The following is a 60,590-nucleotide window of genomic DNA, read 5'->3' as shown; positions in this document are numbered from 1 at the left end:
GGATCAACCAAAAAAGAGGAAAAAAAAAAAAAAAGAAAAAGAAAAAGAAAATGATCCAACTGTGATAAGGATTTAGCAAATCAAATAATGGAAAAACCCCCTCAGTCCTACTCGGCTGACCCTGTTGTTGAAGCTGTGGTTCTGTGTGGAAGCTTCAGTGTGTCCCCAATCTGCCACCCTCTCCATCAGTAGGCTATTAGAAAACATTTCCTCTAATCCCGTCATTCACTGCTGTTGTGGAAACCAGCAGCCTCCCCAGCAAATCCACCCACGATTATTTTTATCCTATTGAAAGCGGTACCTTATCAGACATAATCAAAGTGGCTCCTGTGCTGCTATGTGAAGAGCAAATGGGTTTTACCATCTCTCAGGCCAAAATGAAATATGGATTAAATTGCACCCTGCCAGCACAAAGTGTGCATTGTGTGGCTCTGCTCTGCAGTGCCCAGCCTCAGCTTGCTCCATGCCTGATAAAACACTGCACCCTCCTTCAATCCCCCTTTTTAAAGAGGGCAAAACAAAGCAGCAGTGTCTGCGCTGGAATGTGCTGCAGGTAGCGATCTAAACCTCCCTCACCAAAGACAGTGAGAGGATTAATTTAATGCGTGGAGGTTGTTGCTTGGAGGGACTTCATAGGAATGCAAACCAAAGGCCCTCAAAGAGACCACAACAAAGAGAGAAGTCATGTGATCTCGAACTCCCGGTAGGATGAGGAGCACTGGATTAAGGGCTTGGTCTACCTTGCAGAAAAGGCAGGAAATACTGTTGCACTGAATAGCAATGCAAGCAGGGAAAAGATTTTCGGGTGGGTGGGTTGGTTTTTTTGTAGACCTTCTGGAAAGCTTGGATGGAAAACTGCAGCCTTGTTAATGACATTTATACAGTAATTGATATGAGCAAATGTTTTTGCAAATTTTGTGGTCATGCATGTCACGTGTTCTGAGTTGTACTTTGTTTCCAGATTGACTAAACATCTGTTTTCCAATTCCTGTTTATTGATTGTATTTTTAAAAATTTTTCTCAGGGGCACTCCATTGCAATCCTGGCAGTGCTGAGAGTCACAGAGATCCCTGTCCAGGCACATAGTGACCTCCCAAGCATGCCACGTGCTGCTGTGCAGACTCGCAGACCTCCAGGTGAACTCCACAGACACTCAGGTGGGCTGGGCACGTGAACTGCTGCCACTTGTGACAGTCACAGCAGAAAACAAGTAGAAGACTGCTCAGGAGGGCAGCACATGGACACAGAGGTATAAGAAGTCCTTGCTATTCTGGGCAGGTGATACCCAGTAAAGCTCTGAATTATGTATTTCAAAGAATGTAGAAATAACAGCACTACACAGAGAAGAACCAATGTGAAATTTCCTCAACTAAACCAGAGACAGGGACAGAGCAGCTTTTGAGTCTCCTCCCAAAATCAAGAGTGCTATCACACTCCAGCACAAGCACCCTGGCTCTGTTATCTGCAATCCCTATCTGGATTCAGTTTCCAGTCACTGCTTATGGCTTTATCATAAGGACCAATTTTATGCAATTATCAAATTACTCCTTCTTCTCAGTCGTCTACTCTTGTCAGTCAGACTGTGCCATTCCTTTCTTATTCATTTAAACTGGGGCCATGACTCCAAGCCTGTTTCAGAAATACAACTCCTCTCATTATTCGCTTATCTGTCTTGTCTGAAACAACCTAGTGCTGTGGAGCACCAGGCTCTCTTTTCTAAGACATTGTAAAGACAGCAATCTGTCTTTTCTCCCCCTGCTTCCCCCCGCCCCCTTTCTTGAGAAGTAGAATTTCTAAACAGCTTTGAAGCACAATGATTTTAAGCATGGATGTTAACTTACTGCTTCCTCAGGGTTCTCCTGCTTGAAGAATAATGTTACTGCTAAACTGCAAACTTTTCAAGACAAAGATGCACCGAAATCTACCATAACCTTAATACAATTACACCACTATGGAATTCTCAAAGCATTAGAAGAATTAATCACTAAATTTGTACAGAAAGCTATTATTAATTTGAGGCCAACAAACCAAGACTGGTTCACATAATGTTTTATTCACAAGTAGAAAAAGTATTACAAAACAATTTATACAAGATTTTAATTTACATTTGTTAAAGGAATATTTAAAACAGCACTGTAAGTCCCTAGACATGACATGTGGGCTGTCTAAATGCAGTGATGGTGGATGTTTCCTATTGGCATGTACAACATTGCTTGCCACAGGCAATATACAAAAGACCAATTTGGTTAAATTAAGAAAAAAAGTATACACAAAATATACACAAATATTCAAAAAACACTCTCTTAATCTTTTCCTCCCAATTTGCTCTCAAGCTTTCACTCATTAAAAAAAAAAAAAAAAAAAAAGAAAGAGCATCTTTCTCTAGGGTTGCTGGGTAAAAACAATTATACAAAGTTTAAATTCCAATGGGAAAACACACTGTGGCAGATGCTGGCAAAATTTTTGAACGTTGCTTTTTCAAGAACTGTTATTAGTGAAAAATTAAATCTCCATATGTTCTAAAAATATTTTGCCATACACTGAAATGCACATTGGATTTTTTTTTTTCTATTTACAAGGTATATACAAGGAAGCACACGTCTTTTCATGCAAATGTAGTGAAAAATAATGTTTTGTAACTTCTTAAATGTATGAAAGTATACAAAGAAATTATTCAAAACTACTCATATTTAAATACATATGTGAAAGTATTTATCTGAGTAATTGTACTGTGTAACTGCTTATTATTCCATCAGTGACCAAAAGATGGTATCTACTACTTAAAACAGCAAACCAAACAACAGCAAAAAATCCCTTGGGTAACTTGTTGACTTAGGTTTGAATTTGGGAACTGTTATTCATGGCTGTTGCACAAATGAATAATCTCACTTGTGAAGAGCTGGAGCATCTCTCTGCCATGGCTGCCTGTATTGTTTTTAGCTGTCCTTGGGCAGGTCCAACCTTCCTCTGTGTGCTTCAAAGCAAAAGTCTTCTTCCATAATGTACTCTGAATACTGTCTCAACATTTCCATTGCCACACAAACCATGTGTGGAAAGGTGAGTAATATTTATTGCCAATTTGCATCGGTTTTGCTGATTGCTTTGCTTTAGTTAAGGCACATTGGGTACTTTAAGGAATAATTGCTAGAGTTCATCATAGACAAGTGTGAGCCTGTTGAGTGTAATGAATCAGTAGAGGTTACTGGGATTATCCACAGAAGCAAAAACTATTTTAGGGATGAAAATAGCTGGGAAAAAAAAGATATTAAGGGATGTGATAAAGCAAACAGCTTTTTATATTTTGTGTGGAAAATTTGAATTGACATGGAACTACAGTGAGACAGAGTGACTTGAATGAAAGGAACTCCTAAATGAACGAATTAGTTCACCACAGAACTTCACCCTTAAAAACAATGCATTAATAAAAAATCTTGGTAACAGTCTCACTGTATAAATACTTTCATGGCACACCTGCTATAGTCTGACATTTTGATCTGACAGTTGATTACAATTATTTCAACATTCAAAATTATATGCTATAACAAGAAGTGCTGTATTCCAATACTGAGACTACTAATTAAACACAATGTCGTTATCTATATGTCTGACCTTCATTAAACTAAATCTAATTTAAAGCTAATCTCCTGCTACACTTAACAGAACAATGCCACCTCCCAAAAATGTAATAATCGGATGGAGGGGACTTCAACCACACATACTGTAACATGCTAATTCTCTAACTCCCCAAACTAGCTTATTGACTATAATGTAATACATAATAAAAGCTTCAGTTTATTAATAGGTGATCCTTTTATAAACAGAAAAGGATTTTTTTTATCCATCCTTCAATAGCAGGAATATTATTTAAAATTAGAACCAGAAGGAAAAAAAATCCTAATGCATGCACAAATCTGCAGGCAGAGTAACTGGCACCGTGTTGTCCCATATCTTCTGACACCTGGAGCCATATTTGAGACGCCCCTAAACACACTAAATTATTTTTATTTCTTGCTGTATTTGCCTACACTATTAAGCTCATTCCATCAGATGTTTTGAGACTCTGAGGAAAGAGAAAGCGAGATTGAAAGGTTCATAAATCCACTTTCAGAGTCTTCAAAGGATGTTCCTTGAAGTTTAACTTCCCAGCTGTCACAGCTCAGACACGACTGCTCAGAAGGTGTGGAATGATGTCATTTTTTCCCAGCTGGTTTGGAAACCATGCACCACTGAAGACCAGACTATGTTTGATGAGGATCAGCAGGGGAGTGTAAGGGAAGCATTCAGCTTTAGTGCTGAGAGAAATAGCTTCAGTCCCTAAAAAAAAGTGACAGGAGAGTGGTTACATAAATTTGTAAGAAACCTGCATGTACTTCTATATTTGACTAAACATTAAAAAGGTAGAGGTATACTTACTGCTTGCTGTAAAATTCACCTAAACCTGAAGATTAAACCTGTATTAAAACCCACATTAAAAAGCTTAGACTTGTGTGTACATATATAAAAATATGCTATTTTCTGATTTTATGTTATTCTTTTCAACTACAATAATAAAACATTGACCTATGCAAGACTGTTATACATCTACAGGCAGTACAAAGACTATCCTTGCCTCAAAATATTTCAAAAGACATGGAAGATGAAGAGCAGATGGGAGAAAATGCTATAGACTAAGATGAAATAATTGTCTTGGAGTTGTACAGCTGGCCAGTGTTCATCCTGAAAATACATCTCAAGTAAGCCTAGTCCTGGTCCTGTCCCATGAACACTACTGAAATTTTTCTGCCAAAAATGCACATATAATGATGCACTGTAGAGTCTGAATGGGAAGAAACTGTACAAAATGAATCAGTAGGATCTCTTCTAGGGAAAAAAAAAAAAGAAAAATTTAACCCTCATGAAAACCTTGATTATTCAAAGTTATACACAAATCTCAGTAGTAACAGAGGGCAGCAAAAAACTATCAGAGCATACAGGATTTTTAGATGCTAGAAAAGCTGTCTCCATACACACAGGAATCAATAAGAAAATTTACAGTTCATATACCATAACGAGTATAGTGAAATAAAAGCCAATTTTTGTAGTCATATTTTGAAATTCTGTGGTTCTTTTGATCTAAGAAAACTCTTAAATAATATTAATCACATACCTCTGAAGTTGATGCATGGTTTGGTGGGAAAACACCCTCAAACTTCTGATTTTTAAAATCTTGTTAATATGGAAATGTATTCTCTTAAAACATCAAGAACTGCTGGGAACTAGCAGTGCTGAGATCTTAAGTCATATCCATGTCACTGTCCCTTCCTACACACGGCTACAGAATACGACTCTCACCAAATTATACTGGGCACACACAAAAATAAAACTGTCAGTGCTGCTATCCGACACACGGGCAGGTATTACCCAGCATTGTTACAGACAAAACTCAACACTGCAAATAATACATTGAGAGAAATATGTGCCACCTGCATAAGGCTGATATTGTCAGTGACAGCAGCAGATTTTCAGGGTGACAAGTTCCATTGAAGTCAATGACAAAACAATTCTTGATTTAACAGTCAGTTCCCTTCCCTTTCCTCCTCTTGACAATGTCACCTAAACAATTCAGGCTGGATTTACAAAGAAACTATTGCACTTACATGTTTTCAGAATATGTGTGGTTTTTGCTAAACACTAATTACTTTCTACTTCATATTTAGGAGTTACACAAAAGTGTTAATGCAAACCAAATGGAAGAGGATCAAAGTGATGCAGTTTTAATTCTGCAGATGGCCCAAAATTTTCATAATTATAGATAGCATAATTTTCTTAATTAAGTTTGGTGCATTATTAATATTAGTGGCAACTTCTTGTGTTCCAGCCTCTCAGTTCATGCACAGGAGACTGTTTCAGCTTTCCACAGCCTGCATAAGCCTGGAGTAACACCACCACTTGCCATCAGCAAACAGGTCATAATTTGGGATCCTTTCACAGATTAGTTATTTGAGGCTCCAGATTACTTCCAAAGTAAAACATTCCATTTTAAAAATATGGAGCACAGCTAATATTCAAAAAGATAGAATGATGAAGCAATAGCAGAGTGACTTTTTGCAACAGTTCCACTGTCATATAGTTGAGACAATTGTTAATCACCTCTTTGCATTTTGACTTCAGACCTCTATTTTCTCTGAGCCTTTATAGATAAATTTGCATTTTATGGACTAACTTAGGTTTTATCTGATGACATGGGAATATAAATGGCATTAAAAAGCATTTGAGATTCTCTTGTGTTTCCACTTCCACTGCAGTAACTCCACAGAAAGGCTTTGCAAATATTTGCAGATGAACACTTGTATGTCTTTTCTGCTTTCTTTGCAATAAGCAAAGCCAATTCCTCAGTTCTCACTCATAAACAAAGGCTAGTCTCACACAGTGGTGTGTTCATAAGACTATTAAACTAAATTTTTCCCTTGAAATGTAATGAAAAAATTCCTTGATAAAAGCTGACTGATGTACAGACTTACCCCTGTATTCTAGTTAATATTATTTCAACACCACAGTTCACGTAATTACACCTTTCAAATTCAGTTAATGATTTAAAAATGTGAAACTGCTCAAACTCTTGTAGAGGTTTAATTTATTTCAGCAATAGCTAGGTGTAACCTATGGAGAAATATAACCCTACAACTTCTTACAATTCTATTTTTATCTAGCTCTACATGCCTGGAGCACTCATTCTCATTCCTTTGTAGTTATGTTTTTTACCTCTTTATCAGTCCGTAGAGTCATTTGTTGTTCCATTACACTTTGGCTGGCTTTCAGCAGTCACCGAGTTTTGAAGTGATGAAACTTCCATGCATGTTCTGTGTTCGGAGATTTCAAAGGACTTTGCAACATTTCCATCAAGAGACTTAGCTGAAATAAGTATTTCACTTAGTTCCTGGTTATTATCCAATTCAACAGCGGCTGCATTTTCAGTCTCAGGGCTGCAGGATTTTGCAGATCCTCCAGCCAGTTCTGAATATGATTCACAGATAGAAATACTGTCACAACAAGCTGAGTTTTGCATAAGAGGCCAAGCATCTGGAATGTCTCCGCAGGTAGAGTGTGAAAGAGAACCAAGGAAAGCAGGAATCATTTCTCCAACAGAATCAGAAGCTCTGCAGAAGGATAAAAGGCACATGGTTTGAAAAGCATTTGTAATTAAAGGGATTTGAAGAAGTTTAACAGGGTTATATTAATACTCTAGGGACATCCTGTACAAACTAATTATTTTGAGAAGGAATACATTTTGTTCTTTGCCTGGAAATTACAAAAGCTCTGGTGAACACTACTTCAGACAGTGAATTCAGGATTCCACAAAACATGAGCTACAGTTGGAGTTGTTTAGGGTCAGAAATATGACAAAAAATACTATAGTAGTGTTCAGATATAAACACTGTCACAAAGAAGAAGGATTTTTTTTTTTCTTCAGTGCATGGAGAGGGGAGTATTAAGACAAGATGTAACAGGCTTAAAGTGCATCAACAAAGATGGTTGGGCAGAGTCTAGAATCTCCAACACCGGTGTGGGGTGGGGTGGTTGGTTAGGCTTTTTTTCTCTCCCAAACTATAGATAGACAAATATCTAATGGAAGTAAAGTGGCTTCAAATGGGAAGAATGTGGGAGAATGGAATAGACAACAAGGCTTCTTGAAGCTTTGTGTTTGCTTTAAACCTGAAAACACATTCACTTTAGATTTTTCAGTTTGTTCTGTCTAGCCTTCAAAATGCAAAAAGTATTTTTTTTCTTCTATTCTCTTTTACATGGAAAGGACATAATAATGAAGAAGAGCAGGGATTATTTTTATTTTATGGAAAATGGAAGATAATCGAAGTGGAAACTCAGTATTATCTACCTCAAGTGTATTTAAAGTGCATGATAATAGTGACATATGCCAAACACTGTTGAAAGTCCAGTAGTGTTTTTCACTATATATACATCAAAAGAAGTATAAACAAAACCAGGAAGTTATACCAACATGTTTTTGTTCCAAAAACCATCAACAGATTTTTAAAAATGCAAAGGCTATATGCAGTGTGACAAAACTCGTCCCACATTAACATGCCTATAACAGGTTTTAAGTAGCCTTACTCATTTCCAAAACATGATGCTTTAATAGCTTTGATATACACACAAAGCATTGTCAGAGATGAGGCCAAAAGTCAGGATATTGCACCACAATTGTAGGAAATACATTATTCTGGCAAAGGAAATTGGCACAAGCTCCATTTCTACTGGAAGGAACCACAGGATCTTTGATGTCCACATAGCATGGATATTACAGTTATTTTTAAAGCCTTAACCAAAAGATCCCTCAAAAAGTACACAGCTCTCAATTTGTCAGCCTTAGTGGTATACAAGGATGACTCAAGCTTGTTGGTATTTAAACAAGTTGTTATAGAAAACTTAGATATTTGTACTTAGGTCGCTAAGTCACCTTGCACAAACAATACTTATGAAGAAGCTGCCTCTACATTTTTAGTTACATGTGGCCATAAGAACAAAATAGCTGAAGACCAAATTAAACCTTATATGGAAAATTATTCTTGCTAAAATAAATAAATACATCCTGTGTTAAAATATGTAACCAGGAAACTCTGAAGGACACCATAAATTTTATATATTTAGCTCATAGCCTTGCTGTAAAAGTAACTACTCTACTACTACACTTACACTCAGCTGACTGGGAGAAAACAAAGGTTAAAATATGCTAGAAATTCAGAAATAATAGATATTTCAAATCTTGCAGTCTTAACGAGTTCCTTAAAAAAAAAAATCTTCATACCACTTGTGAACTGTACCTCAGTCCCCCCAGATTCCTGGGTTTATGCAGCAACTTGCTAAGCACTAGCAGAAGAGGGGGTGGCCAAAGCCTGTAAGGCGGCACAGAGTAAAAGGAATATTATCTACTTGTGAGAGAAGCCACTTCTTCAGAGAAACCCACGGATCAAGTCAGCATTTACTAAGTAACACTTAATTTTTTCACCATAAACCTATTCTGGCACAACATGGGACAATATGGGTACAGCTCATCAAAATCCCTCATTCCACTTCAAGCAGCTCTTGTCTCTGTATAAATATTAATTTGACTGCGTAAAAAAATACTTCATGTTTAATACACATTTGTAAAACTAATTTACCTTTCATTAAGCGTGGTCTGTGAGTGGAAAGCACAACTGTGGCTGCTGTGTTCCATGCTACAGGTTTCATCGCAGCACAGTGAGGGAATCAAGTGAACTGGTCCTAAGGAATGAAAATTAATTTAACAGTGTTAAAACTGTCAAAACTCTGAAAAAACTCAGTCTCTGCTCTTTTTCAACCTTGAGTATTAGTTATCCAGTTACATTATAATGCATGGATTGAGAAAAGAGATATCTTGCTGTAAAAAAAATTTTAAAAAATATCTTTATTCCTTTAAAATCAAAATATTTATAAAAGCCAAGTCCTTCCTTCAGGAGCAATACAGAAGCCAGCCACTAAAACCCCTATTTTTTAAATTAATTTTCTTCTCAGTTGAATACACATAAGTGGAAGCATTCTGAGTTAAGCTATCAGGATGATATTTAAGCCTGCGCTTTTGTGTTAAATGATGCATTTCTTAATGCATCTGTTCTGATACGACTTCACAAAATGGCAATGACTTGAATTGTCCAGGTTGTCAATGTCCTTTAGCATTCATACCACGTTCTTAGATACTTTCTGGTAAGTCCTTCACACCGATTTAAGTCTCAAAGCCAGATGCAGCTATTTTTATCAGAAATAAATGAGGCAGACATTTTAATTTTTTTTCAAGTGAAGTCACTGAAATGAATACAGGAAAAAAAACCCAAACAGCTACTTAAAAATCCTTTCTGCTTATTAAGAAATTAGCCTAGGACAAAGGGTAGTTTGACAGTGTTAGCTCTACAGTTAAATTCAATTGTCACAACTCAAGTGTTAGATAAAATAAAGTCACCTTTCAGTAGACCTAACATACCACATGTCTGTGATGTACTTCTCTGGCACTGGCAACATGTTCTGTGGTCATATTCACTTAGCCGCGGTCTATCAAAACATGATAATTCAGAGCCATTGTAGTGAATGTCTTGTGATCTCAGAGACCCTTTGAACAAAGTGAATAAAAATCTGTGTCAGTAAGTGTTACCCTTTTTCCTGCTGAGAGCCATCTATCTGCACAGAATGTGTAACTCTCATGCTATAAGACATGTCCATACATTTTCCAATTGAAAGATCCACAGTGACTATGTGGCTTCCAATAATGTCAACCACAGATTTTGCAACAAACCCTAGAACAGCTGGTTCAACTACAGCCTCTTCTAGGAAGACATCTGCTCTCATTTTGATGATTTTAGAGTATATCTTATTCACAGTTACATTTTTGCATTGTTTAATGATTCTCAGTGATTCCCATCTGAAATTTTCCAGAGTCAGCTTTCAGCCACTGGGATTCTGTTTATATTATCTTAAAGAGCTTTATATTAACAGCAGACTTCCTTTAATCTCTATAATTGTCGGCCAAGGCAAACAAGTTACTGCACTTCACTGAATAAAGTCTGAATTCACTGTGTCAGAATTTCTCAAAACTCACGTGTAAAGCAAATTCTAGGCTAGGAACAATTCTTAAAATATCTCTGTAAACCTTTTAATTTCTGCTTGTGCTGAAAGCAGTAATAACATCAATTCATCCTAGACAGTATTCTTGTTTGGCATCCAGGGTTCATTAGAGGCTATAAACATATTTTAATAAAAGTTTTATAAAACCATAAATGGGAACTAGGGTGCTTTTCACTTTTTTCCTTCTTATTTTAAATTAGGAGGCAGAAAAATGTTTATTATAAACAAATTACATTGAAGAGCTGTTAAGGATTTAAAAGAAATTTACAAACCTGTCTCTGGCATTTAATTCATCTTGAATATGCCCATAAAACCAAAATTTTTAAGGACAAATCTCTCAACTACACTGGTCACATTCATTATCTTGATGACCTAATCTGTGTTTCACAATAGCATTTGATGCACAGATCTTCCAAACTGGTATTTCCACATTGACATTGCAACTCTGTAATGTCCCATCTTGGATCATGAATAGTCCACATGTATCTGTGCAGCATCTAACAGAGTATGGCATGGAATTGATGCAACTGGAGTATTTCTGGGCATTTACACAGCATTTTCTCAGTACCAGCTGAAACTTCCACACTGAGCTGGCAAACTTGGATGGAGTCCTGGGCTCTATTGACCATCCCGATGCTAAACTTGCTTAAATGATGTAGACATTTCACTTCTTTACCTACAGGGAGATCTGCCAAACTAATACCACTCTATAAATATCACCAAGAAACAGTAATAACTGGAAACTCACAGCTTGGTTTCTTCTCCATGAACTGCCTCTTGCAATAGATAACACAAAGGATGAGAAGAGCCAAGAGCACTGTTGCGAGTGCACTGCAGATAACAGCTGCCAGAGCAGTGTCTCGAGGACTAGAAGCAGTTGAAGGGATCTTCACCAGATTTACCTTGGTGGTACCTGAAATATAATTAAAAAATAATTAAGGCAAACTGCAAGCATTTCCAGAATAAAGTCATGTAAATTAAAGTCTGGGAAACAGAAGAGGTTTTTGGCACAGAAAAAAATAGAATGTTCTTTGAAAAAAAGAGAATGTATTTATACATGCAACATTAGTTGCACATATAGATAGATGCGATTATCAGCATCCTCAGTATGACAAGGAATCTTAGAAAAGATATACTGCAAATTGTGCAGTAATGAGTAGAGATGCACACAAACACATTCAGAGTGTCCATGAGATCGGAAACAGATCTTCACCATGAAAACAAAGACATCCGAATGTTTGATGTCACATGAATTTAATATGGAGAACATTTCCTAGTGTAGAGTTGAGACAGTGATCCACTAGAGGGAGTCACAAATACATGAACTTCCCTTAATAAGGAAATTTTCTGGGCCCTGAGACACCCACAGAAGTTCAAATGCTGTCAAAATTATGATCCTGCTTTGTTACATATGTCATGACACCATGGTTATTCCCAAGATCACACACAGGATTTCAACTCTGCCAACTCTTTTTCTTGAGTTGTTTTTTTTGTTTGTTTGTTTGTTTGTTTTTAAATACTAGATAATGCCTCTAGTCAACATTCAACAGATTGACTAGAAATTACAAGACTGAGTTCAGATTAGTGAAGATTTAAGCAATGTTTCCAGCTACAAATGTTTTCACCTAGAGGTGGAAACTGAAAAATATTTTTAAGGATCAAAACTTTCATGACAACAGTTGAAACGGTCTTAAATGATGTATTTTAAAATTAATTTTTAAACAACCTATAAATTTTGACAGCCCACCTATTTCAATCTACTTTCAAGTCCTTCTAAATTCAATCAGAAAAAGGAATAAAACACAGAGTAGTTCTATGACAGCAAAATTTTAAGAAACCACAAACCATATTTTACTAACTTACAAAAATAAGTCACAGTGCCTATCTACCCCAGAAGATATTTGGTTAAAACCTAAAGACTATAATATCCTAAGAAATGGTCGTGCAGTCGTAAGTTTAAATTGTGAGATAAATGTCTGCCAGAGTATATTAAAACCTCTAATCAAACTGTACATAAATACAATTGTTCAACATCGCTACTGCAATTTCATAATGACAGGAGAAAATTTCCTAGCTTAGTGCAATCAGTGGCATCGTATAACTCAGGAATAATTTTCTGCAATAGTTATGGTATTTCTTCTACACACATCAAAAAGGGGCACCAAAGGGTTGGTGATACCGTATTGGTTTGTTATAATGCCTACAAGGATTAACAAAACCAAGACATTTTGAAAAATTGACTTAATTTTAAGACTTTAGATCACTTAATGCCAAAGAAAACACTATATTCTATGAAGTAAAGAATCCAGAAAATTAAATAACCCACCAAATGTATTAAATAAAAATAGTTTCTGCAGTTTATAGTATCATGTAGTTGCTAGTAAATAGGGTAATATAAAAAGGTAGAGAGATCAGATCATGACCATTTTAAGAAGAAAGAAAATTTACTTGCTCATTTCCTGATTTTAGCATGAATAGAAACAAGTGTTGCTGCATTTACATCTGCTGAAAATATTTCCATTTATCTTCAATTTGTAATATTATGTTCCACTGGCACATCAAAATCTGAAGAGCAAATTTATAGCAGATCTTTTTTACATGCTTTCAACTTGCCAAATTGCACAGAGTGGAGCAACTGGAGAAAGTACAAGAGAGAGCCACAAAAATGACTGAGGAACTGGAGATTCTCTCTCCTATGATCAAAGTTTGAGAGAGCTGGGATTGCTCAAGCTCGAGAAGGCTCAGGGGAATCCCAACAATTTGTATAAATCCTTGGGGGTATTGTGCAGAGAGGACAGAGCCAGGCTCTTTTCTCAGACCAGAGGTGGTGGACACAAACTAAAACGCAGGAGGTACCCTCTGAACATCAGGACAGACTTGATGACTGACATCTGGCACATTTCCTCTTACATAGTTATTATCTACCCGTCTCCTCCTGCTTTCCTATAATTCCTATTACTCACAAAGCTGAGTTCTATGGCCTCTTTTCCAACTCCTCAATGTTAATTCTAAAGAAAATGCAATAGGTGTCATAATCATTTTGTCATAACTTGAATGCTCTTGGCAGGAGCAACTCAATCCTCCACAGAGAAAACTTTTCACTCAGTTTCTAGGATTCCTGCAGCTGTAGTTTTAAGTTTATAGTTTTAGCAGACTGAAGAAATTTCTGCATGAAGTTCCAGGATATCTGTGAGAAGCAGTAAATCTACATATAAGTCTGTCTGTATAGCAATGTGTGCTGGCTTTGGTGTGAAGATCAGACTGTGCTTTGGTATCAGGTTTTCAACTTTGGCCAACTGCCTGATCTAGTCTTAAGAAGGTTAAACAAAGACTGGACAAGTATTTAAAAAACAGACAGTAATACTGATCAGAACATCTTCAAATATTTTTCATATCAATACACCTATTCGTATTAATGTACATAAGAGCACTAAAGAGTTCTTAGTAATTAGGCCTTTGTAATTTGCAGAAAAAAGAATTGTCAATTTTGAAGGGCAAAAAAGAGATAGAGCACAGGAGATGAATCATATATTTTTGTCTCTCTTCATTTGCTCACAAAATACATCTATTTTCAAGTATGATTGCATATTATATATTCTAGGAAAATATAAAATATGTATTTCTTTAATGCCCACAGCAATACTCAAACTGGAAATACAATGATTTCATTTTAAATAGGGATGGCAAAATTGAAATTTTTTTTAGCCATCTAACTATTTAAGAATTACTTGGTTGTTTTTTTTTCACTTGAGAAAGCAAATTTCTATTCCTGAGAATGCCTACCACTCATCTTCATCTTCAAAGAACTTTTTGGAATAGCTACTCTGAGCAGTCCATTGTAGTCTAGCTCTAATTATAATGATAGTGATCTTCCCTGCAGAGACCAACATTTCAGAAGTGGATTGCTATTGTAGAAGTGGCCCGTTGGGCATTGCTGAACTCTGCTTTCAGTGTTACTCAGACATGTATGCATTTTCATAAACTCTTTCTTTTCACAGACTTAATGGACCCACTTCAGTAAAGTAAGGAGTTGGATTTTAAATTGAAACTTGTACTTACATCTATTAGATGATTATATGATTAAATTTAAATATGCAATTAAACACTTTGTGAACTGGATAAGATACATTCAGAAAGGAGGGAGAAGGTGCACACTCTTTTCTGATTCTAGAAAGCATGTGCATATTACCCATATTTTATTTAAGAAATTGATTTCATTTTTTTAGTTCTAACATATTCTGAAAATGTGGTAATGTTGAAGAAGAATTACCCAAAATATCAAACTGTCTCCTGCATAATTTTGAGCAGTATGCCTAAATACACATTCTTCCCTTAATTACCAATTTTACATTATAATGGCAGTATATGCAAAGGTGTGGTCCTTAAAAGCAAGTAAAGTTTCTCTTAATCCAAGACAGTTAAACAGCAGTAACTTAGCTAATATGGAACATATGAATCCCAGCTGTATCACTAAAATTTCTGCCAATAAACAGAATAGCTGTATTTTCAGCCTTTTACACCAAACAACAACAGACAGGGCAAAATGTAAAAAGACTTCCTTTGTCACTGATTTCATGTTTATTTTCTCCAATTTTTTTATTTTTTTCAAAACCATGATTAACTACAGTTGCTACTGGAATAAGTAAACCTAAAAGAAAGCTTTTTTTTTTTTTTTTTTTTCTTTTTGGTAGATCAACCATGTGAAAACAGAACTTGGAACACTGTATGTTTCTTTCATGGATACAGGAAACATATACTAACTAGTAAAATTGAGGAGAATAAAATGTGGAATATTATATTTGTTATGCTTTAAAGAGAGCTTACTCCAAATAACAAAGCTAAGCCAAACAGCACTTAAAAGGCAGGAGCATTGGACAGAGTGCCATCTGTTACAATCAGGATTGGAAGTAAGATGCAAAGGTTAAAATGTTGTGAATTCCTGGAACAGGGGTATTCCTGGTTGACAGGGGAAAGGAATATTTGCCTATTACAAAAAGTTTGCCCATTACCTTTATGTTAAACGGCCCAACTCAGTGGTATCAACCTTAATTTGACAAGAATTAAGGGCTCAGACATACCCTCAAGTTATGTAATTTAACATGTTACTGCCTGTCAGCTGAACTGCAGTGGCTATCTCCGTGTGTGTGTGTGTGTGCGCGCTCTTGATCCACAGAAAAAGCAAGCCAATGTAAGGCAATGTGGCTCACTTTGAAACTCCTCCATTTTGGAAAAAAAAATAAAAATAATGATGTTTATATTAATTTAAAAGAAGGCAGTATGTTTACCTAGCCCCAAATAAGCAAAAGGATGTATTATATATACTTATATATGATATAGACAATTCAGATACTACATGTATAAGATCTGTATATATAGATAAAATACATATGTTTTATATACTACTGAGCATTAACATAAATGGAAAGCAACTTTCCCGGAATATATCTTTGAGTGTTTACAAAGCAGCAGATTGTCTCCCTTCTCCTGATCTTTCAAATAGGAGGTAAGAAACTTTATTAAACATTACTGTTGGAGACTGTGGTAAACAGTGGGGACAGAGTCTCCCAACATCTGTAAAAAGACAGCCTTTTGCGTGCACAGCCTACACCCAGAAGTTCATCATGTCAAACCACATTTTTCAAATGTGCTCCAAGTGCTGACTATAAAGCCTTTAGTTAATGGCCTACAATTTTTTTCTTTTTGTTTGTTTTATTTTGCTGGTTTTGTTATTTTCTTAATAAATGTACCAAAAAGCCCTAGGGGAGAAAATGACTGTTCAAGTATTTATCCATTGTTTGGAAATCCTGAGAAATATGCTTATAAATTAAAATCTTTGAAATTTGATTTATTCATTTCCAAGACCATTTCTCTTGCACTGTGTATTTTCACAAACTCCAGCTGCTGACAGCCTTTTGTGTTTAAAATAGTAGAACAATTGCACTGTGTATGTGAATTCAAAATATATATGAACTCCACAGCACTGGGTAGACACCACAATATCTGTAAGGCATAGCCAACCTCTGCTTCACATTTTTCTTTTAGCAATTCAGAGATGTGAAATCTTGGTATTACCATGGTGATCTAAATTGAGCCACTATATGGGCACAAAAATAACATTGTTTCATACACAAAACTTTCAAGTCCAAGAACTGTCTAGCCCTGTGAATATAAAAGTCCATCAGAGTAACAGTCCAGATCACTGCTACTCTCAACCTGCAAAAACATGAGAGTAAAAAAAAAAAATCAGAGGAAGTGGGATAAAATCTGTGTCACCACTGAACTACACATTCTGCCCTCCAACATAACCAGTTATTAATAAGAAAAGACAGATCTCTCCTCCATAAACTGGAAACACCGACTGTGATCTGATGGCACCAAGTCTATGTTGCTGTTAATGACTGTGGTGTTGTCAACAATTATCTTTATGACTTTTGTTTCTAGAAGCCACCTTGACATCTCAGACTGTTGAGGGTGGGCAACACCTATTTTCTTGAAAATGCAACTCCTTTTTTAGGTGTTTTCATGTGTTAAAGCAATGTCCCATAAAGCTTATGTCAGAACATATGAAATTGCTAGGTACAGCAGAAAATCTATTTTCTTACATCACCTCTAACTTGTACTTTTAACCAGACATTGCCAGACATGTCCTGTGAAATAGAACACGCTATTTTAGGCTATTCCTTTGTTCAAATCCAACTATAGAATGCATCCATCCCACACAGGCTATGAAAGCTGTTTCATCTTATCAACAGAAAATGAAACCAGGAAGTATTTTTTTGCATTTTTGTACTTTATATTCTGTATGTGCAGTCCCATTTAATCTTTAGGACTACCCAGTTAGAGAACAAAAAACGTCCCTGTGCAGAATTTGAGTCCATTTGGTCTGTTTCTGACAGTTTCTGCTCTATTCAGTCTCTACACGCTTTGTTGCTCTCAGTCCCAAAACACTTAACACAAGACACTGCCCACATAAGCAGAGGAGGAGTTTGCATGGCTGAAAAGCAAACCATGTGTTGCCATCACCCATTGGCTAAGGGAGGAGAGGGGGGCCATGAACCCTTCAGAATCCACCTGTATATTCACTAGTTAAATGACAGTGGCACACATGGAAATAGAAGAATAAGCATGTCTGAATGCTGTCTCTTTAGCCAACAGAGAATAACCCACTTTCATTAATCAAAACCGTAATTGAACGCTGTGAATCCCATGCATACAGGTCACAGATCTGCTCCAAAAGGTTCAAACAAGCTCTTACAGCTGCTGTGTGATGAGATTGGTGCATGGATTGGTTTTCAGTAGGTTGAAATACGACCGTGTGGAAAACTCTATCCTGTGACCATGACTGAGGGCTGGTAGAGCAGCTAAGCTGGCCCCTAGGCAGGCAACATACATGCTCTTCCATGTAAATCTATGTATTTATTTGTACAAATCTCAGTAAAGCAAGAAATAAAATGTAAATCAGTCATAAAATAGTTTTTGTCCTTCTCTGATTCAACAAGAAGTAATTTCTAACACTTCACTTTCTATCCCAAATATTTCCCTTCTTATCCTGGTTCAGCTGTGGTAACATCTGGGGAGTAAAGCAAAAGATTTCATTGTGATTGCAAGCCTGTGCCCCAAGTTTGTTGACACAAATTTCCATAAACATCACTAATAGTCTATGCAATACATTTTAAGAACTATGGCTTTTGTCCTTGCTTTAAAAATGCTTTGTAAAGGTAACAGTACTCAGCTACTTCACTTCTGTTTGCAAGCTGTTCTGTCATCAAAATAACAGAGTATACTGTGATACATTTAATTCATAAAGTTTCTAAAGCTTTAGAAAATAGTGATTGTATATTCAAACACAAATATATCAATGAGTAAAACTCATTTTTCTCATTAGGAAAAACTACTCTATTTGAATATCAAATTAAGTGCAGGAATAATTTCCTTATTTTGCTCAAAAAGCAACTTCTTGAATTGGTCATATAACTTATGTAGTCCAGACAGCTAGATGTTCCAGCAGCTACCAGAAAAGTCAATAAAGTTTTAGTACTTTTCCCTTGTTGCCTCCTGGCCTAATATTAAAATCTGAAATAACTGGGAATGGAAAATGAAATCCTGATAGTTAGAAACATCTTCACTCTTCAAACTATTAATGTACTAACTGTTTATAACCATTTGTTTTGTTACCAAATATGAAAAATATAAATGCTAAGGAAATTCTTCCAAGTATTAGAAATCCCATTCAGAAAGAGCCCAGTTATTAGATATGACCAATAAAAAATTACTTCTCAAGGAGATCTGGAAATACGTGCGTATGCATGTGTGTCCAACACTGGACAATTTATTGCATTAAATTTTAAAAAGGTTATTTCCAAATTGAGAGAATATACGAGAAGTAAAAACCAGAAGACCCATAATTTTCAGATTGCAGATAATTCAGAGTAATCAAAAAAAATCACATAAAATATCGATGCCATTGTATTTTGGTATCCATTTTGAAAAGTGACAAAGGGACAAGGCTTAAGTATGGAGAAGTTAAGCTGTGAAATCTGTAATTTTAAAATCCAAACCTATCTGGGAAGCTAGAGTATGTGACCTGTATTTGGTCACATACTTCCTCTACAGTGTGAAGAAAAGTTAAATACAAAATAGAATCTGAAATATCTGTCATATGAGTAAGACAGTTCCTTATGTCACCATGTTCAGCCTATAGATACAGAAACCTGGACAGGGATAATGCACTTTGCTCCTCCCATAAATTGCTCAGAGGCAGAGAGGAGTTCCACTTCTCTTAAAACTCCATGGAGAACAAAGATCTATGATCTTATTTTAAAATTAAGTTAAGAGACTAATCACAAGCATGGCTTATAATGCCTTTCAGATGCAGCTCTTGAAAATGATGGGGTTTCTGTCGTCTGAGAAAGCTTAAGAGGTCTTTGCCAAGAAGCATGAAATGAAGACTCTTCTTCCACCTTCTTGGAGATTGTTTTAGCCACTAGACTATAAACTGAGCTACGTAAAAGCTTATTTCTTCTCTCCAGTTGAATTTGCCCAGTTGCAAAGCTTTGGCAAAAGTAGTAAGGGCCCCTCTTTGCACAGCTGACAGTCACGTGATACGTAGACTGGAACATAATTAAATAAACTAGACTTAGGCTTGCTCAGCAGTTATATTTTTCCTGTTTACAATTATGCTTAAATATCACTAAGCTACCTTAAATTCTCCACACAAGGCACGTGTTGGGGGGAGAAATAAGTCTGCACTAGGGAAAACAAGAAGTATGTTTATCTAATTGAGACAGTTTCATAACACACTCTGCTGAGCTGAATTACAATTCTGACTTAAGGTTAAGAGTTGCATAACCAACGCTACTAGTATTTTTTAAGTTTTTAACTTTGCAATCTCAGGATCTTTTAAAAACACATTTTTGGGGTAAACAATATGAAATACATGGGATGAAATATAAATTTTCAAAAATCTGTAAAATAGAGGTTAACACTTTTAGAAGTTGGCCATGCATCCCCAGCTTGTTTTATTACTGCAGATATCATAAATGCTGTGATTTATTGCAAAGAAGTTACCTACAGTGCATCACTGTGCATGCACATGCAAACTGTATTACAAATGATAAAGCTGTAGCTTTGACGTCATAAATAACAATAGCTTATGAAAAGCAGTTATTAATTCTCCACTTAAAGCTGTGGGAATAAAGTCAAGTTATACAGAACAAAAGGCTGCTATAAACAAGATCCTTGCTTTATTATATTACTTAATTTGAAACATAACATCTCCCCTTTATAACAGAAGTCAGTAGGAGTTGGCCATAGAATACAGAAGACATTCTAAAAGGTCATCTTTGAAAAGTCAAGCTCTGCAAGTGAGATTCATCTGACCAAAGCAAAGATCGGCTTTGGAGGGAATCACCTGAACTTTCTCTAAAGGGGATGGGGAGGGCTGGGGGGGGGGGGGGGGAGGAAGGGTAGGAGAAAGGCCCTTTTAGGATGTAATTAGTCTGATTTGTTTTAAACACTAGACTTGATCTCTCCACTGAATATAGAGTGAGCTTCAGCTCACAGATGTACCCATTATACATATTCACAGTCAAGAAGGTGATATCCTACTCTGGTTTTGTCAAGAAACAATGAAGGGTTTTGAGGGTCTTTGACTTCCTCTGTTTCAGTTTGTTAACAGATGTTAAACATTTTGCACCACTTCCACTGAAAAGATAAAAGTCAGTCACAGCTGCAAAATCTGTAACAGCTTCTTTACAGTGGCAGAACCCCAGAAAAGTCCAGCAGTATTTAATACCTCACATTCTGCATGGAATATAAAATAGTGTGTAGCAAATAAAAAGTGAGACTTACAGAATTATAGGTTTTGCCTATCCTGTGCTTTAAATGAACAAAGGCCCAGTGGGAAATAATATGCAATAATGCCAATACAACCCGTATTAGAGTAACTATACATGAGGGAATCTCAGTATGGCTGCAGACCTCAATTCTGGCGTATTCTAACTTTAGCAAGTTCTCTTTGAATATGGGCTTCAGTTTGAAAGAGACATTTTATGAAAAAGTAAGTAACGTATTCTTCTAACTTTTTTGGTGTTTTTATTTATACAACAGGAGTAAAAAAAAAATCTACACTCTAAAAAGTCATTTTCCTCCTTAAAATTAATTAAAAATAAAAAAAGAGTAAGATTAGGTTTTAGGGAGTCAGACACAATCATTCAATGTTGAAGTTTTCATCTAACCTGTCATTGGCATCTAGGTGAAATTCGTAACTATCGAAGTCTGAAGGTCTGAAGACAAAGCCAGAGCTAGTCAGTCAGGCTCTCTTTCTAAAACAAAGCCAGGAACAGAATCTCCTGAGAAGTAATTATTCTGCAAAGGCTTGAAAGACTGCTTAGTGTTAGTCGCTGAAGCTTACCTTATCTGGCTTGCCTGAACTCTTGAGGTACCTAATTCTCACTCCTGACTGGGAGTTTGGGCTGAAAACTTCAGTGCAAAGCATTAACTTTTAGATGCCCAAATTAGGGTGCATTAATTCCATCTTAAATTTCCACAGGCAGACAGGGTAACTATAAATCACATTCAGAAATATGCACATACAATCATACCACTGGTCTGAAATGAAACTTTACTAAAACTGGTGGACACAACCCTTTAGTTAAAAAAGCTCTAACAAAGAGCTCATGATTTTAGAAAACAGTCACAGACTATAGCTCAAAGGCACATGCCACTGCCCAAAATAACATGTGAGATTATTCTGTGACCTTTGGAAAAGAGGAGTTTGGCAGTACACTGCTTTAGCACAAGTGCAGCAGTAAGAATGAGACTGTGTGAGGTCTATCACCCAAAAAATTGAAGGTGAGCAAAGTAGAGGACAACAATTTGGAGGATACAAGTCATCAGCAGGAACATTAGGCCCTTCTTCTATAAGGCTGCTCCCAGCTCATGAGGCGTTGGTTTATAATGAATCATTACTGCCAAGGGCCTCGGCACACAACTCTTGTTACAAGGCTATTGCATTTTATCCTACTTCCAATATATTCCAGTCCTCCAGGTAATTCCAGTCTCCTGGTGTGGTATTTCAGTGTTCCTTCACTTGACAATGGCTTTCTTAATAGAGAGTTTGCAGTGTGGAAAGTTTGAGCCTAGATGGATTCCACGTTTTCTACTCTTATTTTGTTAAAAACAAGAAATTTAAGTGGAACACAGCCAGAGAATTTTGTAGCTGGGCAACTTAGAATCACAGAATCCTTAGAAGTCGAAAAAAACCTTTAAGATCATCGAGTCAAAAAAACCCCAACACACTACTGGGCACTTGTTAAGCAGTATTTTATATACCCATGCCAGTCACAGCTTAGACTCTGTACCCAAAATCACAGCAGTCAGCGTGGATTTAGACCAGAGGTACAAAACTCAATGCTTCTGAAGTGGTGCTAATGCAACCATTCCCATGGTGATTATGAGAGAAAAATTTGAACCAGTATTTTCAGTCTGGATACAGCTTAAAAGCATGTTATTAGATTAATATATTTTAAAAGTTCTAATGTTCCTGTAATTAGAAATTGTCTAAAAAAATACTGAAAAGCTGTAACCACTACTTATTTTTTCAGATTACCCCTAAAAAAAAGAAAGCAAAAGTTAACTAAAAAAAAAACCACTTTGCAGCTTTACTGCAATGCATGCAGTCCTGGCATAATTTTGAGTAATCTAATGGCCAAGTTAAACAAGAACCTTGCAAATCCACTCCATACAGAAAATAGATAATTTTTTATAGCCTCTGCAAGCCTGGGCTGAAGGGCTACCCACATTAGTAAGTGCACATAAGGAAAAAACCATAGGAAATAGGACTTATTCACTACAGGTCACAGATTAGCCCCTTCTCTGTAACTCAGGAATTTCAAGTTCACTTTAATCTAGTGTAATTGAGCTAACCAGCTCTTACATTAAAAAGTAATGATTAAGTTAAATTTCTTGCAGACATTCTGTACCTAAAACAAACATGCAGTATGCCTCTGGCAAAGAAGGATACTAATTATAGGATTGACTCATAAGATGAAAGGTTGCACAAGTTACTACTAGAAACTGAAGTATGGTAAGCTGCTTTGAAAAAAACACACTGAAATTCTCATACTCTGCAGTTGAGAATTCAATCTTCTAACTTTACTTAACAGTGTCAAGCAACAAAACTAAATATGCCTGTAAAACTGCTTGCTTGTATTTTAGAAGAACAAGGTAGAAGTGAATACAGTAATTACTTCATCATTCTATAATAAGGATTTTTTTTAATGTAATAAAGAAGTGACCTCTACAGTGAGTTTTTATTACATGAAAAAAATGCAAAATTAAGTGTTTTTGGTCATTCTTAGCTTTCTTTTGTTATATAAAACATGGTCTTACAATGGGTATTTGAGGATTTATTGCTTGACTCCACTCTCAATGCAACAATTCATTCCCTAATTGAACAGGAATAATAAAAGAAACACATTTCCAAGGCTTCAGACATTTCTGGGGAAGGATATGCAAGTTCAAAAGTAGTTTTGCATTTCCAGCTGCAGCTTTCCCTGGGATTAGGGAAAGCTGTGAGTTAGAACAAAGATACAAAATATGCCCTGTAAGTTGTCATGAACTGATCGGATATAACCTTCTGAACTTCAGACGGGTACTGCTTATGTGAACTCCTATTATCAGCTGCATGAGCTTCTGATGTGAATTCATAAAATAAATGAAATTTGATTCAATTTATTTTGAAAATTACATGCTGACATTTCTACTTTCTTTTTAAGATACATACTTTCCATCATATTCTAGCAAGAAACAAGGAATGTATTTTCAAAGAACACTGTGGAATACTGTGTTCACTCCAAAATATATTAATACATATTTTAGTAGATAAAAATGTATTACATATAATTAGTGCATCTCTCATACTGAAACTAGAGAGCCAAGGCCTCTGTGTGCAAGTCAGCTTGGTCAAACATCACATCAACTTCACCTACTTTAAGTTTTACTGGATTAGGACCATATGTATTTTATATATTCCATTTCCAGAGATTATGAACAAGTAGTGTTAAAAAAAGACATTTCTGTTCCTAATTAATTCTGTGATTTCCATCTGTATTATGGAGTCATTTACATTATATCTGCTCACTCTGAAATAATTTAATATTTATATTGCTAACACCTCACTAAGTAGGGACTGCTAATACTAATCTAGTTCTCTATTAGAGTAGATCATTTTCCTAAAGTTTCAAACTTTAGTATTCAAACTTTTCTGGTTTTTCCCCCAATCATAATAAATGAACAGTTTTAAGAGGTTCCAAATTATAATTTGTTTTCCATTATTTTCTTTTCTGTGCATTTTCTGCTGTCAACAAATGTGGTAGAAGCTTATGCCACAACCTTCTCATCTCAGTAAGTGCACTAATGCGGCTCTCTCTTCACTACTCATTCGCTTTCATAAAATCTGAAAATTCTTTGTCTGAGATCTCTGTAACTCTGTCAGCACAGACAGAAATTAGTCATCATGGTCAAAAGGACTAAAAAGGGATAAATGACAACAGTATGGATATGCTGAGTTTCACCTAGAAAAGCAAACTGAAAAACCCCACAATTCTATTCTTATCATGTATCTTAAAAAATTTACAGTAACACTTAAATTTACAATTCTGAAATTATTTATAGCAGCCAAAAATGACAACTGTCACACCTACGGGCCACTGGCAACATTCACCATGCTTAAATACCTAATAGTTAAAAGCAATGGAAAGCAAATTCTCTGTTCTCAGAAATCCAGCCTTCCATGGCAAGGAAGGAAAAAGCGGTTCCCCCCAAAGGAAAAAATACTGGCAGGAAGGAAAAGTCTTGTACAGATCCAGAGATTAGTGTGATTTAGGTATTAAAGAAATGATCCATGTTCTCAGTAATAACCACCAAGTTCTCTGATAGGTCTTCAGTCAACAAAGCCAACTCAATAAATTCAACTCAGTTCTTAATTCAGAACTTAAAAGAGAGTGATGTAGAATGACAGGAGATGTTTGACTGTGAGCAAGAAAGCCGTTTATAACTGCAGCAATGTCTGGGAGAGACAATCAGCACAAGTGCAGGACACAAGCTCATCCAGTTCTGAGGAGAAGACCTTATGGCACCATCCCATTTGTGTTACATCACAAGCCTGCACAAAGTAACAGCAGGAGAGGACTAGGAAAGAACTAGGCTTTTCCAGTTTGGTATTTTTTCCTCTGTTGCAAGAGCTACAGCATTCCTTCATTTATAAAAACTCTTCAGTATGGAACTTTTTAGGTATATTTTGATCCAGAAGAATGTGTCACAATCCATCTCACAAAACCCTTAATTATGGAAACCTGTATGAAATCAATCTAACAAACCATGTTTTGTCAAAAGAAAAATCACGTATTATAATTAACATTTGTAGTTAAAGGAAAGGTTTAACAATTTGCTTGGAAAATGACACAAGAAAAGAGGGATTCAAAGCAAATTCTCTAAAGCCTCCAGAAAGAAATACTACCAAGACATGGGTTAAACCCTAAATTTTGTTTGGCTTTGTACATCTACTGCAAACTCTGTTACTGAATCACACCCTGGTCTTGCATACTCCACAGAAATATTTACTTGTATATCAAGGATATTTTGTCTTTTTACACAGAAAATACTTGCATTTCAAAAGAGTACGTACAATTTTAATGAAGGAAATACAAGAAGACAATACATTTCTGAAGTAAAGGGAGCTAAACCCACACTAATTAACACAACAGAGTGTCTTCTAGTGATTCTTTTGTGTAGACTAATTACCTGATGTAAAGGATTACTCATCATAGTGCATGAAGCAATGCACTAAACCTTTGCAGAGCCTTTACAGTGTCATATTCAGCTTTTTAAGTTTCCATTGAATGTTATCAACAGGCTCGCTTTATGATTTGCTGGTCAATGCATCTAATAATACAAAGGTAGTGACAACCAAAACAGAGGACTGCCCATTATTTGAGATTAAAGAGCAGAATAATTGAAATAGAAAGTCTGAGCCAGTCACCTGTACTTTACAGATAAAGTAGGAAGTAGGGAATAAAGTTGAGTTGATTAATCAGACAATAATTTAAATGGAACTTCATAGCCTGAACTTTACTTCAAAAACACAATTCAAATTCTTAACTATTTGAACAATTTCTATTCAAGAAAAGAACAGTCTTACTGGTATACTTTCATCAGGATATCCAAATGGGAAATATAACATATGCTTTTCCCCTCATTTTGAAAAAACTGAGTAGTAAATTAGACTATTATTTAGCCATGACTGGGTTGCAGTCAGATTGTGAAAATTATGAACAGTGTGATTATCTCAACAAGCAATCTTAGAGCCATTGAGCTATATTGCAACTTGCTAATTTGAGAAGGCATGAAACCAGGAGCACAAAGAAGCCCAGGCCTTGCAGTGCTGGGAAGCAGGAACACACCTCTAATGTCAGAATCAAAGAGCAAAGGCAGGGAGCCAACACATGGTCAGTACACATGGTAAGGGAAGAATTCTGGATTCAAAGACACCAAGAAAAGGACTCCCAGTCATTATCCCAACCTGCTCAGCTGAGTTTGGCATGAGAAGGCACCAGAGAACAGACTGTCCAGAGACAAGCAGCAGAGCAATCATCTCGTATATACTGATGGCTTCAGTGCCAGCTGCACACATAATTGCTCAGAGCTGCCAGAGTCTTTGGATGACCACTGAAGGGTACAGAGACATTTGGAGGTGCCTCCTTAAATTCCAATTCCATTACCTCTTGGATCAACTGTGATAGAGAAAGGGGTCTGTATTGTCCAGTTATACACATGCTTAGAGCATCCTGCCCAGTCCACGCATATGTACTTCTTTCCAGGGCAGTCAGAGGAAGGCAGATGACACAAACCTTTTGACCAAAACTAAAGCTGCAATGTGTCCAAACTGCCTGGACCCAGAATTTGTGGAATACTCCTGGAGACCAAATGAAATGTTGTAGGTTCCTTGGGCTTTTAAAAGTTTGCAGTTAGGTAGCTGTCAAGCAGGACAGTTGGTGATGCAAATTTGGAGTCAGAATCCTGGGTCTATTTGAATATTTATGCGTTATATGCCTCTAGATACTTGAGAGGGCTAACGTTATCTATACTAAGATACCCCTAAAGCATTCATTACTAGCCTGGTTCTTTCAGTTTGTAGCTTGAACTGGGCTACGTGAAACACACTTAGTGAAATAAAATTTCACGGTACAAAGAAATCTAACTTACACTTTAGGTAGCAGGCACAAAAAAAGGATCCTGCTTATTGTCATTTTAAAAGCTTCAAAGATCAAGAAATTTCAAAGACATTACTTGAGGTTATTGTATACTTTCATAATAGATCAGACATGCCATACTGAGTACTTCTGTTCTACAAGAAGTTACTACTAAGCAAATAGATTCATTGGAAGAGCCCTCACGTCTACAGTTTTGCAGAATTAAGCTGTAACAGATGTGATTAGAAATCTTTCTGATAAAAAAAAAAAACAAAACGGAATGGTAGAAAACGTTTAAGGATAGTGCAACAAAGTGGGCAAGACTTCAACAGTTTGAACTGACTGGATGCCCGGAGAGCTTCAGCTTCCAAATCTTGATTCCTGGGTAAAGTGTCTGGCTTACTTAACAGAAATTTTGTTGGGTTTCGGAGTTGCACCTCCTTGCAATGTCATTTCAATTCATAAGCTCAATTTTTGTCTATGGAAAATTTGTGGTGTTTTTTGGTTTCTTTAGGCTTGGTTTTATTTCATTTTATTTTTTTTTTAATTTTTTTTTAGAGAGGTAGACAGGGTAGTGCATAGAAATGAGGGAAACACATCTGACCATTTTTGTCTACTAACCATAATGCATATGTAGCGGTAACAAGCTACATAATTAAGTACGTCCATACATATAGGCATAGAAAGGAGAAGTACATACAAGGAAAATTGATGAGAGTAAGTTGGGGAAGTTTTAGAACATGATTAAACTGCAATGTATTTGCAGTTTGTATTTGAATTTCCACTCCTTTAAGTAATGCTTCAGAACTACTTTAACTCATTTTAGTGATAATACATCTGTTATTAAAATAAAGGAAAACCTCCCCTCTCTTTTTTTCCAACTTCTTTTAGAAGAGGAGCCCAACATATAAAGTAAATTCAGAACAGTAAAAAAAGGAGCTGTTTGACTCTAAGTTATACATGAACCCCAATGGGTCAAAACCATCTCAATTATCAAGGATGATGAATTGAAAGCATTTAGATTTCCTAGGTTAATTCTCTTTATGATGACTGAAAGAAATAAAATTGTAATAAAACTTTTTAAGACATGAATAGCAATTCTCATCTCTCTGAAACAGCTTGTGGAATTTGTTTCAGACTTCCTGAAGATAAGTTACTCTACTATCAGGTGACATATGGAAAATATCAGACTGACTTACTACATTTTTACAAAAGTCTACATTTCAATTTTGAAATAATGGGAAGGTAATGTCTCTGTAATAAAACAGTATTGGTATTTAGAAGCTAATGATGCTATTATCTGTACTTAAATTAGCTATCCTTGCTTATGAAGGCTGTGAAAGGTTTATACAATATTCCAGCTGCTTACTATCACACTGTTCAAAATGGCAAAGAGGATTATGAGAGACTCTGTTAGGTAACCTCAAATCAGAACAAATACTGAAATAAAAAGGAGATATATGTTGAAACAGAACCAAATAATTAAGAATAATTTCATTTGCTATATACCTTCAGATGCCAGTTGTCTCATGTGCACGTAAGCAGCCTTCCTTCAAGGGCTGCTTTGCATTAGTAATACAAAGTTTACTGTATAAAGCAACCAAATAAAATTACAGAAAAACTTAATTGATGGAAAAACATTATCTAGAGTCTGACAGCTTTAAAATCACAAAATTCTGTAAACAGAAAGAAGAAAGTGACACAAGTAAATTAAAATTCCACTATATAAACACTGGAACTAATGTGGAATTGAATGTCATCCAAAAATTTCTCTCAAGTTAAAAAGCTGTATTTATGTTTAATGAAATAATATAAAAAGCTTCAGCAAAGCTGAGACAGTGGGATTTTCTTCTGTTTTACCACTAGTGAAAATATTTTACAGAATACACACGTAGCCAGCAAGCTTCCAGCTCCCCTCTTACAAAACAATGTAAGTTATAACCCTGCAGAATGCAATCTCTAGTTTTTATCTTCTTTATTCTGATGTTTAGTCCTTGCATATCCCCAATACCCATTACACTCGCATGAAAGTTTACAAAGTCACAGATCCTAATCTTGTTAATGTAAATAAGCAGATTTATACAAAATCTTACTTTTCCTACACTGTCTGCTTTTAACACCAGGAAGATGAAAATAACACCAGATTTTATCCCTTAAATAGCACTTTGCATTAGTGAAACAACATACCTTATAGATTTGAAGAGTGACACTCAGCTCCAGGACACTCATATTTAGTTCCCAGAAAAAAAAAAATACTGTAAACTTACAGAAAGTAACTAATAAAAAATCTGCACAAGAAAACTGTAAAAGGGAGCTTTGTGATCAATTTTAGTTAAGGCAGTCAAAATGTCATAGGAGTCCCTTAAAGGAACAAAATTTAAAGCAGAGAAGATATGGATGCCTCATGAAAAAGTAATGTTTTCACATTTAATTATCTTCTTTATGTATTTTGTCTCAACAAGCCATAGTCTCTTTATTCCTCACCTTGGTAAAAATTGTTTATTTTTTAGTTTGAGACATTCCTTATAATTGAAATCAATATGGTTCATGGCAATAAAAAAGACAGGAATTTTAGACCTGCGTGCCAGTTTATTTCAAATGCACATGATGTTACAATCAAACTGCAGATATGTCTACTGCTGTGACTTATTCAACAAAACATTTCTGCTTCATTGAAGCAAAGAATGTGTTTATTTCCTGGAACATGTAGAGGCTAGTTTCCCAAGCTCCACATGGAATGGGATCCCTCCCCCATCCTGTCCCCCCACCAGCTACCCATGCTCCTTGATCTATCCCATGAAGACAAGCAGAAATAGTCCTGGAGAAGGAAGGAATTTGGCTGGACAACCTGTGAAATTTTTCATGGTGTAAAAAATTAGTATTTTTATAAATGTAACAGCGTGGTTATGAGAGGAAAAAGAGAAAAGGGCAAGTCTGTTCTTTTGGTGGCTGTTTGGCTGTAAAATACTCTCTTGTGCCTAGACATTAATTTTCTCATTTCCTTGACCCTCACAATTTGTTCCGAATTAACTGTTTGTACAGCCAAATTCTACACTTAATTTGCACATAAAAGGGGAACACCACTGATTTTAGATTGATGTGGAAGTTCTAGGAACAATTTTTGTAATACATCTCAAAAAAGTTCCATGTCACAGGCTCTTCTGCTTAGTAGAAAGCCTGTCCAGAAACTAAAGGATTTTTGTGACCATGCATCTTTTCTGCATTTAGAATTAAACAATAAAAAAGGAACCACTTGTAAGAATAGCTGACATAGTAACTGTCCTGCTTCAATTTTAATCTGCCATCTTGTTATGACTGAAAGAAGGTAAGTATGGTTTCTAATGGTGGGTTTTTTATTTGCTAAGACAGACTAGCTGAAAACAATGGTTGCTCTAAGAAAGCAATGGTATCTTTGAAAAATGTGCTCACTACCTGAACCATTCCCACATCTCTCCTTAACTTCTGCCACCACAATTGTTCTGCAGTCAACGAATTAGATAATTAGATTATTAGATTAAAAAATAACCTTAAGAAAGGAGTTACTTTCATTCTTTTTCTATCACAGATAGATTCATAATCTTGCTTACTAAGCAGTTTCAGTAACAGTTTAAGCATAACCATGGGGAAAGCACAACAGTGGCCTGAGCAGACAAGAGAGTGAACTCTGAAAATCTAAATTAGGACTAAGACAAAAGAATCACTGAACCATATCAACGTTACTGTTTCACCACTTTTGGACAGTCTATATTACATTACCTTCTATTTCAGAATTTACATCTTTGATAAATTCTAATTCCAGTTCAAAGAATTCATATTCTGTCATTCAGATGAGAAAAAAGCAAGCCTTCAGGTGAGAAAAATGTCTTCAGTATGCAAAGTGAGCATAAATCACAACTTTAAAAACATGCTTTAATTTCTAATGTTTAGATGCTGACTCTATACATAAGATTGGTATTTAAAGTTTATTTACCTGAACTAAGTAAATTAAATTATAACTATCTCATTGTGTGTTTAATTTTCTGACATTTTAAAAACACACATAAGTCATTGTGTCCTCCTTTAAAGTTTGCACAAAGGTGATAGCAATTCCCCTGGCCTCTAATACTCTCTTTACTTGTTCATTATAGAATCCTTTCAACTTTGCCTCTAGCAATTCACAAACTCATTTTTTCATGAGTAAATATTTAAACCAGATCTGTTTTAAAATGTCTACAGAAAGGAGATAAAAGCAAGTATTTAGATTTATAGCTAACCAGGTAATAATCAACTGCTCCTAGAAAGAATTTGATCCATGTCTCAGCTTTAACATGAACCTGTAGTCCAGGTAGGGGGCTGTGAGCCTTTGTGCCCTTATGGTAATGTTCTTAAGCAAACAAAAGATTGCCACACACCTTGGAGGACAATTAATTCATTGAAACAGGACATTTAAACTTTTCCTTTTCATCTGTAACATAAGAGCTAGCTGCACTAATATTTGACTTTCTGTTTCACAGTGGAAAAGAGAAGGATAAGAAAGGCAGAGAATTAGAACTTAGTTCTCTGACCATTGAGAGCTTGCCCCACACATTAAATGTTCTGTCTCCACTTAGCTTCAAGTAATGCAGTCTTAACTATCAAAATATATCCATTATTGAAATAGACCACTAACATTTTCAGCATTACATGGAAAATGTTCCACACACCATTATTTACATATCCTTACAGAATCATGATTTTTACTTGGACCTAAATTTCCCCCTATTCGATGGAAAACTCAAAAGTACTTCAGTTCATTTAGCTACTGTTGCAGGAAAAACTTCCTAGGCTGCTTGAGGAAGGCATGTACACTTTCCAAAACTGAGGCAGCTGCTGTTAGAACCTGAAGGACCAACACACGAATTCTGAACAAAAGCCTTCTGAAAACCACTGTGACATATGGCAACCGTACTTCATGGTAGGATTTCTGTTATTTAGGATTTTAATGGGCAGTCAGTATGCAAATAACAAACATTTTAATGATTTCAAACCTTTTATTATTGTTTCTGTGAAAGTTAGAAATACTTGCTAATTCTCACAGCTTTGCTGTTACCACTTCTGCTATTTAACCAAAGGTGTGCCACCCGTAAGAGTAGGGAACAAAAATGTCTCTAATCTGGATTTACCACTGCAGCTTGTGCCAGAGGAAATGCTCTTTTCCATGGGGTTGCCTGTTGTCCATTTAAAATGAGTAATAGCTTCCTAATGGTTCAATTTAGGATCCAAGTTTAGGCTCAATTACAAAAGCCAAATCACTATAAACGAAACAATCTGAGTTATTTCAGAAGACTTGGCAACTGTTCTTTCATCACCTTTTCAAAACAATAATTTGTGACTTTGAAATATAGGAAATACAAAAGTCACTAATTATAGTCAAAGCTGAATGATAAGGGAGATAATTTCTTCTTCTCTGTCTTTGATTATGCTAGAGAACAGAATTAATATTTTAAGAGCACACTGTCTTGGAAGGGAACAAACAAGAAAACAGAAAAAAACACATCAAGTGAATTTATGATTTGCACTTTACATTTCACTAACTTTCTTATTTTGCAGATAAAAAGAGAGTAAAAACAGATGAAGGGGATAGTACTGAATTTGCCCAGTTGAAGGAATTAAAATGCATGCATATATGAAATGGCCTGTCTCTGCTCATACTCTGTCTGGAAATAACTTCTGCAGCTTATTGAATTTGAGTGATTTACTTCAGTAAGTCGAGATCAGCATTTCATTCTTGGCATCAAACCCAACAGTGTTTGATATGAAAAACATTCTTTCTAAACACTCTAAGATATTGTCTAGACTACAAAAATAGTTGAACATTTTTGAATTTACTTTCTAGGCTTATGTTATACATGGGCATGAGTTACTGATATAAACATTAGAACTTATTTGACTTATTCTCTGATTTACCAGCTTTTAGCATTGCAATCCTTAAAAGTGAAAGTTTCTAGAAATGTGGAAAATGTTTGAAAACCTGGCTTTATAAGTTTATTACACAAAAGGCACTAAAAAAAGAAGGAAGTTTGGTTTATTTGAAAAAAGACTATCTAAGCAATATATGAAATCCTGAAGAAGAATCCTTATTTCTTTGAAGTTAATACAATATAAAACTATTGAAAAGTATGAGTTTGATGCACACTAGTATACTCTTGATTCTATTTAAATTTTACACAATTAAAAAAAAAGAAAATATATTTATAATAAATCAGTGTGTATTTATTAAAGTAGCATAAAGTATTTCAGGAACCTGATAATTCATTCTTTCTACAAACAAATGTTTCTGTTTGAACTAGGGAAAAAACTCCTAAAACATAACTTCACAGTTACAGAAACAAACAAGTAAACCCAAGATTTCCCACATAATTATCTTGAATCACATGTATTTTTCATTTTATAAAGTTGAGAGCAATAAACACAAAAAGAATAGTTTCTCTTTTCATTGAATTAAAAACATGTTGTGATGTAGACCACCAGCAGTCTTGGAAGAAGTAGTAACAAGGCTCCTGCTACAGAATACAGAGGTTCTCTCCTTTTGAAGAGATTCTAATTCTCTCATTGGCAAAACACAAATAGAGAAACCTATTACTTTTTTCCTTTTAACAGTATACAGGAATATAAAGTTATTATCCATATTGTTCTCTCTCATTGTAACTTTAGTATAAAAGTTATTTTAAAATAAGGTATCAACAAATACCTTTTTGGGTGTCAGGAAAAGATACTACCCTTACCTGATAGCTGGCAGAGGGTCCAGGAAGATTGCCTTTCTTTTAGCATTAACACAGAAATTAAAAAATTATAAGACAAGATCAGAAGTGGAGTCAAGACTCCCTGAGCATGTGGTGTGACAGGAATGCTTATCTGCAAGGGACCGGCTATTTGTGGGAACTTCTCAATGATAGTACTGGACCTGCTGAAATGTATGTACAAAATCATTTACTAACAAGAAAATGAGTTTTAAAAAGAGTTTGTAACTGTGACTGCCTTTTTTCTTTTCTTTTTCTTTTTTTTTTTTTCCCTTTTGCCAGGCTTTAAAGATAAAAGAAAACACTCAAAACAAAAACCAGCACTTACAGTGAGGCTCATAGGGAGGAGGAGGATCACCACAAGGAACACATTCCATGTCTTGAAAGCCTCCAAGCTTAGTCTTTCTATAAAATCTGGAAGACAGAAGAAAGTGAAAAAATAGTTAATCAAAACCAGTTACTATTCCTCACAAAATTAATCAAGTGTTTTAACAAAATCTTCTATAATTGCAAGCTTTGTCAATCTGTGTCTCAATGCAAACAATCAGGAAATAGAAGAAAATAAAAGTAAACAGAAGTACAGTAGCTATTAATTCATAATACAAGCCTGATCTAAAATAAACTGAGGAAAACTTCTAGATCTGTTAGTCGAAATGCATGGTCACTCTAATCTTATATTCACAGAAGAAATAAACAATTCTGGAGATTTTGGACAGAAACCAATATCCCATTTTCCACACAAATCACAACATACATGACACACATTAAGACCTTACCTTATGCAAGCTTAGTTACATGTCTAAAAAATAAAAGCAAAATGATTGATCTATATACTACAAGGTAATTATCACCTGCAAAAATACATAACAGGCCAGATATCGGTGGCATTTTATTTAAAGACCCTTTAAGAACTTTATTACTGAGCTTATGTTTGAAGAGAGTACTGACTACAGTGACTGGCAGAACCCTACATTCTCAACCAGGGAACAAGAGTACCACCAAAGAAAAAAATAGAACTTTAGAATGTTGTATTTCAAAATTTTATATATGACATCCTCTAAAGAACTTACCTACAGCTCCCAATCAAAGAGGTCCATCTGTCTTTCAACCATTTATTAGTACTAAGACAGAATCAGCAGCAGTGGCCTGTTCAAGAGGAATATATGAATTTTTTTCTGTAGTGGTCACTACCACTACACATGAAATAAAAGGTACTAACTCTACTGATGTTATATTCCTAACACTGCGAATGCCATTGAAGTATGAAGCTTTTATCAGCTAAAGCAAACAGCTTTCCAACTGCTCAAGAAACTCCTGCTTCAACAATGTGAACAGAAACAGATCCGTAGGCGGCAAGACTGAAGGGGTCACTGTGATCATTTACTCTGAACAAAATGTGTTAATATTTGTTTTTAGCTGACATGTTCACTGTACTGTTTTGAAGCTGAACAATAGAGAATGGCATGTTGGAAACCCATGCAAAACAGAAATAAGTAAGACTGCTGAGAGGTAAAACATCAGCTAAACTACTTGGTTAGGCTGGTTGTATCCTCCAGTTGTTTGGGCAGCATCTAAACTAAAGGACAGGTATGAGTGCTGGTGTGTTCTAAAGTTCTAGAAACTTTAGAAACATCCAGAACAGATGTCCTGTGACTACCTTTGCCGTGGCCATGACTCCCTCCCTCCTCCTGTTTCCAACTGCCAGAAAACTCAGGTTGTGGAGGCAGCTCTCACTTTAAAACTTAACACACCTATCTAGGATGCATTCTAGACCAGAATACTGAGAAGCATTGTCACATCCTCCAGTTTAGCTTTACCCTTAATTCACATCCCAATGTGGCTTCTTTTTTATTCTTTTCTCATCTTCCAAAATTCAGCTTATATTGTTTACCGAAGAAGAAAATATTCTCCCTGGTGACAGCCAAGTAAGCCCTACAAATACATATATATTAATATGCCATAAAAACACAAATCAATTCACCATGTGGCTGCAAGCAGTATCAAAAGTGGTTGTGAGTAACATCAATAATGCCTGGGGCTGCACCTTCTTATACAGTGACTTAAGCTAAGATTAGTTACCAAACCTTTACTAAGTGCTTTTAAGTGAAGAGATTTCACCTCTGGCTTGAGAAGGAATAATGGCAGAAGCTTCAACAGTGTTCAGGTATTTGATAGTTGGCATTAAAAAAGAAAAAAAAAATTAAACCCACTGAAATATAGATACTAAACAAATGTATGAACTTTTACGCAAGTGTGAAATATATACTCTGAAAATACAAAGGCTGCTACAATTGCAAATCAGTTCTCACACACTACTCCTATCAGTTAAATTACCAGTTAAAAAAAGACCAATAAAAATGTCTTCTTACAAATTCATAGCAGGTGTTTATAATATTGGAATTTGGCAACAGTGTAAAGAATAGCCTTTTAGAGATCTTAAGATTTAATACTGCAAACAGAGAAAATTAGCAACAGAGTTTTGGGATGGCAGGACAAAAAACTAAGCCCAGCTCTTGATTTATAACAGCGGTTTCAGCAAACAATTATTTCAGATAATTTATGATTTTCAGCTAGGATCATGCTTTATGAATTTTGAAGAAAGGTGAAGGAAATTTCAGACAGTAAACCACAGCCACTGCATTTGATCTAAGAATATACGTGCATGAGAATTATTAGGCATTGACCAAAGGAGGGTCAAAAAATGCAAGCAAATAATTTGAACATTTTTGAAGAAGGTAGCTGTGTATGTTTCCAAATGTTTAATTCTCTATAACAATGAACTAAGTCACCAGTAACACTGTTTGAGGTATTTTGCTCAGATGCTGTATAGACAATACTCTCACAGGTAGGTAATTATAAAACCATTTTTGTAGATAATTACGACAGCATTTCAGAAATTATGTGCTCAGATAACACAGTAAGGCCAAGATTAGAACATAGGACCTTCATACATACACCAAGGGTACCAACATTTATCCAGAAAACACGAACAAGCAATTTTAATGTAAATTAGGTTAGAATTTGTTCAAGTCTCATCTTCACGAATGGTCTTACCCTGGTAAACAGTCCCCACACAGTGCATTGCTGGTGGCAGAACAGTTGGCCTTCTGAAACCGGTTAACCACTGCGCAATCCAGACAAGGCTTGCACTTCTGAAAGCCCCAGTCTTCCTTGAATCTGTTTGGCCTGCATGTCATGCACTGTGCATCCTCCCCATATCCAAAGCCGCATTCCTGTAGGGATTAACAAGCAATAGCAAGCTATTCAGTCACTGAAAGCGTGAATGAGAATGCTGGGATAAAATGAAGACCTAGTGTAATTATTACCGAGAGTGGGTCTTTCTTGAGACAAAAGCCGTCCTTTCAACAAGTTCAAATGTGTCTTCCACTGCTAATAATCTCCCTTACTTCTATAAGTAATACTTAGTCATCCACTTTATTCATGAAACCACTGTGTATTTGAATGATAAAGGGCCTCAAGGACTCCCACAGTTTCATTATTACTAGCTTATGGTAGAATTATTGAGCTGTCTGTTTTTTAATTAGGTCAGTCATGTGAAAGCGAAGAAACTGGGACAAGTGAAGTATAAAGGCACTTACTCAGTTACAAAAACAGCAAAGAAGCACTTTGATATTAAGGTTCAGAGCTAAGGTGAACAAAGTTAATTGCCAAAGAGAGTGCACTGATCTTCAAAAGCTTAGGACTTCTGTTACCAAATAAACCAGAGCTGGTTAATGACCATCAGCTAGGCATGAAATGTTGCTTAGCCACTAAGAATCTCAAAAACTCAACCCACTACAGTTCTAACAGTTTTCAAACTGTTGGAAAACTTTAATAGATCTGCAGATCACGGGGAGGCACAGTATTTTATTGTACAAGCAATATTGTTACGGTTTGTTATTTCTGCCAAATTTAGCAGTTTAAAGGCATTATTTCCATTCATTTGCAAAAGGACAGACGGCTAATACAATGGACAAGCTGCAAAGATAAACACCAAGCCATATGTAATAGTTTGGGGGTGAATCCTATAAACTGATTACCAAGAACTATCAATCAACTTCTTAGGAGTTATCAAGTTACTAGGAGCTGCTATTCCCTCTTATCATCCAAATATCCTATCAATTTTGTTTGGTACTTTAAAGTTCAATTTGATGCATTACACCACAAAACCGCAAGGGCAATACAACAAATTGCCAGAAAGACCTTATTAAGAAGGGCACAATATGTTCTCTAATATGTATTTTCAGTGGAAGAATAGGGCATCTTCCCAGTGGGAAAGCTGCAGGAAATCTTGAACTAGGGCAACTTCAGAGGTTCCCACCAGTTTGATGCATATAATCATGCATGATGCATTTCTTTGATGCATATAAACAACTTTTCCCAAAGTCACTAACCTAGCCAAATCTGCTGCAATAAAAAAGCTTTTAAAATTAACAAACACACTCAGATTCTCCGAGATTCAACTGACTTGGATTCACCAAGGCTTTGTGCTGAGAAGACATCTATAGGACAAGCTCTGTGATCAAGCTGGCCAATATGAATTTTATCGTGCCTCTAACCTGAAATGCTAAAGTAACAATAAATAACTTCAGACTCATTTTACAGGACATTCTAAGAATTTTTAGTTTTCCTTTATGTTAAGAATAAAATTTACTCTCATCTGAAGAACAAGCCCTCAAGTATGCAGAAAATGAACAATTTATGAAAGCAACTACAAAAAGACACTAAAAATAGTCTTCTTCCTCTGTCTCTAGATCTATGAACTTGAATAATAATTTTTAGTTTTTGCTTTGCTTCCTTTTAGCTGAAATGTAGCTTATTACTACTGAGTATTTCTCAGATCAAGAAGCAGGCAGACAAAACATTGCAGTTAGTAACAACAACAAAAAACATCCTACAGTTTCATGCACTGTACAGCACGGTCCTCCTGTGATATACTGGGACCACTGCCGGGAGGCAAAAAGTTTTTAAAAAATATAAAAATATTTCTTTTCCTTTTTTTACTTACTTCAGACCTAGAACATTTTATAACATTTTCTGTCAAATCGACAAGTTTCTACTAGGAATCAAAGCCAAAGCCATGTCAGTTGCAGCTGTATCTTTCTGCGTTAATTTTTACACTCCATTTCATTTATGTAAGACTGTATACAAAGCTATATGATTACCACCAGAGACTGGAACCAGGCTAACTTGTGTTAGGTTTTGCTCTCCCTAAGTCTAAATAAACTTTTTCACTGAATATCATAAATCTTTAACACACTCTTTCTAAATATCTACTCTTTCTAGTTAGCTTATCCAAATAGTAGTGTTATGGAATATATTATACAACTCAGTTAAACCATATATATTCAGATCTTTTAATAAATCACTTGGAATCAGTCCCTCCCAAGTCCTATCAAACTTTCAAATACAAGGCTCGAATTAACTTAATTATAAGTTTTCCTTTCCAGACTACCTTTGAAGCTTTGGATCAAAACACAAGCAGGAAATAAAGGTTAGAATTAAATGCTTTCATTCACTGGCCCAAACTACCAAAGCTGAGTAAATTGTTTCTAGATCAGATCTGCTTTGCTACATAGCTGGATGTGTGGACACATCCTAGCGATCCTTTGCATCTTGGAATGGTTTACTTTAAAGCTATAAAAATGGTGGATGAAATATAAAGAAATCTTCTGCCCAAGGAATTTACTGTCTCCCATATTTTCAAAGATGGCTTCTAAGTCTTTGCCAGGAATTCCGCAGATACCAATTCATAACAACTAAAACTTTATGTATGTGCTGTTTATGTTCACATAATATTTGAGGTAGTTAACTGCCTGGCAGGTGCAAATAAATATTTAAGCTTGTAAACCAGGCAGAACTTCAAACAGATCTGTACCCATAATTAACCACATTCCCCAAACTGAAGGATACGATTTAGATGATGGATTCAAACCCTTTGAAATCTTGGACTTTATAATTTAGCAGTCCAGAAAAGATACAAACAATTGACTGTTCATCTTTTATCAGTACATGTGCAAAACTGATGTGCACCAGTTTTCTCAGTGTTCTATTTACAAAGCTGTCAAGTTATATAGCTGATGAGATCTGAAGAGTTCCCAACTCCCCCTCACCCTTTCCATCCTCCCACTCTTAACTTTAAAAGAGAGCTCATCTCCTGTGGCATTTGATCTTAGGACTGCAGAAAAGAGAAATAAAATTTGTAACATCAATTAGCTAGATTTCAAAAAAACATTTTTTATTTTTGTGCCAGGAAAAAAAAAAAAGAGCACAAATACATGCTGTCTTTATTTTTGCTCTTGAGCAGCTTTCTGCAAAGAACACTTAGCACACCCCTCCCTTTCCACTTTCCCTTTTCAATTAAGGAAAATTTTCTCTCTCAAAAGATACATAGTAGAAGCCATAAACCCGGAACACTTCTCTAGAAAACTGAATTCAAGCTAATTACAAAAAATCTTCAAAATTAAAATGCACCTCAATTTTCTTAATATCTATACAGCTTTCACTATCACAGTGATGTGCCATTTCTTTACCTTTAACTTATGTATCTCCAGAACAACTGTTCAGAAGTGTTTCACTGAGGTATCCAGTGGGGTGACTGGTCAAGGCTGCCTAGGAATCTGTAGCAAACTAGTTAACCAAACTCATAATTCTGTTTCTAGCTAAAAATACTAAAAGCACAGAATGATGCAGACACCTTTTCAAGAACTACCAGGCCACTGTTAAAATTTTCTTTCACTATGTACTACCCAAACACTGATCCAGACAGAACAACCATAGTCGAGCAGACTATAAAGGGTACTGGAGTTAAGTGGTATGGTTTTTCCCTAAAAGATGAATCTAACACAGACGGTAAATGAACAGTAAATTAGGTTTTAAACATTATTTCAATTAAAATAACCTCAATTTTCATTTAAAAAATGCTTTCAGGCATCATTAAGATCATAATCTGCAAGTACATTTGAGGATTGTTTCTAGTTCCACTGATTATCCACAACCTATGTAAGTCCCAAGACAACACAGCCAGAGCAGTTCCATTTATGCCATGATGATTACAAGAATACTTGGGTATTCTCAGGAAAAAGTCTTCCAGGCATTAAGACACTTTTAATTGGTGTCAGGTCATGTAACAGGTTGCAGCACTACACTGGTGCGGGGAAATGAACTTTTTCCTAATACCTTTGAGTACGTGGCCTTGTTAAATAGCACACAGTTTTATCTTCCTAAAGTACCTCAGGCTCTGGGTCAGCCTCATCTAGAATCCAATAATGAACTGGATCTATCAGCAGAGGTCTCTGAGCAGGACAGGCTGCAACAGCATGTTGCAAACATCAGACTTAGCTGCTGGGTCAAAGTGCACAACTTAGGGTCAGAAAAGTTTCATTCTCAGCGAAGATGATTTGACATGCCTACATGCAGCTGCTTCAGTTTCCAGAACCACATGTTGGCCTCTCCTGAGCTGAGATCTGGCAGACTTCCTCACAAGCAGCTCTCTTGCTTTGAAAAGCGAAGAGTGACTGCTAAACACGGCAGCAGCTGCTCCCAGTGGCTTCGCTGTGACAACCTGTAAGCCGCAGCACTCTGATGATCTGTGTGAGGACTGTCGCATCCGGAGTAGCTTCAAACAATACCTGCCTGTTTAATTTACAATTCCTTTTCCTGAGACAACACGCAGGTCTCCTCTTTCTTCATCATATGCCTGGTACAAGGAAACAAGCTGTGATACACAGCCCCACCTTAGCAACCATCAAGCTGCCTCTGTCCCACCAGCTCTCGGTACAGCAGCTGCCTCTCAGTGATAGTATTTATCACGGCTTGCTTGATGGCAGTGCTGGCTTCAGGCACTCTCCCTTCCACCTCTTGGTTTCTGTTCTTTCCTTGTCACGTACTGCCCTCAGTGTACTGGCTCAGCTGATAACTTTTAAAAAATGATGGTGAAAGGGTTGGAAGGACTTTCATTTCCATACTGGAACATTTTTAAGAAAAAGGCTGAAACGCAAACGATGCCATTTTTTTTTCTGCATTAATTGTGATTTGTATAAATTTCAATAATATATAAGGTTTGATTTATTTCAGAAACATATACAAGATAGGATGAAAGGCTGTTACTATCAAGCCAAACCAATGACCATTCAGGCACCGGCAAACTGAAGCCACTTAGAGAATGAAAGATATTAAATGATTTGTGCTTAACTACACAATGTTTTGCTATCTACTAAATGAATGAGAAATGCAGTAATGCTGAGCCACATGAAGCAAACACTTCCTTCTGAATCAACACAACCATTTCAGTCTCCCACCCCAGAAGAAAGCACTGCTTAACAAAAAGAGAAGAAAAACAAAAAAACTAACAAAAACCCCCAAACAAAATAAACAACCTGAAACAAAGGCTGCACACACTGAAAACTAAGCTAATTCAGTGATTCAAAGGCTTCACAAACACTACCAAAGACACATGTTTATGAGAAGGCTATACAGAGATTTTTTTTTAAATTAACAAATGGAAGCAAAAAAACATGGGAAGCAGCTTTCAGCCTCCTCCCCATCAATTCTATTGATACAATAACAAAGCTACCTTTCTTCTGATGGCAATATGTTAAAAACACTTATTAAATATACAATTAACATAAGTGATCAATGGCTTTTAGTTCTAAGCTAATGTAACATTGCAGCATTGTTGCTAGAACAGCATATAGACAATCAGAAAGGAAAAGCTGAGGGTGGTAATACTTCTTTCTTACTTTAAGGAAGAAAAAGTTACTTTAAAAACATTTTGGAAAAAGAGAGCCCCATTAAGCTGCAACAGCAAAAGCTGAAAAGAATGGTTTAGATTCAGAATTAGTTACTTGAAATAAGGCTGGGGTTTTTTTCTGGGTATGTTTTGTTTCATGCTATCAAGGGTGTCTGAAGTTGCTTACCTATGCAGGAAGGTCAATCCAATAGACTGAGCACCGGTTTGCAACCAAAATTAAGACTCACCATCGAATCACAGAACAGCCAGGTTAGAAGGAATCTTGAAAGAGCCTCTGATTCGAACTTTCATGGGCCAGGGACCTGAGCTAGCACCCTCTCCCATTGCATCCTATAAGCTCCCAGTGATGGGGACTTCAGGGAGATTGTTTCAGTGAACGAATGTTCTCACTGAAAAAAAGAAATTCTCCTGGTACAATTTGTGCCCATCACCCTTTGTCTTGTGGTGCCTTGTGAAGAGAAAGCCTCTGTTTCACTCTATGGCCTCTGTCTACTCTTTTCTACCAAAAAAAAAAATCTTGCATTACCATAGGCAAGTTGATTTATGTTAGTATCTCATGTACAAACTGAGAAAGGGCAACAGCATTTCCCTAATTTAGAAAGGTAAAATACTCATATAGTATAACAACAAAGACATATGTATCTTACTGAAGCTGTAAATAATAGTTATAAAAATAAGTGTACACACACACGCGCGCTCTGTACAGCTGGGTTTTTGCCCTGTATTTCTGTAAAGTCAGTCATGACAAGAAAGAAAACTACATATATAAATTGTAACTGAGATAAAGTAATTTCTCAAAAACAAGATAGAAAAGCTGAGCTTTTGCATTCAACAATATAGGCTGATGTGTTTTGTTACAAACATAAAAAAGAAACCTGTCTGTCAGTTGCTTTAAACACTAAGGGGGAACTAAACCAAAAACCCCACCACTAACATTCTGTTTTACTATACACTTAGACCCACAAACATGCTCACATATCCAGCAGTATATCTAGTTGTATACACGACCACTAAATATTTAATAGGAAAACTGACACATTATTTAGTGTTAAGAAGCTGTTTTTAAACAATAACATTATTATATCATTGCCTTCTCATATGTAAAAAAACCAAGCAAACAAAACTTCTACTGGGCTGCAAATTACTTCAAGTGTATCATTAAACGCCTCTTCCCTTTGCATTCTGACCTTTGACTTAACATATTTGTTGCTTCAAGCTGTAGTTCTACATGACTACTTTCAACCACATTTCAGTCACAGCCACAGCATCACATCCTTCACTATGATTCACAGAAAATTGCTCCTCTGTTTATGAAGGAAATTACAATTCCACTCATTTAGGTTTGAGCAAAATCTGTTATTTCATTTCTAGTATAGAAAAAAAATATTTTTGAAAGTTTAATACTATCTGTGAGAAGTCAAAATTAATCAAGCATTCATATTTTCAAAAACACCCAACTGGTCTTAAGAATCAGGACTATCAGACTGTAAACAAAAATAAGTGAAGCAAAACCATAACTTGAATAGTGTACTATTGCAAACTACAACCTTGCTGGTTTAGTTTAGTGTTTCTTTATCAAATTGAGTGTAATTACCAAGGGCCTTAGTTTTTATGCTTCTAGGTTTTATTTGCCAACTAAGTAAGTATATTATCTGACCATACAAATGCACATAGTACTGGCCCACTGTTATAAAGTGCCATATTTACAAGTGCCTTTATAAATTAAAACACCCCCTAGAACCTTTGAGTTCTCAAATTTAAGGCCAATCTGAAAAAATCCAAACTAAACCACATCCATGTCGTAAGTCATGCCCAAATGTCTGCCTTAACAGCATTGCTGGTATGACTAAAGCTTCACTAATACTGCCCAACATACAAAGGGATTCCCACTGAAGTGTGAAACTAAATATTTCTGTTAACGCACTGAACACTCACCACAGGGGGTCAAGAGATAGAGAAAGTGTGTCACTCAATTTCAGTAAATCCCTTCAAATCACACACAAGCCACAACACTTAACTTGTGGGTTTTTTTCAGAGCTGAACATAGTAGGAACTACAGAGCCATAAACTGAAAGCTTCTTTTTCCCCCTGCAGCTTGAACATATATACACACCAAACTTAGAAACGGTTCATGTTAAAAATTTTCAAAAGAAACATTTCAAATTCCTCTAAACACCCTAAATTCCACCTTCACCATCCTTCTTACACTATCAGTAGAACTACAAGACAGAGTTTGCCCTTCTGCATGCAAAGGGTGTGCTCTTTATGGCCCCACCTCTCAGGTATGGACCTGACTGCACAGTTATGTCAGGGTCACAGCTTCACACTCCAGCAATGGGCAGGATGTGGGTTTACAGCTAGGCACTGAAGAGAGGGTTTTATACAGGCGTGAGTCTTGATAGGTCTACTCACACTTCCTGACACCACCCTGCAGTCTTTTTTGCCTTGCCATCCTCACATCTCTGGCAGGACACACTTGCTGCCTCAAAGACATCCAGTCTCCCAAGACACGTAACTGATTTTGCTGTCTCTTTCACCTGCAGTAACTGAGTTAGTGAATCCCAACAAATCCCTGCCTCCTTCTTCTTTCAGTTATATCTTCCTTCATTGTTCTCTATCCCTGCTCATACACAGCACCTACTTTCTCTGCACTGAAGACAACTAAGATCCCCCTTGTGACTTGCATTCAGACTCAGAATTTTGTTGAAAATTTGGTCAAGTGAACTTTCTAGTTCTACTGAATTCCAGCCAGCATTCATCTCCATTTATTAATTTCTACTATCCTAAAAACCAAGTAATTCAAAAACTTTTATGGGGATTTTCTTTTGGAAGAGAGACAATTGTTATAAAAGCAAAATACAATTACATAAGATTCACAACAATATTTCCTTCTCCATATTAGTAAGAACTTCATATGTACTTTCTAAATATTATCATGTATTTTTCTGGCCTCAACTTTTTCAATTACTTTACATGGCATAAAGATAAGAATTAGGTTTGTAGCATTTTTAATGACTTGTAAAACAAAGAAATTAAGCCTGACTTGAATCTGGCTTCCTAAAGTGCTCCAACCACAGACCTAGTGAAAACAGAGCAATTGCCTGTCTCCCTCCTGTTCTAAGCAAATATATAAGCTCTCATTTGAATCTTGTTCTGTATTTATGTACTTACGACCTTTTTATAATAAGCCATTCTGTTAAGACAAAAAGTCATATGTAAAATATTTAAACTTTGTCACCAAAAATCCAGAACTGATTGTGAATGTCAGCACTTTAAAAATTAAGCCCCTCCACATCAGCAGTCTGCACCAATCACTAATTTTTCACATTCTCTTCTACAGAGTAAGGTTACTTAGTCTTAACTCCCTGTAGGTTTTTTTTTTCCCCCCGCTTTGTAGTTTCTTCCCTTCTTTGTAGCACTAACTCACCTTTAAAACAATAATTTGAGAGCCCATCCAGATGGTACTGCCTATTTATTAGTGGCATCATCATTTTCTGAACTGAGCATTTTATATAAAATGAAACAGATAACATGGTTCTTGAAAAACTGCAAAAGGCTCAAATGCCAAAACAGTAAATATTTTCATGTAAGTACAGATATCCGTTACTTTAGATCACATACATAAATGCACTTATCAGAAATAAAGTAAATTCAAGAACACATGATTTCCTTACCTTTGAGAGTTCCATTCCAGGCCCACATTGTTTGCAGAGGATACAGTTTCCAGTCTGGTCCCTAAATTCTTGTTCTCTGCAGTCTCCAGTCTCACAAACTACCTTACTTAGCTGAAAAACCCAAACCAACAACAAAACAAAACAAAACAAAAAACCCACAGTAAATTCATAAAAATATATAAAATCTGAGAAATAAAGCCATGTTTTGATTTTAAAAATAACTTTCTGCATTATCAATTACCCTTAGTTCCACAGCAAGCCAGAGCAGAGCAGGCAATGTAATTGTGTGCTATGCTACATTCTGTCCATAAACTGAATACTCCAAACACCCAAACAATGTATACAGCACACTGCAGTAAGAGATGGCCACCTCTGAAGTGAAGCAGTATCACCTCCACAGCACTATATTCACCTCTATTTTCTGTCCTAGTCCACTCCTGCATCCATGAAGAGGCTCACAAGATAAAATTTTGTAATTGTGTGTGAGAAGCGGCCAAAAATTACATGAATCAGTGAACCAAGCTTAAGCTCACATCAATAAAATGTGTAAGCAACTGTCTGTGTGCAGCATTTGAAGGCCTTTAGGGCTAGCAGTAATGTGTAAAACAAAAGACAGATTCTGTGTTCAGTACAATTTTTTCAACATGGGGGAAAAACATTAATCTTAAACTTACCAAGCATGCTAGTAAAATGACAAGCACCTTCAGTTTATCATCTCCTTGTAATCCTTTAGCATCCATTTCTTGAGATAAACCTTTCTCCCTAGAAAAATATAAATAGAAAAAAAATCATTATAGTTACATCATTTAAATTGCAGAAGTCACATGTCCATAGTACTTCACGACACTATGATGTCAAAATACAATCTGTAAATCCCATTAACATTTTCAGATGGATTCCTGGAAGCTGCTAAACAACAAACATATGGCTTTTGAAGACAAAAAAAATAAACACAAAGTTTCTACAGTTTTAAGTCTCAGAAGAAGAGATAGCTATCAGTCTGGAGTTGAGAACATCAACAATTATTAATCCAACATCCCTAACATATGTTAGTTTCTTGCTTGTTAAACATTCAGTACGTGATCAACAAACAAAAATAAATTTCTTCAAATACGTTATGGTGTTTTTATCATCTACGAGTAGAGACTGACAAATGAAAGGATGGAACCCAAAACAAAAGGAAAATAACAGAGAAAAACATTAAGATAGAAACTGCTTTCCAACATGGAAATACTTCAAGCATAATATGCTTGCAAAAAATATACAACCAGAATGAACACAAACTGTAGTTAACACAAAATTTCACATTTTACTGGATGAATACCCTAGTTAATGATTTCCAAACAATAAGAAGAAAGTATACTTCAGTGTCACTATTGATATTTTTTAAGATAAACTGTATTTTGAAGTGTAAAGAGAGCAAGAGTCTCCTAAAAAGAACAGAGCAGGTAGAGATGTGTCAGACAGCAGTCCACGGGAAAGCCAAGATGGCACTTTTATGGTTATTTCTCACTTAGTGATGGTAATGGTCTATGGGCCAATGACAATTATCAGATTAAATGCATGTCAACATGGGTAAAAAAGAAGATATACTTTCAAGGAATACAAGTACATAGAGATATAGTATTTGACATGGGTTTCTTTTTTAAATCTGAGGGGAAAAAAATTCAGGCATGAAACATTAAATGGAAAAAATTTCAGAAATAATTCTGGATGACCAAAACACGACTTCATGTAAAAAGTACTGTAGAAGAACTAGAAAAATGGAAAAGGAGAGTAAAAAACTTCTAAACATTCTGAAATAACGAGAAGCTGACAATTCTAATTCTGAAAAAAATGGGTATGCACACACAAAGCAATTTCTAGTAATAGCAAAGAGCAAGCAGTGGACAGAGGCAGTAAAAATACTGTTAAGGGAAATTTCAAGAGATGTTACTCATCTATTTTTTGAAACATACAAAATGGGTAAATACACATACCATACATTATATCTTCTGGCCAAAAAGTAACTGAATATTTTTTAAGTAAAATCAGATTAGATAAGAGACAAATTGAGAGACTTTACAGCTCAGTAACCTTGAAATAAGTATCAACAAAGTCTTAGTTTTGATCCTGTTCAGTTTTGCTGTTCATTCCCTTTGGAATGCTACAGAAATTCAAGAGTAATATATAAAGAAATTAAAAATAACTAAGAATTGTAATACAATAAAGAACTTTACACTGCATTACAGACAAGCAGTCCTGTAAAACAAGCTTGACTTCAGGGAAGTTCAAGACAGTAAAGCTAGAAGTCTAAGAGTTAAATTAAATAAACTGATTAAATATTGATTCAAAGAATCATGCTTAAATTAGTGGGATTTGGGAGAAAAATCCCCTTTAATTTCTGATTTCATGTAGTATTGTTTAGTGGAAAAAATATATACTTCATGAGCTTTCTTAATTGCTATAGGACTTAAAATTTTACAGAAGTGTGCAAGGGAAACAAAGTTGTAAATATAATTGAATTTCTTAGATTTAAATGTCAAGTGATTACTCCAAGTCATATATATTCCTTAATAATTAAAAAATAGCTAAATCATAGTACAGTTCTAATGTAATTCTGACCATCCATAGAATACTACCAAAACTTCAAAACCAGGATTCTTCCTAAGGTTAAAACTAAGTTTTATTTTAAGCTTCAATATTTATTTTTGCTTCTGAAAACAGATGTGAAACATATCAAAAAGAAACTGAAGACTGTAATAAGTGTATATTTTTGTGTCAAGTTTCACATACAATTTTCAGTACAAAAAATACTGCTGAGCTGTACTAAGTCTAATGACCTAAAATACAGAGCTATAACATAACACATACCACTTATCAAAATCAATACTGAAACAAAGCTAATTACGTATTTTTGTCTTTTAGTACTCTGGAGTCATAATAGGGATAAAAATCAAATGCCAGTACGGAACAAAAGGCAGCATTAAAAATCTTGCTGATCATACTGACATCTTGTATTTCAGTTTTAGAATTGCCCTGTTATAAGATGATCTTCTTATAGAAGCAAGTACATCAAATACTTTTAGAACATAAAAAGCATAAGGTATACCATCCTGTACCAAAATACATTTTGTTCACTTAGGTGTGAAATTTGATTGCAGCTGTGAAATATTCTCTATTTAAAAGAAAATCTACCACCTTTATAAGAGTCTCGGCAAGTCCAACCACCAGGAGTTCCACAACCCAGAGTAAATTTTCAAAATCAAGCGTTTTGTAACTGGCATCAAACTATCAAGGACTTCTCCAACACTTAACTAAGCTTCAGTTTTTTGACCAATCATTACAAGTTTCAAGCAATCTTACCGTTTTAGGCCTAGGATATGAGGTATCTTCTGTACAATACGTCTTCTATAATCAACAAAGATTCCAAAAGAAGCTTGCAGGTCTATGGACCTTAAACTTCAGAGCACTTCAGTAGCACCAAAACACGTTTACATAGCTTCAGCAGACATGTAGGGATGCCTGTGGTACTCTATCATGCCATCATTGTGCCCACTGTCACCACTCCTACCAAAACACCAAAGACTATATCCTGACTAACATGTGAGAAAGAAATGAGCCAGTGTACAAGAAATAACCATTTTTAAGAGGCCAAATGAAATAAGATGTTTCTTTCATGACAATATTTTGATAAAAATAATTGAAAGGCACCTTAATGGTTAGGGCGCATTAATAACTCAGTGTATGGGACACAAGTCCCAAAGGCGAGATAAATGTGTCAGCTGCACATTTCCTGTTTCCATCTCCAGTTTGATCAAAAGTCCTGCTTAAAAAGCAGAGACTGCAGCACTTAATAATAGGTTGCCATTGAGCAAATTTCTTCTCTCATGATATCAAGTGGCATTATACCAATGTCTGTTGGACACCAGCCATTCACCTCATGTTTTCAAGTAAGAACTTATTAGAAGTTTTTTGCCTCTAAAACATGTGTGAGCAAACAGAGGTTCCATACCTTTAAAGACTATTTGCTCTTGTCCAGTTACTGATACTTAAAACGCCAAGTTCAGTTATAATCAATTTTATTAGAAGAAAGAAACCTGTGGATAGAGTTTTTTGAGGTTACTAAATCATTCCAAATACATCTTATTAGGTTAACAGTAATATGCTTGCCTAAAATACTCAGGGAAAAGCGATCATTACTGGTAATGTACTGAACTCAGAATAGAGAACATGCTTTAGGAAATGTGGTTGCATAATTTTAAGGTCATTTGGGGCCTACTATGCATATGCATAAAGAGGGCAATATCAAACAATAAATTAGAAACATGTAATAAATGTACTGTGGAAGTAAGAACTTCCTGCCTTTTAGGGTTCTAGAATCCATTGCCCTCTAAAATTTACTCTTACATTTACCAGCTTGCTTGAATAGTAGTCATCATTTTATTTCAAAGTCATGTCAGAAAAATATTTTTCTCTCCAAAAAACTTAAAGTTCCACTATGAAAGACACACCACCTCAAGAATCAAACCAGAACGACTAAATTATGGCTGACTAGCAGGTTTCTCAGACAAGGATGCATCAAAACTTTGAAGCCAACATCACCCATCTTCTAAGGGAAACTTTAGCAACGGTGAAGAGTCCCAACTTCACATTCACTTAACCCGAAGTTGTGAATTCCCAGTTAATTCACAACCAGGTCTTAAAAATTTCCCATATTTGATTTGATATTTATACTTGACAACCACTTTTCACATGCTCTGTAACACTGGCAGAGTACGCTGAGAAATTCTGGGTAACAAAGAGGGATGAAAATATAACCATCTTATCTTGTTGTCAACAGAGGTCTCTGGTATCCAACAAACAGGGTCTCAGCTCCTTTCTAACCACCTACTTCCCACCCGCAGCTGTCATCTGCGCAATAAAACAAGGAGTGGCAGATGGCTTTAGCAGAGTCAGTGCCCCAGGGGCAAGAAACAAGAGAAGGGAAAGTACTTATGCTGCTGCAATGACAAAGACAAAGAAAGGGAGCAAGTTAGAGACAAGAACTTCCACTACAGTGCTGCACATTGTTACTTCTGTCTCCCAGGTCTAGAACACCTTCCCTTTACACCCTGCCCACAACCCTCGTGGTCTTCCCCTTTGTGAATTAAATGAGGTCTTGTCTGACCACATTTGCTCCAGCTTTTCTGAGAAATGTGGGGAAAAAAACTCCATATTGTCAGCTAGGGCACATTCATCACATTTAATGTCACGTTGAAAAGATTTGTATTTTACGAACCTGCCATACATGGAATTGTATGACATTAGGCAGCTATGGATTTATTTCTAATTTTGCAAAGACAACGGTAGCAGATAAAAGTTAGAACCTTGCTGGGGATCAAAAACACTTTGATGTATTTTAGGGGCCGAAGGAGATGAAAAGACGACAGGGCCACAAGACACAGAGCGTAAATATTTCCTGGCTTTCTGAGTACCACACACTTCAAGTCACATTAATTGAAGTACTTGTCTTTACAGGAATAATGGTGATAAAGCAGTTTATCATTTGTGTTCTTCAGCATATCCAGCCTATCGTTAATTACACATTAGAGTGAAATATTGTAACAAAGGTGCAACGCGGCAATGTTTTTCCTACACATAAACAAAGCTGATTTTTACAGGATCAGAGCCTGTGATTCACACAGGAACTCCCACTCTCACCAAAGTTGATGAGCCTACTCATACAACATCAAAATTGTGGTTAAAAAAAAAAAAAAAGGTTGCTCCTTCTGTTTAATACATCTCACCCATCTCAATTTCCAGGAGACACTGTTTTGCTAGATGAAACCTCAGTGCCAAGCTACACTTCTACTTTTGTACTCAGATATGTGAATAAGTAATACATTTGAGAATGCCAGTATTATATCCAGACTTCGTTTACACCAAAGTATACTAATAGTTATTTTTCAAAGTAATTTTTAGGGATCATGAATTATAAAGCATTAGGCTGGTTAATACAGTTAATACACCTTGCAACGGTGCAATGCCAATATGCTACATTTATCCAGCCAACCTTGAGCAGTTTTTGGATGGCATGCAATGTCTTAAAAACCACAGACATGAGTTACTTTCACTCACACCATTCTCTTTTATTAGGATTGCAAGTTGTTGAAAGTGAGAGAAAGTGACTTATTACCTCCTTAACTGACATTTTAAGCATCTCACTAATAAACTAATAAAGAAGCTTACTTCTAGGTCTAAAAGAAAACAGAAAAACCAACCAACCAACCAAAAACAACAACAAAAAAACCCACCCAAAAAACCCAACCCTTTTCTCTCATGGTAACAAGCTCCCGGTTAATGTGCCTAAGTAACTTGCTTTACACCTGATGGTGAAGGTGTGCTTGAAAGAGATTATGCAGTAGTTAAGAAACCTGCCTACAGATTGAATCGATTTGCCACTTATATTAAATGCTACTGGACCACTTTATAAACTTGATAAAAGCATCCATCTAAAGTAGCTGTAAATACAAAGGTGGTAAATAAGTATTTAGACTTTTCACGAACATCAGGTAAAGCTTTGGGTCCAAGGTCAGATTTAATGGGGACAGCCATCAGGAAAGGAAGACAAACAATCAAAACCTTTTTAACAAACCGAACTGTAATTGGGGCTTTTAAACCTCTTACCAGCAAAAAGTTAGAAGCTCCTATTCCTTCAACTCCAGCTCTAAAATTGTTTGAAGCAAACAGCAGCTTATTTGCGCAGCAGACACGAGAAGCGCTTGCGAACACGAAAGCCCAGCTTTCAAGGGCTTTTTGTTCGCCGCGCTCCGCGGCGCGGAGCAGCCACTCCAGGGCTGTCGAGACCTGCAGAACCCACCAGCAGCAGCAGCAGCAGCAGCAGCCGCGGCTCCGTGCCTACGCCGTGCCCTGCGCTCCCAGCGGGGGCGGCTCGGAGCGGCAGAACCGGAGCCACCGCGGGGAGGAAGGGGCCCGGCGGAGCCCTCCCCGCGCCCCTGCTGCCGCCGCCTGCGCCTTCCGCGGAGCTCGCCACCATCACCTCCCTCCCTCCCTCCCTCGCCGCCCACCGCGGACCCCGGGACCGGCAGCGCGGGTCGGTGCCAGGCGGGGTGGCCTCGGGGCAGCGGTGCCCGGAGCCGCTGCTTCCCCCGGGACCGCCCCACTCCGCGGCGGGGGCTCGGCCCGCCCGGCTGTCGCACGCACCCACCTGCCACGCCGCGGCTGCGGCCGCCCCGGCCGGCCCAGGAGCGCTGGCCCCGCACCGCCCCCGCCGCCACCGCCTCCCCTCGGCGCCCGCCCCGTCACCCCGGCAACGCCGCGCCGCCCCGGGCCAGCCCCGTCAGCTGAGCGCGGGCAGCCAATGGGATGGAGGGATGGATGGAGGGATGGAGGGATGGAGGGATGGATGGATGGATGGATGGATGGATGGATGGATGGATGGATGGATGGATGGATGGATGGATGGATGGATGGATGGATGGATGGATGGATGGATGGATGGATGGATGGATGGATGGATGGATGGATGGATGGATGGATGGATGGTGACATGTGTCCACACCAGGTGGGCGGGAGTGGGGGTTTGTGCCTCATACCAGTGGTGCAAAGCCAAGGTGAATCACAAGTGAGGAGCTGGTGTCCCTTTCAGCCCACCAGAAGGACAGGATAACAGGGCACTCCTGTGCCCACCCCTGCCTCCAGACATTGCCCGGCTTTGGGACTGAAGCCTTGGCATTGCTGATCCCCCTCAGAGGGAGCTCAGGCTTACGGTTGCTGGACTGTTCTAAAGGGACTGGCCCTTGGCCACTGTTCAGGTGAGTGTAGAACGAGTCCTTGTAACTCAGCAAAGCCCTTTCCACCTCTCCTGCCCAAAAAACATGATGGAGGCTTTCTGACAACACACTGCAAATTCTCCTTTCTGAAGCTCTCCTTTCCAAAGTACTTGAGTAACCTTTTTTTTCCTGCTAGTTCAGAGCCTGAAATATTTTATCCATTCTGCAGGTAATAAGTTACCCAGCTGTAAGCACAGTGTTGGTACCAAACGCCAGTATCCATGGAGAAATGGAGAAATGGAGAAATCCAGCCCTTCACGAACAGGAAATTTTCTACAGTTGTGAGGTTGGGTGTTACTGCTACATACTGTGACACAAATTAAGAGCTTTTCTGAAGTTAGTGATGCTCCAACATTGGTGAAACCAGTCTTGGAGACCTTGGTAAAAGAACTGCTGCTGCAGGGATTTCAGGTCATAAGTTTAACTTCTAATGAAAAGGTTAATGATTCACTTACAGTCTAGACAACTGTATGGAAACACAAGGAACTGGGTTAGGCTCTGAAAAAATGAACAAATGCTTGAAATGGGAGGTAAAGCATTTTCAAACAAACAGAATTTTTAGAGCTTCTCACAAACAAAATTTTGAAGATCACCAGCCACATGGACTTCTCTAATAACAAAGAGTGCTTATTGAAATCCAGCAAGTTTTATGCAAAGAGAGAAATGTTTGCTACAAAACTAGTTGTTTTCAATTATAAAACCATAACAACTCAGAATGTACAGGGGTTTTCATGTAATTATCTTCTAAAGGGCCTTCAAAGAAGAGCTTTGCTTCAGGACCCTTGCCAGGAAGAGCTCTGCAAGAGGCTGGAATTTCAGTGAGGAATGGCATACTGCGGCGCCACAGCAGCGCATCTGTTGTGAATAGCAGCTGCTGCACAGCACTGAGCATTGTACACAGCCTCACTACTTACAGGCAATCTTTTGTATGTTATCTGTTTTCTGGAGCCACCAGTGAAACTATTGTGTGAGTTTTTCTTAGTAGAATCATCATGTATGTTTCAGATACTTGTTTTAAAGTAGTATAGTTAGACAAAGGTATTAAAACATCCCAGAGTTCTTGAAGTGTTGACTAAACACTCAGGATTACCATATAAAGAAACATTAAGACTTTGATCAGACAGTGGGTTACTATGCTAATGAGCTCAGAGCAACATGTTATCTTTAACACTGAAACTTAAACGTTTAAGTCCTTGTTGTAGCATGTAAAACTTTTCCTCTGAATGTAAAATGGATGAATTAGTTCCATTCATCATTGAAAGATGTTGAAAATTGCAGTGTTTACTTTGTTTTAAACGATGATGCTTCTCAGGAAATTGAAGAAGTGAATTGTTAGAACTAGTACAGAGATTCTCACTACAACAGAGAAAGCAACAAAGAAATATTTGGAAAGCAGATTCAGCTGACCCCTTTGATAAGGCTAAGTTGCATGACATATCTGATGTGGAGGCAGAAATTGTACAGCAATAGGAAGTTGTTATCTCCATATCTCAAATGCTAACACAGTTCCCCCAGTCAACTGAGAGATAGATCTACTCTTGTTATGACAGCTGTTGGAAACTGATGTCAGTATAACTGTGCAATGTCTTTTGATAATCTGAACTATTACAAACCTTAAGATATGTTTATGATGTTATCTAAGGCACACTGTTTGGAAATGGCTCTATTTATAATCAGAATTTTCTCAAGCTATTTTAATAAATAAATCATATACTTGTGAGTTTCCTAGTCAGATTTGCTTGAAAAAGCATTGTGAACCTTTTGTTTCTGATGGCTTAAGCCTGAGGATTAATTAATGTTTATACAGCTCTTAGTAAAAGCAAAGTTACTAGTGCCAAGAATTATTACTATTTAATCTTCAAAAGTCAGATCAATGACAGGCTAAACTGTCAGAGAACTGCTATTTAAAACAACAAAAATGCTGAAAACCCTCTTCCCACCATGCTTGAATGTGTTCAAGTGTGCTTTCATTTCAGCCTCACTTACATACAGACAAGCAAAGATATTTTTCAGTTTAATTGGGTTGACGCCCATCTTTGTTTGAATGTCTGAGGAGATCACCTAAAATCCTGGGGACCTTTTACAAAATGAAAAAAACTTTGTTTCTTACATGCATTTTCAGGGCCCAAATGTTGCAAATAATTATCTATGCAAATCCCACTCAACAGTGTAATCTATCTGATTAACCAGTGTTCCTTCTGTGTGGAACTTCACCCATTTGTGTGATAGGTCAGATCCTTGTAGTGATAGTTTAATTGTGTGAGACTTGCATAGCTATTTTGACTTCTGAAGAAAAAGACTCCTTGTGTTATTTTAAAAAACTTGCTTCTCTTTCTACTTTACACCAAGAAGAGGTAAGGTTTAGAAACAATTTTCCTCAGAAAATAAGTTTATATATTGGAAAACAAGCAACAAGCAAGAGAGGACTGAAAAGGAAGAGAAGCTCATCAGTGAAGCATAGAAATAATAAATAAAGACACCTTTTCAGGATGTTTTAGTACATCATTGTTACTTAGGGAGAAATACTAAAATTTGCTTCGGCTATGCCTTAAATGAAATTCTTCCTTGACAGCTATACACATATTATTCATACAGTGCTAATTACTTTCCTTGTAATATAATTGACTTGTTAAGTGAGAATATGAATTAATTGGTGGCATAGAAAATTAAATTATACCAAGACAGGCCTAGTCAATCTATGTCTGGTATATTATCTCTTGATATTCAGTAAATTGAAGTTTTATACATACAAATATAGTTTTAATTAGAAGAAACAAATTTTGCAGACTGACTAATTAAAGCTAACTACATTTATCTGGAAGCGTTGATAACTTGATCTTACTCAGAAGCAAGCAGACTCTTAAAATTTGGGTTTCCATATTGCACTATGGTGCATACTGAAATATGAACATCTTGAAGGTCCTGTGGACTGGTAGACCTCTCAAAGAATAGTTTTCAAGTGATGCTTAACAGTTATAATTTATGCTGACTTTTAGTTGCAAACTGTTAATAAATGTATTTAAGGTTTATATAAACTTAAATTTAGACTTAGGAATATATAAGTCAGTATTACTAGCCACCATTAAGACTAGATCTTCAAAGACCTTAGTGTCTGGAATGTTTGCAAGTCTGGTCCCAATTATGGGTTCTAAGTTCTTCTGAAAATCTAAATTAAATTTAAATACTACAGAAGGAGTTCGAGTCTTATTTTAACAGTCTGATTCCAGATGCAGGCACAGAACACTCTTGGATTTGGCCCAAACTCACACAAAGATCTGGCCCTTTAAAACTGTAAAACTGTGAATAATCCTAAACCTTCAAAAGACTGTTTCCTTACAGTGAATTTCTGGAGTAGATATCTTAAAATTTCTTCAACACAATGCTTTTCATAAATATGAGTTTGAGGAACAGAATACAAAACACTGTGAATGGAAATTGCATCACTAAAATGCAGCAAAACTTCTACGAAGTTCAGCAAAACTTGCTGTTGGCTCTAGACAAACCTAAGATTTCTTTAATGTCTTTATTAAAATGCCTTAGAAGAAACTTCAATCATCAGGTTAAAAGATTACTTTTATTTTCGAGATTTCATATGGTACAGCTGAACTTTAATATCTTCAATCTTAAAATAAAACCATTTCCTTTTGTGTATAAGGATGTGGTGTTTATAAATTTAGTTCTAATAACTTGTGGAAGTGGAGACTTTTCTTCATCTCAGGTATGGAACTATTAGGCTTAAAAGTGTTATTTGAAGAAGACACAGTTAATAAATGCACTGAGAGCAAACAAAGTATTACAGTGTGTAGGAGGTATGGTTGGTTATTCCTTAGAAAACAAGTACTCCCCTGAGTCATACAATACATGTATTCAAACATAAATTTACAGAACTATAGACTGTATGAATGAGCAGTGCAACCCAAAACCTTATGTACCCCCAAAGCATTGAAAAATACTGGGTTTTCTTCAGTTTTCTACCTATTATTCTAGATAGTCTGTTCTCAATATAATTCTCTCCAAGAACAAAATGCTGCATAAATTACAAACAATCTTTTGAACTTTGTACACACAATGATGTCTAGTATTATTGGTTATGTGAACTTCATAATTTCTTTAAATCTTGCAACGCAAAACTGAAAAAAAAAAACCCCAAAATTCAGTACCTGTTATCTGATGAAGTTTTCCAGTGCCAGAATTTCTGCAGTTTAATTTCACACTGCCGGAGCTTCTGTATTAAATGCTTTTACCTCCTTAAAAAAAAAAAAAAAAAAAAAAAAAAAAAAAAGTATGTCAGCACAAGCCCAGACGAAACTTCAAATCCGGGAAAATAAAATTAACCATGCAGATCAAAGGCAGACGAGCACTGAGACCAAATGCCTGTAATCTGATCAGTGATCAGTTGCCGTACATCAAAGGCAGTGCTTTGGCGAGGAAAAAGAGCTCCTTTTCCAGCAGGTAGTCGCACTCAAATTCTGCCTCCCAGTGCTCTGCACTAGCTCTTTTCCCCCTTTCCTTGCTTGCGCTGGGAGAATGCACACGATTCTGAAACGCTTGGGGTTGAGTGGCTGGATCTGTAGCTTTTGAGTTCCCAAGCTGTGTTGTGGATTGTGTGTTGGAAGCTTTCCCCAGTGCCAGCGGGTTCCGCTTTATCCCTTTCATCTCGCTGAGCTGCAGATCCCATGACATCATTCAATGCTGTGGGACTGGTTAGAGAGCTGTAATACAGCCTGTGGGGGAATGCAGCTAAAGAGCAGCAAGAGTTTGCATGATTTCTAATCAGGTTAGTCCATTGTAACAAACCCAGGGCTCACTTCAAAGTCTTCACACATTTAAGTTTCCTCCCGAGATGGGAGAATAGTGTAGGTATAAAGTTTTCTTTTAAAGATGCTTTATAATTTTGTCTGCAAAAGGAAGTTCAATTTTCCATAAAGTTCTGAAAGTCAGCTAGACAGCTGTAAGACACGAGAAAAAACTACTTTTGTTCGTCTCTTTGTCGAGATTTGGAGCAGAGAAAATGGTGTATTTTGCACGCTGGCATCGGATTTTTGCACTGGCAAAACCAAGCACAATAGGGCATGCTCTTAGTCCCTGGCTCACGTCCTTCCTGCTGCTTACTGTGTGGCCTTTTGCAAATCATTTTATTTGAGCCTGATTCATCTGTGGCTCATGATTCCTTTACGTAAATGAGCTGTAAAGCTGCCATAAGTAGCTCACAGAAGCGTTTTTCAGTGTAAAGGCTTTTTTTTTTTAGCTAGAGTAGATTTGAAGTGGTCACCACTGATCTTCCACAGAGGGAGGCTTTGGGGGGCATGAAAATACATGGACAAGGATTCTCTGTGCTGCCGCAGGTCATAGTCCCGAGGATTCCTGGAGGGTCCTGTGTAGCCCTGGCGAGCAGGGGAAGCCTCAAGGCTGCTGTGACTTTCTTACAGTGCAGAGGAGAGGCAGAAGAAATGTACTACTGAATTTCATATTCCGTGATCTGAGGCTAAGTTAGCTTTTGGCACGGAGATTAATTCAGCCCTCTGTACTTCAACTGTTAATAAAACATACAAATATCAAGCAGGATGGATTTTGGGATAATCGGGCATATTGAAGATGTCACTGAAGTTCCCATGCACGCATACCCCACACTTTGGGCATACCACACGTGCAGATGAAAGTGATAAGAGCCTGTCAACTGGTAGACGCATGCAAATATTTGCACACCGAGTAGCCGAGAATTCGTTTAAAAGGCAAAAGTAAAAAGAGGCAATATACCAGACACAGTTGCCTTAAGCCCTAACACAGAAGCAAACAATTAGCTGATAATGGGTACTGGAGAGCCGAGCGCGGCACGATGGAGTGTCTGGTGGGGATCCCTCGTTCTGCTCCTGGCGTGTGAGTGAGCTGCAGCCTCCCCCCTCCCGGCGCTCGCACCCCGCTCCTCGCATTGCGGAGCCCGGCCGCTCGGGAACGATGCTCCCGCGGCACTCGGTGGGATAGGGAGCCTTCTGCTGGTGGGATGGCGCACTGTGGGCAGCGCCGGGCCTCCAAGGAGCACCCCGCTTCCCGGAGATGGCAAGGAACATTTCCAGAAAGACTCGAGAACCTTACACAGGGTGCTGAAGAATGTAATTTTGTTACTAGCTGGACGGAGTTTAAATATTGGTTTGGGTCACCTATCCAGGCAGGCCTTTGAGGGATCTCCTGGTAACTGAGATGGAGAAGAG

General features: G+C 36.8%; 1 protein-coding gene across 4 annotated transcripts; it reads right to left on the bottom strand.

Moving 5' to 3' along the window:
* Positions 1-2,032: 2,032 nt before the first annotated feature.
* On the bottom strand, positions 2,033-58,991 carry TNFRSF19 (TNF receptor superfamily member 19). 4 transcript variants are annotated; one of them, XM_066175877.1, is made up of 11 exons: positions 58,787-58,991; positions 58,542-58,628; positions 47,242-47,329; positions 46,568-46,678; positions 37,196-37,374; positions 34,470-34,555; positions 11,381-11,545; positions 9,995-10,120; positions 9,159-9,261; positions 6,742-7,136; positions 2,033-4,314 (listed from the first exon to the last, which is right to left on the bottom strand). In XM_066175877.1, the coding sequence occupies exons 3-10, from the start codon at positions 47,305-47,307 to the stop codon at positions 6,749-6,751; spliced, it is 1,224 nt and encodes a 407-aa protein (XP_066031974.1). In that variant the 5' UTR covers positions 47,308-47,329; positions 58,542-58,628; positions 58,787-58,991; the 3' UTR covers positions 2,033-4,314; positions 6,742-6,748. The 4 variants fall into 4 exon arrangements, with proteins under 4 accessions (XP_066031974.1, XP_066031975.1, XP_066031977.1 ...); XM_066175878.1 differs by lacking the exons at positions 58,542-58,628; positions 58,787-58,991 and adding exons at positions 50,562-50,646; positions 53,216-53,270; XM_066175880.1 differs by lacking the exons at positions 58,542-58,628; positions 58,787-58,991 and adding an exon at positions 53,757-53,791.
* Between the last annotated feature and the right edge of the window lie 1,599 nt (positions 58,992-60,590).

Source organism: Chamaea fasciata, unplaced genomic scaffold, assembly GCF_029207755.1.
Source record: "Chamaea fasciata isolate MVZ Bird 193981 ecotype frontalis unplaced genomic scaffold, bChaFas1.0.hap1 SCAF_2, whole genome shotgun sequence".
NCBI classification, from domain to species: Eukaryota; Metazoa; Chordata; class Aves; order Passeriformes; family Sylviidae; genus Chamaea; species Chamaea fasciata.
The sequence above is the reverse complement of the archived record's forward strand: the minus strand, read 5'-3'. Positions and strand labels throughout refer to the sequence as shown.

Coding starts and splice junctions, on each gene's coding strand:
- TNFRSF19 (XM_066175877.1), bottom strand. CDS start 47,307: ATGGATGCTAAAGGATTACAAGGAGATGATAAACTGAAGGTGCTTGTC. Junction 46,679..47,241: donor TCATTTTACTAGCATGCTTG/GTAAGTTTAAGA, acceptor TGGGTTTTTCAG/CTAAGTAAGGTAGTTTGTGA. Junction 10,121..11,380: donor CATGGAGAAGAAACCAAGCT/GTGAGTTTCCAG, acceptor CTTTGTTCAAAG/GGTCTCTGAGATCACAAGAC.